Here is a 69,861-nt window from a genome sequence, read left to right on the forward strand (position 1 = left end):
GATCCCTGTGGAGCAAACACTGACATGCAGAGATCTGCAAGGCAGATGGACCATAACCATCACAGCTGACCACCAGCATCACCCAGGCCAAAGAGCTCCACCCCCAGCAATTCCTACTGCGAACCTGTCTTTCCTGCTTGGCGGAGGGCACCTTGCTTTCAGAACAACACCAGATCTTGGTTGAAAGGCTGTGCCACCCAGTGCAGTGCTGGGCAGGGATGCCCTACGCGATCTCTGCTTGATGGACGATGGCAGTCGGAAGCAGTTAAGAGCTAGCACAGGCAAGGCGGCCAGCTAACAGGGGGGTACAGCACCCAGTGGCCAGTCCTGCTTATCCAACACATGCTGGGGTATCTCCTCTCAGCGCCACACAGCCTTCCCTACCCGCAGTACTGTCCCCAGCTAGAATGAGATGCTCAGCGCAGGAGAAGAGCGAAGGAGTGGTGGGACGGTGGGACTGTGCTCAGCTTGCTTAAAAGGGGTCTGGATGAATCAAACCTGCCGAGGGTGGAAAACCGGCTTGGTCTTGAAAGTGTAAAGCAATTCTTTATTGGCCAACACACGCACACAAAAGGTAGCTAGGACTTCATGAGCTCCTCGGCTAGGCATTATTGTGCTCACCACCCCAAAAAGGTGCCCAAAGGGTCTTTGCTGGCCAAGGACTGTCTGTTGGTCTTCACAGCTCCTAGGGATGACCCCACCGTGGTGCTCAACAAACCCCGCAACTCTCTGCATTTTTTCCTTTAGGAATTTGTACTTTTCCTTGCTGCCACCATCTCAACCATCCCACCTCTGCCTGCAGTCTTACCTTTCCCAGGGTGGCTGCTTTCCCAGCATGCAGCCAGGGTATGGCAGGGTCAGAGCTAGGAATTCAGGCTCAGGGAGCTGAGCCCTACGAGCAGGCGATTAGCCATACATGGGGTTATGGAGAGATGGGGAGAGGGTGGAGAGCAGAAGGAGTCTCTCCCTGCTTTTTGCTTGAGCTATTCCACCTCGAAAGGCAAAAAAAAAAAAAAAAAAAGAGTCCCTTGAGCCAGAGAGTGTGTAAAGAGCAAGCACAGCTCCCCTGTGAGTCATCTCTGCTTTAAGACAGGAAGGTAAAATTGATGTTTCCCACCCCCTGAACACAAGGGTCTGGCATTGCCACTTCTGCTGGGGGAGCATTTCCCATGGAGTAAGCCTCGGGAACTGCACGAGCCAAAGTTCAGCCTGAGAGGAGCAAATACCATGGTACAGCTGATACGTGGTCCCCAGCCACGTGTCTTGTGTGACATTCAGCAACATCCCTTTGAAGTCTCAGTTTAATGGGGTCAGGGCAAACCTCCCTGCAGAGCCAGGACCCAGCCTGCGCATAGAGAGCACAGGCAGCATCCCGAGACCGCTCCTTGGACATTACTGATGAAATCCCAGGTGGGTTCAAGATGAATACAGGAACTTTTCACATTACTGCCACACTCCCACTGGAAAGGCTAAACCCAAACCTACCCTCAGAGCAGCCCATGTCCTTTGTGCTGCTGCAGAGAGAGCAGCATGAGAAATTTCCACCTGCTCTGCCCTTCCCAGCCTTTCCCCCTGTGTCCCAGGAGATGTGACAGAGCTCAGAAGCAGCATTCGGGATGACAGTGCTTGTGGGACCCGCGGGACTTAGGAGCCCCGCTAGGGCCTCCCTGCTCCCACCCCAGGACCCCTAGAAGGTCAGTGGGAAGATAGATGCTGCCCTCCAGCCCTCCCGGCTGCTTCAACAGCCAAGTGGACACATGGGCTCAAGGCATGAGCTGGATGGACACAGCTCATGCAGGGGGTTCTCCTCTCAGGGTTTTGCAGACCTTTTTTGGGATTAACGCGGGTTCAGGCTGTCCTAGCAGGCAGTGCAGAGTAACCTGAAGACCAAGGGTTTAACTGGAGATGGGTACACTACAGAAGGCAGCATGCAGGCAGCTTCGGCAAAGCAGAGGGCAATGCAAGCTCTATGCTCCTCTCTCAGTGCTACATCTATGCCCATCACCCCCACTTCCAAGTGAGGTATTTTTGTTGGCAATGCACACGGCCTGGATCCATGTCTTCTTCATAACTTAGTATGGGTGATCCCCAAACAGACCTCAGCTCCCCCGGTACCAGCATGTTGCAACACTCCTGCTGTGCACAGTGCGCTCCTCATCGGAGCTGCTCAAAACCCAGCAATTCAGGGGCAAGCAAAAGAGTTTTCTCCTCTTGGGAGCCCCAAATGGCTGCTCTAGTAGTGAATTCACCTTTGCTGTCTCCGGCAGCTCCCAATGAAGGCTGTTGAGTTTTCTTCTAGGAGATCAGCACCTTCCCAAGGGCTGCAGTGCATGCGCTGGCACAGCCAAGGTCTACCCTGGCTCACGCCGAGACCCGTTTGCCCCAGGGGTACCGGTTCAAGCTGTAAATCCCAGCCTGAGCGAGGCCTGCCAGTTCACGTGGCTCAGCCAAAATTCCTAAAGAAAAACTAATACTAACAAAGAAAGGTTTGCTGGAAGTGCTGGCACAAGCCAGAAGGAGGTTGCTGAGCTTTGCACAGAAACCTACCAACAGTGTTGTGGTTTCAGGTGAAACTCAAGACACGTGGGTCCTTTGGCCGAGTTTCGCCACCGGGTTTCAGTGTCACCCCCAGCAGCAGGAGCCAGCCACTGCTGCGGGACGCAGCCGAGGCAGTGCCGGGAGATCAGGCTGATGGCGGGGAGCACGGCTGGCCCCCCCGCCCCTCCAAGGCTGGAGCAGTTGGGCTGGTTCAGGAGGCGGAGGGGAGCTGGTCCGCCCTGTACCTGCGATAACGGGGTGCCCTAGCAGCCAGCAGGTCCCAGATTTGGGCTCGCTCCCCATCAGGTGGCAGGGAGGCAGCCCAGCCCTCTCCAGCTTGCACCTGGGATGGAGCAGAGGCACATGGGGGTAGCAGCTGGGTCTCAAGCCACAAAATGCAGCTGAGACCTGGGTGGGCAGCCCAGGCACCCCTCCATCATCAGCCTGACCCACTGTGATGCTCACCAGGCCCCAGGGCACCTCCATGCTGACCACCCTCTCTGTCCCTGTCAGCAGCACCGCCACCGGGAGCTGCAAGCCCAAAGGATCATCCAGCTGCTCAGTCTCTCACCCTGCATACTCAAAACGCCATGGCTTGTGGATTCAGGACTGCTCACTGCTGAGCAGGCTGTTTTCTCCATCTCCCACCACCGAATAAATTTTCCCCCATGCAAAACTGCAGCCAGGCCACCCCCTATTTCCAGGAGCAATCGCCTTGTGGGGGAAATCCTTCCACTCAGGCAGGGCTCTTCTGCCCTCGTTGCAGGAGGGACAGCAGCTTTGCAGCATCCCGTTTCCACAGAGCTGCCCCATGGCTGCATGCTGGCACCCAGAGGTGCAGGAGGGGCCTTGCAGAAGTGTGTTATGGGCTGATAGTTTATCTTGGGTCACTCCCGAGCACTGGCAATCCCACACCCCTTGGAAGAAAACCCTTTTGGCAGCTTTGAATGTTAGTCTTCAGGCACAGCAGCAGGCACATGGAAATATTTTCATGCTTGCGAACAAGCTACCTGTGAGATGCTGCACTGCTCTTCCCAGACTGCAAAGTCCTGAGGCAGTGTCAACTCTTTAGAAGAGGGGGCAAGAGTGGCTGGAGCCATGTCCCTGCTCCCAGCCCTGCCAGCAGCTTGCACTGTGGCTTTGGCCCCGTCACCTTCACGAGCCTCACAGCGGCCAGCTGAGGCAGGAAGATAAAGGCAGCCCTGTCCCCGCGCCACCAGACCATGGCTGTAAGGCATTTTTATAGCACTTTTCACATACACGTGGCAAAGAGCACAGCCATGCAGGCAAACTGTGGGGTTTGCCCCCCACCCTGGCCTGGAGAGATGGGGGAATGGCTGTTGCATTGGGGAAATGGTGTAAGCACAACAGGGAGCACAGGTTTGGAAAAGGCCAATGCTTTTCCCCAGCACAGTGCTGCAGTCCCACCTTGGGATGGACAGCATGTCGCCAGGGCGAGCAGGGGGTACCAAACACACTTCTGGATGCTTTTGTTGAGGGCTGAGACAAGCTCCATGTCCACAGCAGGGAAAAGAGCAAGGGAAGGGGCCCTGCAAGCCCATCTCACTGTGAGCCAGCATGAGCAAGAAAGGGAGCCATCCTCCTGCCTTGGACGACAGGGACAGGCTGCCCCCATTTTCGGGGTCATTCCAGGCCCCGTGGCTGTGATGTACCACCTCATCCCTGCCCCAGACCCCATGCTCCCCCTGACGCTCCCTCCTCAGCTGCCGCTCACACCCTCCATGTCTCATCCCACCTCCCTACAACCATCAGTGCTTCAGGGCAGGGAAAGTATCATCACATTTCCTCTTTGCAACGGGCTGCAGCAAATTGCTGGCACTAAACAAATTGCAGTTCCTGATGAAAAACAACATGGTCACAGGGCAGGAGCTGTGAGTATTACTCACTCGGGGAATTGCTTTTGGTTGTGCCAAAAGGGGCCAGGGGCAGGAGCTGCAGGGATGGAGGCTGGGAGCTCTTACGCTTCGCTACCGGCCGATGATGAAGTGGCACAGGCCACTGGTCCCCCATCTCCCTGTGCCTAGGAAAGGCACGTGGTTCCCCAACACCTCACCATCCTCCAACAGGCACCCCCAAAAAAGTGAAGGAAAGATGCAGGCGTACCTATATAAATGTAAGGCATAGGGCAGGTGTAAGGCAGGGCAATATATTGCCCTGTGCCCATGCAAGGGAGGGACATGGAGGTCTATTTTGAAGGGCATAGGGGAAAGGAAAGGTCCTTAGGATGGGACTGCCAGGGAAAGAAGGGATGAGGTCCTGATGCCACAGCCGTGGGAGGAGGGTTACCCTTCTGCAGCCCCAGGCTGGGTTGGGAGGGAGCCTGGGATTCGGTTGATCATTATTTCATGTGGCTGAGCCTTTAGCAAAGCTAATCTCCACTGACAAGACCTAACAGCAAGAGCTGGCTCAGCCCTGTCCTGTAGGACATCCCTCACACTGGGCGGTCAAGCCCTGTGAGCCCTGATCCTACTGGATGGAGGAAAGACATCACCACCTGCCCCCTCTGCTCCTCCTTTGGTTCAGCAGAGGGGTCCTTGCTCCAGGACAGGGTCTGCTGCTCCCTGATGTCACTACGGAGCTGGCTGCCCACCAGCAATAGCCTCATCCCTTGCCTTGTAATACCAGCAGGGTCTCCAAACACGCAGAAGGACATGGTTACCCTGTGGCAGCATCTCCAGCCCATGACCATGGTCTTGCCCTGCGTTAACACAAGGCAGGTCAGCATTCAGCAAAACCAAGCTTGGCTACTGCATGTTTTGGCAGGGAAGAGCCAGCAAGCTACAAACTCGCAGCCCAGCAGAGCCACTGCTGTAGTTTTCCTCCCAAGCACTGTGATCCTCAATGTTCCAATATGCACGGAAACAACAGGGGATTTAGCCAAAAGGGAGAGACTCCAGCTAATAAATCAACATTGTTTCGGGCTCCTGTCATGCCCTTTGCTGGCACCGTCCTCAGCCTTTCCAGGCACATGCAGGAGCAACAGGAACAGTCTGTCTGGTACCTTTGGCAGCACAGGTGCCACCAGCACAAGGCGCAAGTGTTTCTGTGCCAGCTCACAGCCAACGCAAGCCCAAGTAAGTGACTGCAAACGAAGCCCTGCAAGCAGATCCCCCCCATCTTGCTCTCTGGTGGGAACAGGCAGCGAGTTTGCTGAACCTGGTCACGATGCTCAGCAGGAAAATGGAGTTATGGGAGATCCCTGATGCATCCCTTTTTTGTTCCTCTGCAAGAGCCCACCACGGCACCACCAGCCACGCAGCACCTCCCCACCATGCTCATGGCCAATGCTTATTTTTCTCCTAGTGGCTGCTGAGCCTTTAGCACTTGGGTCTGGCACAAAAATCAATCATCTGTCAGCAGTCCTGGCTAACCAGGGAGGTCCTGGTCAACTGGAGGTTAGCAAATGTGACACCCATCTACAAGAAGGGTCGGAAGGAGGATCCGAGGAGCTACAGGCCTGTCAGCCTGACCTCGGTGCCGGGAAAGGTCATGGAGCAGATCATCTTGAGTGCCATCACGTGGCACGTGTGGGACAACCAGGAGATCAGGCCCAGCCAGCATGGGTTTATGAAAGGCAGGTCCTGCTTGACCAACCTGATCTCCTATGACAAGGTCACCCATTTAGTGGATGAGGGGAAGGCTGTGGATGTTGTCTACCTGGACTTTAGTAAGGCCTTTGACACTGTCTCCCACAGCATTCTCCTGGAGAAGCTGGCTGCTCATGGCTTGATTAAGTGCACTCTGCGCTGGGCTAGCTGGGCCCAAAGAGCGGTGGTGAACGGAGTCAAATCCAGTTGGCGGCCGGTCACGAGTGGTGTTCCCCAGGGCTCAGTACTGGGGCCAGTTCTGTTTAACATCTTTATCAATGATCTGGACAAGGGGATTGAGTGCACCCTCAGTAAGTTTGCAGATGACACCAAGTTGGGTGAAAGTGTCGATCTGCTGGAGGGCAGGAAGGCCCTGCAGAGGGACCTGGACAGGCTGGATCGATGGGCCGAGGCCAACTGTATGAGGTTCAACAAGGCTCAGTGCTGGGTCCTGCACTTGGGTCACAACAACCCCAGGCAACGCTACAGGTGTGGGGAGGAGTGGCTGGAGAGCTGCCTGACAGAAAAGGACCTGGGGGTGTTGGTCGACAGCTGCCTGAACACGAGCCAGCAGTGTGCTCAGGTGGCCAAGAGGGCCAATGGCATCCTGGCTTGTATCAGGAATAGTGTGACCATCAGGGCCAGGGAGGTGACAGTGCCCCTGTACTGGGCACTGGTGAGGCTGCACCTCGAGTCCTGTGTTCAGTTTTGGGCCCCTCACTCCAAGAAGGACATCGAGGTGCTGGAGCGTGTCCAGAGAAGGGCAACGAAGCTGGTGAAGGGTCTGGAGCACAGGGCTGGTGAGGAGCGGCTGAGGGAGCTGGGGTTGTTTAGTCTGGAGGAGAGGAGGCTGAGGGGAGACCTTACCGCTCTCTACAACTACTTGAAAGGAGGTTGTAGCGAGGTGGGGGTCGGTCTCTTCTCCCTAGTAACAAGTGATAGGACAAGAGGAAACAGTCTCAAGCTGTGCCAGAGGAGGTTTAGGTTGGATATTAGGAAAAACTTCTTCACCCAAAGGGTGGTCAAGCATTGGAAGAGGCTGCCAGGGAAGTGGTTGAGTCTCCATCCCTGGAGGTATTTAAAGAACAGACAGATGTGGTGCTCGAGGACATGGTTTAGTGATGGACTTGGCAGTGCTAGGTTAACGGTTGGACTTGGTGGTCTTAAAGGTCTTTTCCAACCTAAATGATTCTATGATGTTATGATTCTATGAAAGACTTCACAGCACCAGAGGCTGCATCTTTGCACCAGCTCATATGGTTTGAGCAACTTGCAGTTTCATCTTGCTACCCCAGCACAGCCCTGGGGTGCCAGCGACCAGCATCTCTTCCCCCACTGCCAAACTGCCCTTTCTTTCCCAACCCCAGCCCCTTTCCAGACCATATTTCTCCCATTTTTCAGTTCCCCCACCTGACCTTTTGAGTTTCCCTTCCCTGTGGTGCACCCTGCACTTGCTAAGTGCCACCCTCACCCCTGGAGCACCATCACTCTGCCTTCCCCAGGGAGACCACGGGCATCAAAAACTGCTGCCCGCCAGAGCCGCTTTGCTACCGGCACTTCCCAAAAGCTGCTGCTTTGGCTGGGAAAAATCACTTCAGGTCCAGAGTGTTTTCCTGATAACAGAAACCACAGCAAACAAGCCATCCCCCAGCCAAGCAGCACAGTCACTGTGGGAACAGCAAACTAGGGGAGGATTTTCTCTTTCTGTGCCAAAACCCAGGCAATCGCTCCTTTCCCAGCCAGCCATGGAAATTTAGCCTAAGGGTTTTCAAAATGACCAGTGATTATGGATGCTTGAGCAAAATGTCCTTTATTTCCAGGAGACACATGCTTTTGCATTCAGGGAGTCAGCCTGAAGCCAGCCAGCCACAGAGATCCAAAACCACCTCCAAAAAGAGCTCGGTGGCCCTGATCAGTGAGAGCTGAACAGTTCAGGAGGCAGGAAAACCCCACAGCACTCAACCTGCTCTGATAACCCCATCATCCCAGCTGTGTTTTATCAACTTGTTTCCCCAGCTTCAAGTCATAAATCTGGCGATTGCCACTCAAATCTATCAAGGATGCCTGGCAAGCAGGGGTCTGGTGGCAGAAGGCTCCGTCCACCACCCTCTCTCCTGAGCCAGCACCAGGTGCCTCCCAACAACCTCTTTTTCAGAGAACATCCTTGCAAAGCACAAGCTGACCCTTTTAGGAGAAAGCTGCCAAAAAGGTGGCTCAGGAAAAGGCCCAGGAGGACACAGCAACTTTTGGAAAGGTCTGCTAGAAAGCAGATACCGTTGAGCCCTGTCTTGGCTGACTCCAGCCACACGCTACACGTATCAACATCGCTCCAGCCCAGCCTTGCATTTGGAAACACCTCCCCGTTTGTGCTTGCCTCCCATGCATGGGAGACTCATCGTAAAGAGCTTCAGAGTTCTCCTATCTCTACAAAATCAATGTGGTACCGATGCCTACACATCCAAAGCGGTGGCAAAACATCAAATCCCATTGCTATTGCCTCAGCTCTGGTGCTTCCCTCCCTTTCCCCTTGTCTTGACTCTTGCGACATGACAAAGCACGGGCTCTCCAGGGCAGCTCTGTGTTTGTACAGCTCTTGTTTATGGACGGGACCACAGCTAAGAAAACACCTGCAAGCAAGCGAGTGCCCACTCACTGCTCTGGAAGTGGAAACCCAGCACGGGTTGTCAAACAAGCCTGCTCTGAATAACCCAGGCCCTACCCCAGCTTTCATAACAGAAATTAGTCACGGTGCACCAACAAGAGCAGTAAATCGGGCAACAGGAGATAAAAGTTTGCAGCGGAGACCTCACTTGGCCTCTCTTATGTACCTGAAATACCCCTTTCCTTTGGCTCCTGCCTTTCCAGATGCATTAGAGGCACAGGGACCCTCTGCTCCTGAGGCAGAAGTGCTTTGCATTTTGCTTTACATAGCAACTGTTGCTCAAGAAGTTAGATGGCACCAACACCCAGTCCCTAAGAGCATCCCCAGGCTTTTCCAGCTAAATTTCAAGGTGGTTTTATCCACCCACATTAGCCACAGGGGTCTTATTTTACCAGATGATAAAACATGACCCAGACCATTTGCAATATTTGACCATACAAACAAAGGCTCCAGAATGGCTCAAAGGTACCTTTAAATATTTGGATACTGGGGGATTTGGGGCATTGAGTTACTTTTCCTCTGAAAGAGGAGGCAGGAGCCCATGGATCAACCAAGGCTCTGGCAACATAAGGAGCATTGCGAGCACAGCTGGGGTGACGTGTTACTTGGGTAACTTTTGCTGACAGAGATGTATCCCCTCCGGGTGACGTAACCTGGGTTAGCAGTGGGCAGTTTGCCAGGCGTAAGTGCATCTATTTCAAGGCCTTTTCTGAAATACCATTATCTGTCACCAAAATGGACCTTTACACCAGCAAACATCTGCAGCACAGGCCTGCCCTAGGCTCACATCTGGCTGCTGAGCATAGTGGCGTTACCTTGTGAAACACTAGCAGGTTGGTACTTGTACAAGGGTTTAGTTATGAGTGAGTTCACTTATCATCAGTTAATTTGGCATCGTTATTTTGGGAGAAGGCTAGCCTGGACACTGCCCGACGCTTTGCTGCAAGCTGCAAATGGCAGTTTTACCCAAGGATGAAGGAGCAGAGAGGAGATCCAACACATAGTAGATTGCGAAATTCCGCAGTTTTATGTCTTTTTAAAGACAAAAAGGAAAAGGAGCAGCAATACGATACCTGACAGTGTAACAGCAGCAGACAACTCCCTGCGAGGAGCTCTGCTCCCCTGTGAGCTAACGTGGGCTTCGGCACATGCCTCCGCCCTACAGAAAAGCATGGATATACACAGCAAGGAGAATGCCCCAGCCCAAAACCATTTACATCCACAACATATAGCGAGGGGAAAAGTGAGGGCAGGATGGGGCATGGAGGGAACAGGAAGAGCTCTGGCACAAGCAACGGGCGCGGCAACTCAAGTGTTGTCCGTCCAACAGTTGTGTTGGCAAATTTACAGGATCCCAACGTCAAACTGGACATTCGGAGCGAAGGCAGATAGGCACAAAAGGCAGGAACAATCTGACTACCGAGGAAAATTACAGCCATTGCTGAAGGCAGACTGGGTGATTCCAATATCTAGAGGATGATACAACAGAACAAAGAGAAGCTTAAAAATTAATCCTTAACTGCTTCTGAAACCTGTTGAAATCACTGCCTGCATCTCATTTGCTAATGGAGCTGTCAACAGCTGTTCTCACACTGCAGGGGTCATGGTAGCAACAGAAGGTGCTGCTTTGTTCTCAGGTTTGATATCTGTTTTGCCCACTAAGTGCTCCCAATGTTTTCAGTTTAGGTGTACTCAAAAAGCTCTTGCAAGCAGTAGATGGGGAAAGGATTCCACCTACAGCCTCTCCCTCAGCCATCAGCACAGGGGAGAGAGAAAAATGTTTCTTGTGATTTTAATATAGGACATATATCCCCAAACTAGGGATGCTACACACATGCATTTATCCCATAGGACACACTGGATCAGTGGGCACCAGGCAGACAGCATCAGCCCAGTGCCACACCTCTGCCACAGCCTGCTTTCAAATGCTTCAGAGAAAACATTTGAAAAATAAGTTGTGAATCTCCTCCACAAAGCCTCTTTTCACCCACTTTCAACAGCTGGGGAGGCCAGTAGGTCTTGAAGCAATGGATTTAACATCCCATCCGAAATGCTCCTTACCAAGCGACAACTGTCTACAGTTATCAACTGCCTGAACATCCACTTGCCTTTCCAAGCTTGATCTATTTTTTTGTTTCTGCACTATCTGCTGTGATCAAGTCTGTTTTATTTACTCTGTATGTGATTTACCCACACTTTGGTGTTGGAACATGCATGCTGCCTCCATCAGAAGAGGGGATGGGACTAGTGGATTCGCTCCCTCTCATTTCCCTCTTTCCCCATCAGGAGTCCCCATGATCATTTCACACGAGAGAAATAATCCAACACCCCTGATCAGAGTAGGGTCACCAGCACGCTGCTCAGGACCATCTCCAGTTGGGTCTTGACTGTCTCCAAGGATGGAGACTCCACCTCCTCCCTGAGCAACCTGTGCCAGTGTTCAACCACCTTCATGGTAAAAAAAGTGTTTTAAGTAGAATTCCCTGCATTTCAACTTATGTCTCTCATTCCATCACTGGGCATCACTGAGAAGAGACTGGCTCCATCTTCTCTACTCCCTGATCAGGTACTTATACACATTGGTAAGATCCCCCGAGCCTTCTCTTCTCCAGGCTGAACAACCTCAGCTCCTGCAGCCTCTCCTCATATGACAGAGGCTTCAACCCCTTTATTATCTTCCTTGCCCTTCACTGGACCCACTCTAGTGCGTCCATGTCTCTTACTGGGGAGCCCAGCACTGGACACAGCATGCCAGATGTGTCTCACCAGGGCTGAGTAGAGGGGAATAACCTGGTCATTTCTGAATAGCTCAGTGGTTCTTTGGTTTTGCTAACCACTAGAATAACAGCAGCTGCTATGAACTCTACTGAACTAAGAAACTGCCTTGTCAATGCACACCTCAGCCAGAATTCTCAGAATTTTGACATTTTCATGTGAACACAGCTTTGTTTCCTACAATGAACAGGAACACTTTCAAAAACTTTATCCCATCTTTATATTTTCTTCAAAATAAAAAGGCATTTGTATTCTTGAAAACAATAACAGGTCCCATCACTTTTCTGAACAAGGCATATAAAGATAAATAGAGTGAAACACACAGTTCTGGGATTTAAAAAGCTGAAAGCCTTTACTAGGACTGATTTATAAAAAGTAACAGTCCTAGAGTGAACCAACTCTGCTTCAGGACACATCCCTCTGACACCTCCCAGTGGCCTCAGATAGTCCATTTCTCTGTACGAGCTTCCACGCTTTTGACCAGGCCTTCTCCCAAAACCTCGAAGTCCTCCAGAATTGCCTCCACGTTGGGAACGCAGACCAGCTCATTGTTCAGAGTTGTCACCATCCTTCCTTTCATGCTGGAGACCTGCAGGACACACACAAACATTGCACAACTAGGAGCACCCGCTCAGAGCTGCTTCACAACCTCTGCAAGCCCCAAATAGAAGAACTGGTCTCCCACCTTGTCACATCCAACTCCTGCCACACCACTACAACCAATTTTTTAAGCTTCATATCTCTACACCATCATTGCTCACTATTAGAGCTAATAAACTGCAAGAGTGGCCCTTCCAGCCCCTTTTAGGGTTTACCCTGGAGCCACAGTCCAACAACTGCAAGGAAGGAAGAGAAGTAATGGCCAGGGGCATGGTGGAGATGGGAAAAGAGCGTGCAGGTGCATGGTGGAGCTTGTGTAAGCAGAACAGACAGGGTATGCAAAAGGGACCACACCACGACCCTGAGTAAGAGCTGCCTGGGCTCTGCTCTGCTCTGTTGTTGATTGTCAAGACCTTGAGTGCGAAAAGATCCTTGGCTCCACCGGTAAAAAAAACCCTCATGTTTAATGAAGCCACACTCAGCTCACATGCAAGCATCTCCTCCTCTCATTTCACCACTGTGAATAACTGGATTTCACAACTGCAGCTAGGCTGAATAGCCAATGCCCTCTGGCCATGAAGACAGGGGACATAAATCACCCAGAGACTGACAGCAGAAGAGCCTGGGCTGCCAACTCTGAGCCATTAGTCACTGGTTTCTTTGCGTCTTTCCTTCATAGAAAGCCGCATGAATCACTCCAGCGTGCCTCACACCTAGCTTAACCACCCTCTAGAGTTTGCCAACCCACACAATGTAGCTGGAAAATATCTCTGTACATCGATAGGACTTGGGCACTATGAACCTAGGCTTGCCACCCCAGCTTCTTGTGGCTTGGGTATTTCTGGGTAAGACACCCAAAGCCACGAGAACAGCACAGCCTGCTGCACACACCAAATGTCTGGCAAACGAGGTATCACCCAGCTCCCAGGAGGGGCCCAGAGAAGAGCACCTGGGACACAGAGCTCTGTTCTGACCCACAGCCATGGTGCTGGGGCTTGCCCAGGGACACATGTTCCCTTCTCAGCTCTGCTGACGACCGGGGGCACTGTGGCCACAGCCCTGTCTTGGTTTCACACCTTCTAAGAAGGGACAGAAGTATGACCTCCATTTCTCAAAGGGCTTTCGGGCCTATGAGTGTTAGGCAAAGCAATTACAATGAAGAAAAAAAGCCCTCCAAGCTTTCAGGGCATAAAGGTAACATAAAGCTTAAAGTAGAGTCAAGAACTCACCTTAAAAGGCTGAGGCTGAAAGCTCAAAGGTTTCCACAAAACTGCAATCACTTCCCCACCATGCTTGTCGTAGAAGAACAAGGCGAGATCACTGAAGGCATCCTGGGTAGAAAACAGACAGAGGTTGTGCCAGACATCCCAGAGCCAGAGCCCATCCCTGATTCAGTCTCCTTACACAGGGACACCCAGTAGCTCCACACCAGCCAGGACCAAACCAGCAACTCTTCCAGTGGATTCTCAACAAGGAAAGCAACTGGTAGCCAACGGACAAGTCCTAGGTGCCTCCTGCTGCCTCTTTTCCCCCAGCCTTGATAGATACAGTGCACTGCCTCCAAGTTTTGCATGCAGACCTCATCGCTGACTACCTCTTGCTGTCCCAGAAAGCAGAAACATGATCCACCACCTCCCACAGGCCTGCAAGAGCACCAAGAAATCAGCATCCAGCTTTAGGACATTGGACGCCTTAGGTGACAACCCACTCTGTGTTCGTCACCATGGTCCCCATCAGCTGGATTTGGCACTACCAAGCTGTCCTATCCCAGTGTCCAACAGCCATGTCCAAGATTTCACAGTGCATCAGACGGCAAGAGGTGGGCCCTGCCCAGCAGGCAATCCTGCCACAATACGTTTCACTACATGGCAGCAAAGACCAACCCCAGTCAAGGGTCTTTCACTGGAGGCCAGCATCTCGAGCTCTACAATCTGTGCAACGAAGGTATCAAAGCTTCTTCCCAGGACAAACCCCACGTGTGCTGTCAGCACACAGTATCCCAAAAGGAAACATAACAGCAGAAAGTTAAAGCAACACAAAGTCCTGTGAGGTGCAAAGAGATGGAATGCTGAATGGAGGCACTGCAGGAATCTGTTCTCCTTGCCCCTGTGTTTCAGCAGCTGTGTCAATGAGTAGCTCCTTTGGTAGTGCCAGGCAGGAGAGCTCAAAGAGACCTTGCATAAGGAGATGACTAAAGTCCACAGTCTGGCTTCCCCCAAGCCACGCAAGCTGGATTCCCAGCACTGCAAGAAGGCAGGGGATGAGCATTGCAGCAGAAGCAAACAACACTGTGTGCAAGCAACTTTTCAAACCCAAAAGTCTGGCCCTACAGCTCAGCACCCAACACGCTGGTACCTGGAGATATGCATCCTGAGCACAGCTGACCAAGACAGCCAAGAAGCTACTCCCTGACACTTGTTCATCTTGGTGGAGATTAACATCAGGCAATGGCACATGTTTACCGGGCAGAGCAAACAGCCCCCAGCATCAGTATAGGACAAGTTTCTGCACATGGCCTCACCAGCTTTGGAGCAACCTACTGCAAGAAATACTGGCCCTCTGCTCCCTCTTCATCCTTCTCCATCCCTTTAGTTTCCCCAGCTGCAACTCAGCCACACTCTTACAAAGAGAGGTCTCTGCTGGCATCATTGTATCATCAAGTTTTCATGAGGACGTGCATGAAAAAAAAAAAAAATCAACATCAAAGGCAAGATTGGAAGGAGTCTTGTATGGACATATGAGGATTGAAGTAGGAGGAAAAAAAACATGGATTGGGTTGGTATTACCACTGATCCCAAAGGGTGGGGTGGCATTTTAAGAGTAAAGACCTGATAAGCAGGGAGGGGTGGTGTTGCCTGCAACCTTCAGAGCCAGATTTATGAGTTCGGACTTGAAGTATCACAAAAAGAGGGCAACACAATTAGGCCATCATGCTGGGAAGATCCTGAGACCCGCCAGCTCATCCCACTTCATGGGATCTTCACGAGGGCAAGGCTGGTCAAAACATTATCTCGCCAAACTGGCTAGAAAAAACACTGTCTAAAAATGCATTGAGAAAGAGGCAACCTGCCCTGGCATTTCTCACCTGAGAGCAATGGGTTATGCTCAGAACCCAGTCAACAGGCAATACTCCTCCTTTTGCCGAAAGGCAAACAGCAGGAGGGAGGGAAAGCTCAACAGAGGGCAAGAAAGCTCAGGGCATGCTGACTGCCAACGGGCAGCTTTCCGAACCAGAGGGGAACAGAGCATGCGAGAACCTGAAAAAGCCCCGCTACTCTACAGGGCGAGGTCTTGAGTGCAACACGGTGCTCCCTATGAGAAAAGTATTTTTTACAGGCATGTCTTGCTGGACAGGAGCCAGGAGGATTTGCAGGAAAGGAGCCCTCCCAGGCTCAGCTCATTTCCCAGTAAAACCACTGCTCAGCCTGATACCCAGCACCTTTTGTCCAGACAGCGGAGAGCAGAGGGCAGATGTTAAAGGGACGGCATCCCGTTCAAAATCCCAGCAAAAGGTAAGTTTCTGCACTCGCACTGCTCCCAGCATCGTCCACATGACAGCGCTTGTGCCAGCTCCACTGAGCTGCAGACATGCACATTCAACTGTTGGGAAACTGCAGCATTAAAAGGGTCTGGTGTATTAGTCACCACACTGTTTGTAGAGAGGCTTGGGGAGCAAAAGCAGACAGAGTTCACCTCCCTTTCCACATCCCATGCTCCATGCCCCGTGCCGTTGGGCTTGCCTGAGCCTGCAAACACCTTCCTCAAAGGAGCTCAAAAACAAAAGGGAGAAAAGGCAGGGAGCACATTTAAACCCCTACTCCCTTCTCAAGCTGCTGTTATCTTTGGTTGCAGTTCAGCTTTAAAGGCCTAGGGAAAGCTCTCCCCACACAGAAGGATCCCTGCCATCAGCAAAACCTACAGCTGGTTCCCATCTCGCAGAGGCACGGGGTTCCTGCAAGCTTGGGGCTGTGATCTGGAGGAGCCTAATAGTCCGGGGAAGGGGTACATAGCACCTGGAAGAAGATTAGCTCAAGGTCTGTAAGGAGCAATCTGGGTTGTTCACATGAAAGGATGGAGAAAGGTGGTGCGTAAAACAATACCCTGATCTAAAATAGGATTACTGGATCAAGCAGCTCAGGCTGAAGCATGGATTTTGCAATGATCTAAGCACTCATTGCTAGTTAAGCAACTACATTGTTGTTGTTTAGGGGTGGGGTTTTTTGGCCTAACCATTTATCCACCCATTTTTTCACTGCTCCTACTTATACCCAGAGATCAGGCTCATTGCATCACAGTTGCTGGAAAAAGAGGAGCCATCCGGGGAGGTCTCTGCACCCAAAACGTACCTAGCACCTCTTCCTGGTGCGACAGCAGTTCAAGTGGCAAATGCATCAGTCAACATTTTCTCAGTGCTTAGAACATTTTAAGTGCTCTCAGCACGGGATCTGCCAGTATAAAACCCTATTAAAGCTACTTACTTCCAACAACTACATTTGTGGCTAACACTTCAACGTCCTTGTCATCCTACTGCGACCTGCCCTAATGCTCCCATGTTACATGATACAGACAGAGCCTTCCCCCACACCCAGACAGAGCAAGGAGCACTGTCGAGAAAACCAGGCTGGGCTTACTTCTGTGTCAGAGGGGTTTTAAAAGAGAAAAGAAGCCTGGGTGTTAGGTTTGGGATTCACCTGGTAAAAGGTATTTTAAACTATCCAAACTTTTCCACCTCTGAGTGCCTCATCAGAGCCTCATGTGCATCCTTGTCCTGGGGGTTTGGGGCAGCGGCAAAGAAGCATGGCAAGGAAAAAAGCCACCCATCTTCTCCGGGCTGCATTAGCAAACATGCCTTGTCCACCAACCCACCAAACCATCTAAGGTGAAAGTCTTCAGTCGCTTCCTATGGGATGAATCCAAGTCAGACCTCTAGGAAGGCATTACCAACACAGGAGAAATGTAGCCACAGGTACCCTCTGAGCTGACCCAAGGAGCACGAGGGGCTGATGCTTTGATATGCACACGCATGCCTGTGTGCATACGCACATGTGTGTGTATCCACCTGAACCCTGGGCACTACGCTGAGGGTCACGTAGCTGCCCTGAAGCTGTAAGAGCGGGGAAGTTCCCACCGCCTCTGCCCTGCCGAGGGCACAGATCCAGACAGGAGGGTTTCCTACAAGAGCCCATAGAGCTTTTTTCAGTTCATCTCTGACTGCCTGGAAGTCTCCATGGCAGGAGTTAGGTCTGTCAGCCAAAACAGGAAGGGAGCAGTTTGACCTGAAAAGATTTTGCCAGTTCCAGCTACCTCCTGTAACCACAGCTTGTATATTGTAAGAGACCAAGAACTTTTAATATCATTAATTCTTTCCTAACATGCAGTAGCAAGATAGACGTTCCTACACTGTGGGAAGAAGAAAGAGAAGGCCTGTAAGTCTTTCAGATAGGTCTTGTCTGAAGGTGCAAGAAATGGAAAACATTGCTTTAGGAAAGATCTCCCACATACGAGATGGGCAGCTCGTCTGCCATGAACTCTCTGATAGACACGTGCAGCCAGAGAAAGCTAAATCTCAGTGAAGAAGAGGGCTTTGTATCCAGTGACCCACTGAGACCAAAGACCCAGTAAGAAACATTAGGTCTTTCAACAGCCATTATAGACATGCAGATGGACATGGCACAGGCAGCTTCATACAATTTTGCCCACCAGAAAAAACAGCTCTGGACCCTGGGGAGGTGACCGGAGCCTTTGGACTTTGTGAGCTCCTGAATGCATGCAGATGGACATGGCAAGTATATCCACAGGGACCCAGTGGATGTGGGCAGAAAGATCATCCCTTGAGCTCAAGGACAGCCAAGCCACCCTGGACTAAGAGCTGTGCTGACTGAACCTTCCCACGGCACACACCCAGGAAAAAAGGGCCAGGGGTTCTGCAGCTCGATAGCTACCATGACACAGACCAGCAGTCACGACAGAGATCCCACAGGAGCCTCATTTGGGACACAAACTTAATTTAGCCTTGCTAGAGAAACCCCGCCGGGACCAGACCCAGGGCTTGCTCACTGAAGTGCTCAAGACCGTAGGTGCCAGGGAGGCTGGTGATGGGCTGAGGCTCCAGGGAAGCCCTCTCTGCAGGACATCTGGCACCTGCTTTCCCTCAAAAGCGTCTGTCTGCACAGACTTCTCATCTGGACAGACCCCCAGAACAGGCCTTTTCTATCAGATCTGTCCTAGAATTGAAGAATTTGCCATATGAATCCCCTGACCAGCCTTTCATCTCTACCCAGAGCCTCCCAGGCACCACAGCAACTCAATCACACCAGCTCCTGCAGCACATCTCTTTGGAGCAGGAAAAATCAAAGCAGTTAGGACTCAACACCTCCCCTCCTTTCATTTTCTCCTCTGATTAGGCTCCTTGGGGAAGGCACGCAGCAATCCTTTAGGTCCAGAGCACTCCTGCCTTGCTAACCCCCTTGATTTGAGAAGAACAGGGACCTCTCAGGAACAAACAGGCTGGACAGGAGAAAAGTGGGTCTCCTGGTTACTGGGCCAAGGACACTGGGGAAGATGCTACTCCCTGTCCCTCTCAACTCAATCAATATGCCTGGGCATTTAAATCCCTTTTTCACGTGGCAAGCTCAGAAAAGGGCAGATGTTTCTTTTCTGCCCACAGAAGAGAACAAAATCCTGCAGCATCACTGTGTGGCAGATGTCTCCCTTCATTGCTATAAACCCACCACAGCTGCACTGTCAGCCTCAGCTACAACCCTGTTGCTCAATTCTGTGGTTTGTGCCATTAAGGGATAGCAAATTACTCTTGAGTCAAAGCCAGCCAGTTCTGCGTCCAAGTGCCTTCTCATCCAAAATCTCTCGTACGGATTCACTGCTGTCACCACACTCCTTTCCGGCACCAGTTTTTTGCTGTGTTTGGATCACCCCCGGGGCTCCCAGCCTTCAGGATGAGGATGAGCTGAACACTGCTTTGAGAAGCAAAAGCCAGGGAAGGAGAAATGCAAAGGTGCTGGAGAGGCTACCAAACAAAGCCAGGTCAAAGCACAAAGCCAATTAAAAGGTCTTGCTTTCAAGCAAGATACACTGAGATGCGAAACTGTATGATTTCTGATGGGGTAGTTTTGACTGACAGTATGCATCACCTGCTTGCTGGTGACCCTGCAGTGACAAGTCAGCTTTTGAGCCCTCCAACACAGGTGGACATCGCTGAGTTCCTGGAGAGCACGTGCAGCGTCACCTCTTTGATTTTTCCAGAAGAAACACCTGTTTGCCCAGAAAGATATTCATCAGCCCCTTCAGACCTGCCTGCTGGAAGCTACAAGAACCAAGTGAACTCGTAGGGCAAGATACCTCCAATATGACAGCCGCAAGGGAACACAGCCATATCTATCTCAGAGCCTTCAAGAGGGGGAAAAGCGCCCCAGCCAGGGCTGCCGAGGCAGATTTCAGGCTCCCTACCCCATAGTTAGCTTTCTGGGGAAACCTGTGACTAGTTCCTGCTCTGTTCCTCCCAAGCACCCTTCAGGCCAAAGCATGAGAGACAACAAGCGAACATAACACTACTTTCGAAGAGGCAACATGACCATTGCTCATATCCATGTTTCTTCATTGGGATGTTAGTATGTTGATTTAGAACCAGCTGTAATTTGTAACCCAATTAAACCCTATTCTGAGTCTATTATTACCTGTATTAGAGAAAACAGACAGTAAAAATTCAGTTTGGATATCATAATTGACTGGATGAATTAAAACATCATTGCTTAAAGGATAATGAAAGCTGCTTTCCAGGGAATTCTCTTCTGCACTTTTCACTTCTGGAGCTATTTGCTGACACTGAGTTGACTAGAAGCACAAAAAAGTTGTATAAACTGCAACACACCCCGATGAGTTTCCTGATGGAGTGCCTCAATATACAGCATGATTTGCTGCAAGCCTGTTAACAGCCTCCCCAAGGAGCCTACTCTCCCCTTGGCTCATCCAACAGTTTCCAGTTCCTCTTCCGAGCACGAAGTCAGCCTCCTGCCAGGTCTCTGTGAGGGTCGCTTAACCCCAGCCCCTCTGGAGACACAGAGGCTCTGGCCCCGTGCATGCAGGCACCTCCAGAGCCTTGGCAGCTGCTGAAAGGCTCCATTCAACTCTAACCCCTGCTCCCAGCATGACATGGAGAGGTACTTCAGGCTTAAGAAACTCCATTTCCTACCTAGATCTATGCCTCTTGGTTGAGGTTTCATGGCGGCAGGTCAAATCCTCATCATACAGGTAACAGAATAGAGTCTTGATATTCCCCCTCAGATCCAGACATCAGGAAAGAGAGAAACAGTGAACAGTTCCTGATCGCTGTGCTTCCTGCTCCCTTTTAAAAGTCTTGTGCAGGGTGCTTCACCCCCTCCTTCTTACATATCCTGGACCCCAAGAAACCCCCCAAACACTCTCTGCAATGTGTCCTGCAGGACCTCCAGCTTCAAAACCATCTTCCTTCTCAAAGGCAGGAGCGCACTGAGCACCTTCTCTCCCCTCTCTTCTCCTCCATGACTTTCCAGCTAAACACGCAGTGCTACTTGCATGGAAACTCTGCGACAATTTTGAAGTCTTCCTCAATTTAAAGAGGTCTCGCATGCATCCCTGTCTCTCCCCTCCTTACCCACCCCCAAGACTGTCCCAACCTGCTGTGAGTTACAGAAGGACTGAGCTCGCACCTTACTAGACCTGGCAGCTCTACTGAAGCCACAGCAGATTCCCATTGACTGGGCAGAGATCAGTACAAAATGCAGCAGCAGATGGCATGGGAGGTAACAGGGCTGTGTCTAGGAAGAAGAGAAAACCTTCAAAGAAGCCCTTCCAAGTTTTCTTTGGCCACTTCCTAAGCTTCCTGGGTTAAAGTGAAAGGGGAGCTTAAACCTGAAGGGCCCAGCATCTTCCAGCCTGAACTGGAGTTTTAATTCAGCCACCTCTGCAATTCCTTCTATGGACCTGGAGGCAAGATCTGGCCCTTTCTGCTGTCCCTCCTTGCAGCTGCCACCACTGCCAAGCCTGGCAGCGGCAGCAGAGAAACGCTCAGCAGCTGTACAGGATTAGCCAACTCGGGCACCAGAAAATGCTAAACCCTGCAGAGCCTGCAGGAGGCAGCCCAGGAAGAGAAGAGAGGCTACCCAAAACCCATTTTTCTTTTGCAGGCACACCTCCTTCCCCAGCACAAGCTTGGAGAGAAGCTGATACCAAATCTTCAGGCAAGAGACACATACAGGAATGTGGACAAAACCCACCTGGCGTATCAGTCGGAAGAAAGGCAAGAGGAAAGCCCTCTGACTTGCCATGCTGCCCAGCAGGGCTGGCAGGGCCAGCCAGGATCTGCCAGAGCACAGCTAAAGCTGGAGCCCCCCGAGCTCCAGCTCTGACTTCCAACAAGCTGCCACTAGCACAGCCCAGCTGCCACAGGGACCTGAGGAGCCAACATATGCTGCAATAAGGGAAACCCCAGTCAGATATTAGGAAACAAATTTTCACAATGATGGCCAAACACTGGGACAGGGAGCTGGGAGATGTCCATCCCTGGACACAGTCAGCATTCAACAGGACTGGGCTCTGCGCAGCCTGCTCTAACATCAAAGCTGGCTCTGACCTGAGTGGGGAATGGGGCTGGAGACCTAGGCAGCACCCTTCCTGCCAAAGCCAACCTACCACTCCTATCACAGTTCTGACACTGTTCACAGCACTTCTGTAGGTAAGGGATGACAGCACTTGAAAGTCGAGCCAGGTTTTGAAAAAAGGGCATCACAGCCCCACCTCTCTGCACACTAACAGTTATTCAGCTACTGCACGCAAAGCTGGGAAGGGCCAAAGAGGCAAAGGCTGCACATCTGCAAAGTACTGTTTGTTCAGATCCAGCGTGGATCACCACTGCCACCCAGCATCTTGCATATCTCCCCATCTTGCTGAGACTTTGGCATGGCTACATGGTGAAAAAGCACTGGGTTGATAACTTTGGATACTGATGTTCTCCATATACCCACATTACCAACTTCCTCTGCCATCATGCATGTAACCAGCCCCAGAGAAGCCAGCCTGTGACCAATATTCAGCCTCTATGGCTCATGTAACCACTGGCCTAACAGCAGGAGCCCTACCGGTACCATGCCATGGATTCCTGTACATCCTCCCAGAAAACACAGGTAGCTACTGCCCGTTGTGCATCCCAGCTGGTGCAAGAAGGCCTAGAGACAAATGGCTTAAAGATACTTTTGCACTGAAATATCATATTCTTCAGCAAAAGCTCCAGGTGCTTTGTATCTGAGGTCATTCTCACATCAGCAGCACTCCCATTTCCATGGAACAGGTGATGCATTCACCAGGTCTTCTGCTGAAGAAGCGATTTCAGATGCACACAAAGAGTGACCATCACATGCAAAATACATAAAGATGTCACCAACTAGGTCCTGCAGTGGCAGGCAACTAATGACCTGAATGCCAGAAGGCAGCTCCTCCTTAGGCAGGTAGTCCCCTGTGCCTCCCAAAGGGCCATGCTTACTCTCAGCTCCTGGAGGTAGCACTGTACGGGGTCATAATCCACCACAGGAAAGAGGATCTTCACTGCAGTGCTGTTCTTCACCACGCCCCGGGAAAACGACTTCAGTGGCCGGTCCACGCTCTCCAGATGCCGAGGAATCTGGTTTGGATTCAGGTGGATCAGGACATCATAGAAATCCAAAGGAGGGCGGAAGACCATCTGCAGGGAGAAAAGATCAGTGCTACTCAACATAGGACACAGGCAAACAGGAGAAATGAGACAGGTTTCTCAAATCCTTGCTTGCACTTTATTCCCTTCTCCTTAGGAAGCAGTAAATCTCCAGGGATGGTCCCTGGAGAAGAGCTTTCCAGGGCGCCAATGTGGTCCTCTCCAGCCCTGACCAGAGACCCCAGGAAGGCCACCTCAGTGCATGACAGGGGGGTGGGCAGTCGAGAACAGGACAGACGGTGAGCTAGACAGGTAACCACGCTGCATGTGGCAGAGTCTCAGAAAAAAGAGGGGAGTCAAGAAGCTAACAGGAGCCGAATGACACCCAGGGGACATGAGGAGCTGTGTAATAACAGGATGGTCCCATCTGTCCAACAAGAGTTGCCCCAGAGGGCAGCAGCATCTTCCATCAAGCAGACAGAGGGTGAGAGCAAGCCCCATTAATGGAGGGGAGCAATCCCAGACACATAAATATTTGGACAGGCAGGATCTGGCACAGTGGATACAGCTGTATTAAAATGGAAAAAACTTAAAACTATGTGTACATTTTTGTAGAATAAATGATGCAGGGACATGAACAGAGGCGTGGCAGAAAACCCACTGCTCGGAGCTGGTTTATAGCTAGGCTGGGGAGAACACACATGAAGAACAGCAGCAGCCAGCACAGCGTCCCAGCTCTGGTCCACACAGAGCCCCTTTCCCACCCAGCTGACGAATTCCATGGCTTATTGCACCCCCTCAGAGCAAAGAAACGGACCTCACAAACCCATGTCTGTATCTGCATGACAGCAAGCACATCCCCAAATGACTTAAATGCAGACAAAAAAAAAACTTGGAGCACCCTCTTAGATACATGCGAAGAGGAGGCAACTCCAAGTTGCACTGGAAAGGCTCTTCCCTCTTCCCATCCCCACACTTTGCTTACAAACAGATTAGCAGTCCTAGAAACAGCATCTCGTGTTTATCCCTAAGGAATGTCATAGGCCTGGGAGGATGCTGGTACAGACCACAGAGACACCCTGGGGATGAGAAAGGATCCTGCTGCAATGCCCAAGGGGAGGAGAGGGGGAAGGACGACCAAGGAGGCTGAGTCAAGGGGTTGGGCAGGCGTTGTTTTGGGAGCTAACCACTCCCAGCTCACACTACACCTCTTGGGCTTCCGTCCTGGGTCCTGCGACTGCGGCACACTGGGCACGTCTCACATGCACAGCATCTCACCCCTTCACAGCCCAGTAACACACACTGCTCCCACCTAAAGTAGATCTCACCCCTGTAATACCTCCAGGACAAAATGCAGCAGAATTGAAAGCACTGTCAGTAAATCCTTTTTATAATGCCTAGGCAGGAGAAAACTCCATGTAAGTTTTTTTCTAATGTGAATCTGTCATATCTAACCACTGTTTGGCTTTTCAAATCCTCTCAGCTTCAATTGCCTAAGTGACTACTTGGTACACCAACAAGCTCCCCTTCAAAATACACATATCTCCCCTCAAAGGGTAAATAACTGTCTGCATCACCCATGTCCCTTTGAGCAATGGATGTTTTAACTTAAAAGAGAAAATGAAGAGGGTTAAACTATACACAGTCTTGCTCCTCTGCTCAAACCAAAATAACGTCTTCCCAAAGTGCCTGTTAGTGTCCTACCAAAACCTCCGCCACCCTGGGCTTGGTTAGACTTGAGCGCACAAGCCAGATTTACACAGTTACACCAAGACAGACTCTTCCAGAGGCACCATTTGCTCCAGCCACAGACATGCAACTGATCTGGCACGGGAACATTGCAGGTTTGCTCGTGCCCCAAGAAAATCAGAGAATACAAAACAAATTTTCCCCAGTCAATGATATTTCACCCCAAGTTGCTATCCAGAGCTGGATCCCCCAGAAGCAGGGTACCAGCCTCCCAGCTCCCATCCTTGCTGCTCTTCATCCTAGGGCAACCACATGTGACCACAGCCTGAATCCTACTAACACATCCCAGTAATCATCACTGAAGACCAGTATGCTTCACCAGAGCCTGCAAACCCTTGTGCTGGCACCCCAAGGGTTTACCTTCACATCCTGGCTGTTGAGCGGGTCCATGAGCTGCTCCTCCAGGGCACGGAGAGACTCTGAGGACAGCACAAGAAGGCGCTGCAGGATCTGGGGAGGGAAAAAAAACAAAGGGTGAAACTCAGCAGTCCTGGATGTAGCAGGGACCCCACTCACCCACAGGGCTGTTGGAGCTGGCTCCAGCACTGGGAACAGGGAACTGCCCCAAGCCAGCAGCCACCACAGGGCAAGGACAGAGGGTCCAGCTCACCTGCGCTGAGGGACGCTCTTGGGTCCACATGGAGCTCCACTGGTCTTTGGGGGTGGCAATGAACATGACAGGGAGGCGAGAGCGAGCAGCCACAAACTTGTTCTTGATCTCTGTGCAGTCAGCATCTGGTGAGGCCAGGCAGATGAGTGAGATGCTCTGCCCCACCCACAGACCTCCAGCCTTCTCGTCCACGTATTACAGCCCAGAGAAGGGTAGTACAACAGGCTTTATCCTCTCCCACCCTCTGATCATAGAATCATTAAGGTTAGAAAAGACCCTTAAGATCATCAAGTCCAACCATTAACCTAGCACTGCCAAGTCCACCACTAAACCATGTCCTCGAGCACCACGTCTAGCCTTCTTTTAAATAGCTTCAGGGATGGAGACTCAACCACTTCCCTGGGCAGCCTGGTCCAATGCCTGATTACCCTTTCGGTGAACAATTATTTCTTAATATCCAACCTAAACCCCCCCTGGCTCAGCTTCAGGCCATTTCCTCTCGTCCTATCCTTGTTACTTGGGAGAAGAGACCGACCCCCACCTCACTACAGCCTCCTGTCAGGCAGTTGTAGAGAGCAAGAAGGTCTCCCCTCAGCCTCCTCTTCTCCAGACTAAACAACCCCAGCTCCCTCAGCTGCTCCTCGTAAGACTTGTGCTCCAGACCCTTCACCAACTTCGTTGCCCTCCTCTGGACACGCTCCTGCACCTCAATGTCCTTCTTGGAGTGAGGGGCCCACAACTGAACACAGGACTCGAGGTGCAGCCTCACCAGTGCCAAGTACAGGGGCACTATCACCTCCCTGGTCCTGCTGGCCACGCTATTCCTGATACAAATCCCACAGTCCACATGCTCCATCACCACAGGCTTGCTCTGCTCTCACGCTTCCCTCAGCATCCCCCTGCGGGAAGTTTTGGAGACGGGATGCAGGGCTAGATGGACCTTTGCTCTAAACCCACCCAGGCAGGCCCAGATGTGGCTCAAGACACGGCAGGCACTGGGACTGACGCTCGCTGGGAACTCACATTATAAGCTAATGACAGAGTTTGTACCCAAAGAGTTTTCTACTTTTTTTCACCCTCCCTCAAGTGGGGGAAAAAATAGCTCTTTGGCCAAAAATGCTTCCCATTTAGTTTGTTAAAAGAAGCCGGAGGGTAGAAAAATATCAGTTTCCTGAACGCAATTCTCTCTCTCAAAAAAGAAAATGTTCAGGAAGTGCTGAAACCCACAGAAACAGCTGCTCCCTCCAGCATTGCACACACCACTTCCAAGCAGCTTTAACTTTTCTTATAAATCAGCTTTAAAAGCTGGGTGTAGCTATCTCTGCCACCCCACCACCACCCAAAGCCAAGACAATCCCCTGGTCTCTTCTGGCTCCTGAGGAAAGACAGCACATATCCAAAAGACGATCAACAGACAAAACTCAAGGAAGAGTGCAGGAGTGCAAGTCTGCCTGCACGTGCCAACATGCTCCTTCAGAAACCAGAGACCTTTACCAGGAAATTCTCAATGCTCAGAAGGTAACAAAACCTGGAGGACTGCAGCCCTTTTCCCCTGCAGGTTCTGAAATCAGGCACTAGTAGATCATCCCCGTGATCTGAGTGGTGCAGCAGTGCTCTCAAAGCAGACACAGCGCAGGAGGCTTTGAAGCTTCCCATTCAAGAGCGTCACTGCTCTCCCAGCACAACTGAATGTTTGGCCCCCCAAGAGCTAGGGCAAAGCCTCAAGCAAAAACACCAGCTACGAAGGAGCAGAGGGCTTCAAAAGCATGGCAGGACAGAAGGAAGGGAGGGGAAAATCTCCTTGCCCCTGCCAGAAGCCATGATGCTCCCATGTATCCAAGACCCCTGGAGCCAGGCGCTGACCAAGGAGGGCTCAAGACCCTCACACCGCGGCTCTCCTGCATGCTCCCTGCTCACCTGTGAGGCCAGCGTTCAGGTTGACAATCAGAGGGTTGTTTTTCCAGTCAAAGGTTGCCAGCAGGTCAAGGAAGCGCAGGAACCCCACCTGGGGAGAGCTGCAGGCGAGACAAAACAGTTCAACACCAGCATTTGCTCCCTTGGCAGTATGAGGGGCTCGGGGGTGATTTAGCGATGCCCAGCCCACATGCAGCCCAAGAAGGGATGTCTGTGGTGGGAGAGGGAAGTCCAGAACAAGCATAAGGTGCTTCCCCTTTTCTGAATCCCCTACGAAAGTCTTTCCCCTTTGTTCCTCCCTCTCCAAGTAAAAGAAACCAGCAAAAAGTGAAACATTGTCCCTGGTAGCCCCATCTCCCACCACTCCCCCGACCCAGATTCCTGGGGTTGGAGCAAGAGGGAGGTGGAGAGAGGGCTGCTTCTGTCTCCAGTGCAGCTCTGAACAACACCAGTCAAGCTCCCACTGTGCCTCTTCCCCTGTGACACAACACATGCGTGAAGCCAGAGAGCTGGAACTATGGGGCTCCTGCTAGACAGGAAATCATTCTAGGCATCAGGCTGTTACTCCTGCTACTCTGGGGAAGGACCGGATGCCAAGTGCAGGGCAGAGTAACCTTTTGGCTCCACGTGGAGCAAAAACACTCCTTTTAACTTCATTTCACTCCCTCTGGGCCACATCTCATCCACCTGCAAGGGCCCAGCAAGCAATTGTCCTCACACGGTTATTTACCAACACGCTACTCCGATTCAGTTTTCAGCAGCCAACCTCTCACCCTTCCCTTGGGAGTCCTCTCTGGGAGGAAGGGAGGCTGCAGCCGCCAGCACCATTCTAACATCCCTCCCAGGGAACCCAGAAGCCCCAATGTGCTGGCAGCCACAACGCAGCCCTTGCCCCGCTTCTCCTGGCCATCCCCCGCATGAGGAGGGGCCCCACCAGTCCTCAAGAAGGCACAAGACACCCCACAGTTGTGCTGCCAGCACCCAGAGGCAATGAAGACACTTGCTCCCATCTTTATCTCCTTCCCCCCTCGCTCTGCAGCACACTGGGCAGGGGGAAGCCACTGCCCCGCAGCACGGAGCATCTCCATCTCCTCTGGCCAGCCGCTCCCAACAGGGCTTAGGACCGTGTTTTGGCAGCACAGGGGTCTCGTGCTCACTGCTGTGCACCCTCCCAGCACCTCCTACCCTAGCAGTATCCCATTCCTCCTCTATCCCAGGTAAGGAAAAAGCACTAAATTCCCATTGGGCCAGCCTGGGCTCCTCATCCTCACCTGGGTGGTGTGAAGGGGGCCGGGTGGAGGAAGAGAAATGCCACAAGGAGGTCCACACACTCCTCAGAGATGCTGTCGCTCAGGAGCTGGGCGCTGACCCAGCGCTTGGCCAGCCGGCAAGTGCTGCCGAAGACAGGGTGCTGCTGCTGGAGCCTGCGAGGAAGACGACAAGCCACTGCTCAACCCACATGTCCCAGGACCCAAAACACCCTTTTGGCATTCAGCAGGAGAGAAGAGAGGGGCAAATGTCTGCCAGGCACATGTGCACAGCATCACAAGCACAGGGCACTCTCCATGGGCATTGAGCTTTTAGGGGAATGAAGGGGAAATGCTGCCACATGCTCCTCTCTAACCATGCAGCTCTTTGGTACTTGTCTCCCCATACCAATGACCTTGGATGTGACAGCAGGGACAACTAGTGCTGCCCCCACCCACATTCGTCCCTCCATCCTCCCACAGAGTCTCTCACGAGGTGGGCAGAAGGGCCACTTCCCACAGTGAGCTCCTCTCCCCACTATCACCCTCCAACATCCAAGGGCACCTCCATGCTGGCTTGCAGCCACATCCCATGTCCTGGCTCCCCCAGGCACCCCCCGCCTCACCTACCCATGCAAGGAGCTGGTTAGATAGGGCAGATGCAACGTCTCCAGTTCCAGCTGCCGAGACTCCTCTGTGTCCTGGTACTTCAGCATCCCTTCCGGGGTGACCACTTCCTTCAAGATCAGGGGCTCCCGGTGGTAGGCTACTTGGAGACGGAAAACGTAGCCATCCTGAGATGGGAGCAGGAGATGAAGTCAGGCTTGGTGGTAACATAAGCAGGCTGGTAGGCTACACTGCACCCCAGGGACACAACAGCAGCATCCTGGCATCAGCACAGTTTCACTATGCTTCTTCCTAGGCCCACCATCCAAATCCTGGTTTTGTCCAGTAGGACCACTGCCACAGCCCCCCCGCCTGCCTCCTCGGTAACAAGTCAGGCCTGGAGAAGGTCCCCATCGCCCCCCTACCTTGTACACATCAGTGTGGGTGACTGCAGGTCTGCAAACCAGCTGGTGCTGCTGCTGGAGGAGCTCAGCCAGCTGGAGATGGAAAGCCGTCTTGATGCGCTTGATGGCTTCTTTGTCCTGTGGCCACTGGCCACTGCCTTCCATGTGGCAGATGACTGGGGGCAAAGTGACAGCAGGAGGCCAGTGAGCCCCACACAGAAATGAGGTGTTGGACGGGGGTGGCTGGGACTAGAGGTTAGAGCAGGAGGAGCTGGGGCTCTGCTCCAGCCTGCGGCACACCAACACAGCAGTAACAGAGCCAGCATGGCTGCGTGCCTCTGCTTACCCCACCAAATCATCTCCCGCTCACATCTCTCCCCACTTACTCTTCAAAGGGGCTATGTAGGCCGGGCAGGGCTTCTCCTCTGAGGGGAGCAGCAAGTGCTTGGTCCTGATTCGGCTATGGAAGGAGTAAATTGGCTTCATGGGAATGGGAGGGAAGACCTGGGAGAGAACAGCCGCCCAGGGATTGAGAACAGGGAGCAGAAAGCCCAGGGCACCATGCACCCCCTCACCCCAAACCTCCCGCTCCAGCAAAGCCCCCCAGCATGGAGGGCTTGGTCAACTTGTGCACAGCCAGCCCCAGGGACGGGACAGCAAAGAAGAGGCACTGCATCACCCCAAGGGCTCTCAGGAGCCATAAAAGCAGAGAGTAACTAATTCTCTCTGTCCCTTCTCAGCCCAGGGCCTCCCCCCAGCTCCTCACAGACCTCCCTGGGCTGTGCCCAGGGTGGCTGTGCCCAGGGACACTCACATCCGTGTACCGGAGGGCTGGATGGACGCCCTGCACAGCCGTCACGGTCAGCGGCAGCCCTTTCAGGTTCCACAGCTTGCGGCTCAGGTCATCGTAGGAGCAGACAACGCTGACCATGGCCTCCTCGCCCGTCCCCGACACCTGCGGACACACAGGGAGCCTCTCCGTTCACCTCTCCTGCTCCTGCACAGACATCCACTTTGCCTCCCTCTCAGGCTGGCATTGCAGCCAAGCTCCAAGGAGCCAGGACTGTCACCCCAGTGAGCAGCTTCCGGCAAGAGCACTCAGCAAAATGGGAAGGTAAAAGAGAGGGAAGCAAAGGGCAAGACTGTGGCTCCCCAGCAGCCACAGGCATCCTAGAGGCTACATTTCAAGCAGCAAGTAAAATTCTTTCCTGTGCAAGACACTATGGCAGCATCAAGACCTGTACTGCCAGCATTCTCCCTAGGAAGGGAGAAGCTAAGAGTGATTTGGGGGTAAAGAAATCATACACTGGCAAGGTGAGAGCTCTGCTACTGCTTCCCTGACAGCTACCACAATGTCAACAGAGGTGGCAGTTAACAGAAAACTGCTCCAACTACATCCTTAGCCAAGGCAGAGCTGTGAAGCAAGGCAAAAGCAAAAACCGAAAATATCCAGAGCATTGCAGGAGCCCTGGGGAGGGTGGATGAAAAGCACCAAAAAGAGAATTGCCACTGCCCTTGCTGCTTCCACCTCCCCAAAGCACAGCAGAGGAGCCTGAATGAGGAGGAGGAGACATCACCAACACCAAACCACTCAGCTCAGATGAGGCTGAGTCGAGCTGCATGCATCCAGCCAGCCTGGGCTTTCTGGCGGAGCAGCAGCACCCTCTGTGGGGTGCACCACGAACAACAAACCCCTGTCCTGCCTGTCTCTAGAGCTGGCTGCACCATCCATCTTCCCTCATCCCCCATGTCCCTCGACCACTGCAGACTCCCCAGGCTGCCTGTAAACAAGGAGGAGCAGAGACAGACACTCCTACCTACTGCCCTGTGCACAAGAGCAAGTTTCTCATTCATCAAGGACTAGCAACAATTGGACTCCTAAACACCCCTCCGGCTCCGGGAAAGTGCATCCCCTCTCAGCGTGGTGTTTATCCACCCTGCTCACCCCAGGCTAGCTTGCAGGGACATGGTGCACGCAGGTTTTGCTGCTTTGCCCCACAGCAGGCTGTAGAAACTTGCATCTCACCCCAAATCTGACATGCAGCTCTGCCCAGACCACATCTGGTCCTGGCACACGAGACTTTCAGTCAGATTTGGTTCCCTTTGCTCTTAAAAAAGGGAAAGGAAACAATCTCCTCCTCCATCCAACAACCAGGTAAAAAGCAGGTTTTACCAAAGACCAGCAAAGTGGTGCAAAGTGCTCATGCAATATCTCCAGGCTTTAATTTCACAAGCTGGAGAACAGAAGTAGGGAGAAGAACATTTCCCAGTCTCCAAGACACATCTTTTTCTTTGTTTCAGATGCACATTCAGCTGCAACACTAGGGAGGTCTTGGTGGGCATGATCTAGCACTTTGCAGCATGACAGGAAAGATCCTTCTGGGTTTCCCAGGTGGGCCTACAGGATGAAGGCACAGGAGTGTCTGGCCCATGTCCTGAAGGACACAGGACCTGAAAGGCGTAGCTGGAGGAGCACAGTGTGACAGTGATATATCCTCAGACAATGTAGACATAGTGGACACAAGCAGAAAGAGGAGGCCAGTGCAATGCTTGCAGGAGAAAATGGGGTGTGGGGGCTACCAGAAAAAGAGGACTTCAGCAGCTATGCCTTGGTTGGCATGAAAGGCTCAGCAGATCCAAGAACACCATGCTGCCCATCCAAGCGCCCACAGGCAGGCATTTTCATTACCCTCGCTTTCTTCTCTTGGGAACCACTTAGCTGCCTCAGGGCCACAAAGCTAAAATGACCTCCCCTTAGCCCTTCCCATATCTCCCTTCCCCAAGAAACCCACGGCCCCACTGGGGGAACAACTGTACCTCTTGCCCAGTCCTGATCACAGACTCCAGCAGGGCTCCAGTGTAGCAGAGGGAAGATTCGGGAATGTCCATGTGGCTACATGGAAGACAATAGAGCATCAGAGCTATGACAAGTCAACCCATCCATCCTAACACTGCATGCTGTGCCCACAGGCAAGGGTCAGTCCAAGACCAAGGAATCCCTCCATACAGGAAGGTCACGGTGAGGAAATCAATCTCTGTGCATTCCTTCCATGCCCAAGTTATCCACCCAAAGCTTCACAGGATTCAAAGCTGAAGCTGCCAACATGCAGCCTTTCCTCACAAGGCCCCTCCTTGAGTCAGGATTAAGAGGCCCAGGCAACCCCTTTGTTCTGTGCCAGAGGGTCGCGTTTTTGGCAGAAGGTCTAAACTGCCACAGGGAGGCTTCCCAATGCTGTAGGGAGACTCAACCTTGTCAATCACTACAGAGTCTCGGAGGATTTCATGAAACATCCTGCAAGGTCCAGACGGCTTCTCTTCCAGCTCTGCCAACAATGAGCGTCCCAGCATCCCATCTGCAAGTAAGGGCAGGACTCTGCTACCTCCTTGCCCTTAGCACTGCCATCAGCAGAAGCTACAGCACCATGTGCTTGCCTGCCCCACCTTCTCTTAGGAAGCAGCTTACAGCATCAGGACCACAACTGAAATGACTTCCAGATTTCACAAAGCCAAAATGACCCACAACGTCCCCCAAAGCACAAAGCTGACAACGGGGTTACCAGGGTCATGGCACAAGCCAAGAGAGCAGCAGTGACCCCACACAGCTGCAGGTCTCCCAGCCTCAGCTGCTGCTCGGTACAACTTACAGCTTAAGCAGGTGCCTGATGATCTGCTCAGGAATGAGGCGTTTCTGGCAAACGGTGTCAGCCTCCCACACCACCGCCTCGCAGATGCTGCCATCCTGGAACCGTCGCAGCTCTGATTTCTCCCCCCAGAAGGTCCGAAAGTCCAGGGCCTGCAGGGGGACATTAGCCAAGCCAGGCCAGGGACACAGGTCACCACTGGAGCCAAACCATTCCCATGACCACCAGACACCCCTGCAGCCATCTGCAAGCACAGCACAACACTAGCTCTGCTCCACCCCCCTCGGCACAAGCAGGGCTCCCCTCACCTCAGGGTGATCGGCCTGTGGTCCCTTCTCCAGAGTGCTGGCAGCAAACTCAGGGACAAACAGAAGCCCAAACGTCAAGGGCCCAACATCCTTGTGCTTCGGGGGCTCAGCGTCAATCTGCCACTGCAGGAAAACAGGAAACATGAAGCACAAGGAGAAATGAGGTTGCTGGAGCAGCGGCTGCCGGGATACCAGGCTGCTAGATGAATCTCCTGCTACATGCTCTTGGGTGCCCAGACAAGCACAGACAGGGAAAGCCTCATTTAATAGGTCTCCCTGATGAGAAAACCAGTTGCATTCACCCTGCCCCATTGCTGGCCCAGGAATTCTGCCCAAACCAAGCCTCCCAGCTGCACCCCACACCCCAGTGCAGGGCCTCAGGTCCTGTATTCCCCGCAAAGGGGACAGGCCTGTCTCCTCCCCCAGCAAGCAAAGATCCCCTCCCTGTGCCCAGCAGTGCCATGAGGGACACACAAGACCCCACATGCTGCGAAGGATGCAGTGTCATTGCCGAGTTGCATTACCTCAGGGATCTGGGGCAAGGAGTGAGTCACAAGCAGCGCTCTCCCAGCCAGCCCACGGGCCAGCAGCGAGACAATGAAGGGAAGAGCTGCAGCCACGTAGTTCCCACCCCGATCCATCAGCTCATTCAGCAGCTGCATCTTCTTGCAGGCACCCTGCAGCTTGGAGACATGCTTCAGGCTACAAGAGAAGAAGAGAAGCTGGTCATCCACCCCTGCCACCAAATCCTTTCTGAGAGAGAGGTAGGCTAGAGGATGGATAAAGTGGGGAGCTGAGGGTCCTGGCCCAGGATGGGGGCTACAAGAAGAAACACTGCACTTTGGCATCTCAGGATGCACCACAGGAGATACTGGCCCTTGGGACAGCCATGGTTCCCAAAGGCCAAAGCATTGTCCTCCTCCTCCCACGAGGCTATCTAGACAGTAAAAGCAGAACGGCCAAATGGAAGAGGCACCAGTGTCTATCTCAGAGCTAGCGGGGCCACCTCCCACCAGGCAGGTCCACATCCACCCCAGTCCAAAGCCGGAAGCAGCCCACTCCTCTCTGAACAGGCTCCTCAGCATTATGCCACCAGCACAGCGAGACTCACTGGAAGACATGGTCAAAGGCTCTGAGCATGGGCTTCGTGGTCATGAGCAGCGCCTGAAAGCCATCCACCATCCGATCATCCAAAATTTCCATGGAGCGCTTGGCTTCAAACTGGACCTGAGCAAGGAGACAAGGCAGAGCAAGAGCATGAGAGGGAGCGGAGAAGGAAAGCAAATCCCTCCAGCAGTGGTCACCAATGCTCCCCCATCAACCATGGCCACCCCAGCTCCAAGGTCACCAGCAGACCCTGATCTCAGACAGCCTCTGTCCTCAGTGTGAAGCCAAGTCATTGACAGCTGTCACTGTTGCCCAGACAGTCCTTCCTTGATATCCCTGCCATCAAGGCATTTTTTTTTCTGCTCCAGAACACTTATTTCTGCTAAACAGCTGCTTGGCTTCACCCAAAGGTGCCCACAAAGAAGAAAACAACTTTCCTCCATCATTCAAGCAAGACAGGTAAGCCAGCACTATGTCCAAGTCTTAAAAGTCACTTCCAAGATTCAGAGCCGGAGATGGATGCTAAAAGCTTAAAAAGCAACACTGAACCCCCTCCACACATCCAACATCCTCCTCCAAGACATCTAACTACCCTCTGTCTGCCTCAGCTTGCTCCAAAGGCAGCATCTCAGGATGCCATCACAACCTGCCCGGTACCTGGTGGTATTTGCTGGCAGTCATATCAGCGCAGAGGTTCACCAGCCCGGAGGGATCCACAAAGACCACTTCAAATGCCTGGTGGAAGTCGTCCAGGACAGGCTGGAAGAGCAAACACAGTCCTTAGTGCCACAGCGCAGCACGGACACCAAGACACCACATCTTTGCTGTCTGATGTCCCTTTAACAGGCACACCCCTGCCCGGGCAGCGCTGGCAGCACAGCCAGACACAGGCACGGGCCTCCCCGCAGAGGGCTGCTTACCAGGGAGGCATCCACATCCTTCGCTAGGCTGATCCCCGTCACGCTCAGGTCAGTGGTGGCTGTGGGCAGACAGGAAGGCATGAGTCACACCACCATCCACATCTCCCCCACTGGTGAGGGTGGTACAGCTACGTGCCAACACCACTGCAGTCTCGCAACACAAACCGTGCTACAATGCAATGGTGGCCTCCACCACTACCCACCCCTCTGCAAGCTGCTCCATCCAGCCCTGCTCTGCTGCCTCAGTCCCATCTGTCCATCTCACCCACAGGGTCTCAGCATCAGAGGGAGAAAAGCCACAATTCCCCCTTCTCCACACCATGTTCAGGCTTTATACAGAGCTGTTAACACCAGCCCTTCCCTGGAGACTCACCTAGGAACTGCAGCGTGCTCCTCAGCACCTGGTACCCACTCATCATCTTGACGATCTTGCGTTTCATCAGCAGGTAGGCAACCAGCATGGAGACTAAGAAGCCACTGAAGCACCCCAAGCCCTTTGAAAACAGAGGGCTGAGTTCAACAAGAGCTCAACAAGGCATCACCAGCCCCAGAGCCCACCCCACATGACTGCTTCTGGCCTCTGTCATCACCAGCAGGGCAGCCCCCCAAGCCCCAGCCCCGCCAGAAAGACACTGAGGCAAAGCCCTGTACAACAAGCAGAGATATGGATCCCCTTGCAGGAAGGCAACATCTCAAAGTTCTTTGGGAAATGGGATTAATTCCCCCAAAAAAAAACAAACCCAAAAACCCACTACATCATTCCAGGGATCTCAAAGAAGCACAATTGTCCGGTACACACAGACTGATTGCAAGCCACACGGTAGGATGGAGCTCCCTGAAACCTAACACAGCTCAAATCAGAGTCACAAGCCCACCACATCACCCACCAGGACCAAACCACCACCTTTCCGGCCCTAGGAAGGGAGAGCTGGCCAAAGGCAGCTCCGCCAGGGAAGCAGAGCCTGCGCTGTCCCCTGGCACAGGACATACCTTGCTGAGCTGCCGCTGGTTCAGCCAAACTTTGAGAAGGGCCAGGCCATCCTTCATGCCCGGGAAGTCGGCAGCTGCACTAGACAAGAAGTGCAGGTGGGACAGCAGCACCGTGTCGCAGAGGATGGAGTTGTTGTAGTGCGGGGTCGGTGGTTCGGTGGCTCCTGTGTGGGGAGACAACAGCACATTGGACCCAACCACAAACCTCCTGTTCACAGAAAAGGGCTGCAGTGAACCCACCTCTGGGCACTACGTGCAGCCTCTGGCTGAACAGAGCAGGCTCGTGTTCCCCTAGCCCCAGGCCCTACCTTCTTTGGGTGTGCTTTGCTCCATGAACCAGGCTGTCCGGACGTTGTTCTTGCTGGGATAGAAGCGGCTGGGTTTGAAGAGACCCGGGACAGGACAGGCATGGAGTCGGACAGTGACCATCTTCTCATCCTTGCCTGTAAGCACCGGGGTCAGATGTGCAGGAGGAAGAGATGTCAGAGACCCAGAGACTAACTTGAAAAAGCAGGGAGCATCCCCAGCTTGGGGAAAGGAAAAAGCTCCTTCCCAGCAAAGCTCAGCGGCAGTGGACATCATCTCAGAGCAGAGTGACCACATCCCAGAGTCAACAATAACCCTGAAGTCACATTGTTCATGTTCAAGTCCCATCTTCATCCTCACTGGCCAGTCTGGTACCCCAGCACTCTCCTGCCTGCCCTGGCCTTGCCCTGCCACTGCCTGTCCCAGACCCAAACCCGCTATCGCCTGGGGTCTATGGAAACAAGCAGCACCCAGCAGCCCATGCATCTCACGTCATCTCAGAGAAGAGCCAGGCTGCGCACAGCTGCCTGGGGAAGCCAACAGGATGGTGCGGAGCAGGGTTGGGAAGAGCAGGCAGGAAGGACTAGAAGGAGGAAGGACAGTGCTAGACACAGACCTGTTTTTGTAGGGTCTGCTTTACTCCCTGAATTACCTAGAGGGGAGGGCAGCCAGCAAGGCCAAGGCTGGGGAGCCCAGCCAAGCTGCAGAGTGGGATTGGAAGAGGAAGAGACCTTGAGGACGAGGCTCTGTGTGGAGGGAGAGGACAACTGGGAGCATCGAAGCTCCAAAATTTTATCACCAATTGTGATGACAGCTCCAGACTGACCGCTCTGCAAAGGGCCTGTTAGATGGTACGAGACCACCACCACCACCCTCCACCTAATGCCAGTATCCACTCTAAGGCCACACCAGAGCAAAGCTCAAGTGCTACCTTGAGGCCTCAGGAGCAGGATGGGCTTGAGATGGTTGCTGTTCATGTAGGCAAACTTCACGCTGCCGAAGAGCTTCTCCTTGGAGAAGTGCTGGGCGATGTGGGCCAGGTACAGAGCTCTCTTCCGGTGGTAGCGCTGGTTCAGGTTATCTTTGTCCTGGAAGATCTCCTGCAAAGAGAGGGACGGGGCAATCCCACCTCACCCGCCTGCAGAGCCTGTTTCAGCCTGAGGCACTACACCACCTACCGCTCCCCCTGGCCTCACAGCTCCGTCAGGAGCAAGGGGAGGTAGCTGTAAGGGGATAACAGCCTGCAAATATCACCCTCCCTGCAACACAGACTTGGGAGCTGGGGCAGAAGCACAATGGGGTACAAAGCTGAACACCATCTGTCTCCCTGGCAATGTGGAAGAGGTTCAGCCCAGGCAGAGAGAAGGAAGATCCTCATGAGGAACTAAAATCAAAGCAGCTGAAAGCTCTGATTGAGCGAGCAGTGAGACTGTGCTCCCCAGCTCCTCATGGGAGTCAGCACACTGCACATCCAGATGCCGCAACCTCACTCGCGAATGAAGAGGACAGCGAAAGGGCCGCGGATGGAAGGGGGGGACGGAGCTCAGCCAGGCCCCAGGCCACCTGGGAGCAGGGGCATGGCCAGACTCACCCGCGGCATGGTCACTGCCACGTCCACGTTGATCTCCGGCTTAATGCAGGTGCCCAGCAGGTAGCTGCCCACCACCTTCAGCTCAGCCGGGGGCAGGAAGCGGAACCTCCCCTTCACGCTGAATGGCACCTGCAGGAACGGGACCTTCACGCCCTTGGGGAGCCAGGCCTGGTTGGTGAGCTGGGAACAGACAGGACATGCAAAACGCTCTAAGCATCACCAACAGCAGATGTGCAGAGACCAGGACCCCTCTCCCAACACAACTGCAGGCGCCTGCACTCAGAGCTTAAAGATGGAGCGGCCCCCTATCCCCTCCAACATAAAGTAACGTGATATTCTTTCAGTCCCTAATGGACATGCTCCACAGGAACCTCTGCCTGTACAGCCACAGCAGAGCCTGCTTCACACAGGGGCCTTGCCGCCTCCTCCATCCCTTGGGACTTACTTCAGTTTCTGGGGTCTCTGGGATGGCACTCAGCAGGCTGTTAATTTCATGGAGGAAGGCATCAATCTTCTTCTTCTTTGTCTCCTTCAACGTTACCTCCTTCAGAAGCTCTTCGATCTGTATGGGGAATGGGGACCACAAAAAGCAGCTGCAACACTGGAATTGCGCCTGCCCTTTACCTTGTCCTCCAGCACCAACTACAAGCCTGGTGAAGAGGGCAGCAGGTGAGCTGGGGAACAACACCCAAGCCTCTCCACAAACCCTGCCCAGAACTGGGAGTCCAGACAGCCCACGGGACAGAAGGATAACGCAGCTCCTGCCATCTCCTGTGAAGTGCCGGGTGGATATCAACTGCTCTCATCAGCTTCTGCATAAGGTCCAGACATAAAAAAACGGGCGTGATTCATGTAGGCTTTGCTCTTAGAAACGTTTTTTGTATGACAGAGTATCAGCTCCAAGAAATAACTTTGCAGACCCTAGAGATCCTGCCACCAAAACCAGCAGATCTTCAAGAGATCAAAGCTGCTCCTCATAAAATCACCAACGTTACAGCCACAAGGAGCCATCCTGTCACCAGCCACACCTCCCCCTAACACAGACAGTTTGTTCCCAGGGCAAAAACCAACCCTCCTGCCCCATCCAGAAGCTGGTCAAAGGCAGGAGCCCGGTGCACCTGGTGATGTTACTTCCTCACCCCGACAAGCAATAAATCACGACAGCGAGGGATGCAATGCTTGTGCTTCCACCATCCTGCAGTTAGGTGCTGGAAAGGTTCAATTTTAATGGTGCAAAAGAGGCACAGAGCCTGGTGTGGGATGGTAATAAGAATTATGGTGGAAATGTCAGTAACACGCTGGGTGCCTTGTGAAGCCTGTGCCTTTTGTCCCTGCCCAGCTCCTGCACAGGTGCGGCCGCTGCCCGGATTTACCGGCTCAGGAAGGCTCAGGGGCCTGCCAGCGGCCCGGTGTCCCTTCCCCAGGCGGTTCCCGGATAGCTCCGGGTCCGGGATCCCGCTGCTCCCCGGCCTCCCCCTCCCCCAGAGGCTGACCTGCAGGCGGAGCAGGCTGGAGTGGAAGAGGTCCTCCGTCTCCTTCAGCCGGCTCAGCTCCTCGCTGGTCGGCGGCTTGTAGAGCTCGGCCCGGCTCAGCTTCGCCGGCTGCAGGGCCCCGGCCCCGGCCGTGGCGGCCCTCTTCCCGCTCCGCGCCGCTCCCCCGGCGGGAGGCTCCCGGCCCTGCGCCGCCACCGCCTCCTCCTCCGCCGCCTCCGGAGAGCCCTGAGGAGAGAAGACGCCAGGGCTGGCCCCAGAGCCCCGCAGGCCCTCGGGGCGCCGACCCCCCCCGCCCCGCCGCCCCCTCCTCACCGCCATGGCAGCCGCCGCACGCCCGCGCCTGGGCCCGGTCACCACGTGCGGCGCCACGCACGCTGCTGGCCGCGGAGCGCCGCTCCCCATTGGCCGCCCGTACCAGCGCAAGGCTCCCTATTGGCCCCGCCGGCTCGCCCCGCCTTCCCGCCCCGCCCACAGAGCCGCCCACGCAGCCGAGACCGCTTGAGCGGGAGGGGGGTTTCCTCGCTTTACGGCAGGTCGTGCTGGGCGCGGAGCGTTTTGCAGCGGTTGCGGGGGCTGAGCGGCAGCGGTTCCCGCCGCGCGGGGCTGCGGGGAGCGGGGTCCCCTGGGGGCGGCCGCCGGTGCCCCGCGGGCTCATCACGGGGCACGGCCCCAGGGTCGCCCCGCAGACCCTCGGCTGGACCCCCCCCGACCCCTCTCCCTTGGCTGGGATGGAGCCCAGCGCTGCCCCCGCTGGCTGTTCAGAGCTGTCACCCAAATTCGCAACTTTTAACCCCTAAAACGCGGTTCTCGGGGCAGCCCGGCGTGGTGTCACGTTCAGGCTGGCCCTGCGTGGGTGCCACAAGCCAGCTCGCCCCGCGGGATGAACCCGTCCGGGGACCGGCATTGCCCCACCGGGCTGGGCCTACCCGTGGTGCCTCTTGGGGACCCCGGTTTAAGCAGCGTCACGTTTTTCAGATTGTGTTCACAAGGGACTGTAAAATAATTGGGGAGGGGGAGATGAAGTATGTCAGGCTTTAACAAACATGCCAGACTCCAGTTCTCAGTCTGGTGTGACTTGGTGACTTTGAGTGGCTGGAGAGCTGCCCCACAGAGAAGGACCTGGGGGTGCTGGTTGACAGCCATCTGAACATGAGCCAGCAGCGTGCTCAGGTGGCCAAGAGGGCCAATGGCATCCTGGCTTGTATCAGGAATAGTGTGGCCAGCAGGACCAGGGAGGTGATAGTGCCCCTGTACTCAGCACTGGTGAGGCTGCACCTCGAATCCTGTGTTCAGTTGTGGGCCCCTCACTCCAAGAAGGACATCGAGGTGCTGGAGTGTGTCCAGAGGAGGGCAACGAAGTTGGTGAAGGGTCTGGAGCACAGGGCTGGTGAGGAGCGGCTGAGGGAGCTGGGGTTGTTTAGTCTGGAGAACAGGAGGCTGAGGGGAGACCTTATCACTCTCTACAACTACTTGAAAGGAGGTTGTAGCGAGGTGGGGGTCGGTCTCTTCTCCCTAGTAACAAGTGATAGGACAAGAGGAAACAGCCTCAAGCTGTGCCAGAGGAGGTTTAGGTTGGATATTAGGAAAAACTTCTTCACTGAAAGGGCAGTCAGGCACTGGAACAGGCTGCCCTGGGAAGTGGTTGAGTCCCCGTCCCTGGAGATATTTAAAAGATGGGGAGATGTGGTGCTTAGGGACACAGTTTAGTGGTGGACTTGGCAGTGCTAGGTTAACGGTTGGACTTGATCTTAAAGGTCTTTTCCAACCTTGACGATTCTATGATTCTATGATTTGTACTCCAGATATAGGGAAAATTCAGGGCTCTTTGGCGTTAGGTGGGTAACCAGGGTGTCAGCTGGGCTCAGGGCAGCTGATGCCAAAGCCTTGAGCTGCCAGCTGTAAATAAACATGTAGTAAAATAAGCTGCAGTTTGCGCAGTACACACGATTCTGGCAAAAAGCTGAACTGGGTCTGGAAAATCATCCCTCTCCGGTTTTGAGCCTCAAGTGGCTGAGCGGTAGAGCTGCGTGTGCCTTCTGACGTGGGGATTTTTGAACAACCCTAAGTCATTTGATGTTTTTGAGACACAGTGGAGACAGAGAACCGTTTCCTGCACCCAGAAAAGAGCTTTATTTACCAGAACAGCCAGGCTGCAGGCAGCATGGCTGGGTTGATCCTGGGTAGGGCAAGTGCAGAGCTGCCCACACGCCGCGGAGCTGGGCTCTGGTACTTCATGATTAATCGGAGTGGACATCCCCCTACGTGACCTGCAGAGAGCACAAGGCAAAGCCGTGGCAGCCAGACCCGGCTTGGCCAGCTCCCACAGGGGCTGGAACAGGCACGGGGAGCGGGGCAGGGCCAGCGGCAGCCTACGTGCGGATTACCAGAGAGGGAGAAATATCCCCTTTATATATGCCTTTACATATATAAGCCTTTACAGAAGTAACTCCAAACCCCAGGTCTGACCTGATTTGGGTTGTCAGGGTATTTAAAAGCCCGCCCCATGTATGTCCCTGAACAGGAGATCACAGATTTGGGACTCGGATAATTTTAGTACTCTTTCCAGCTCTTTGCCTGGCTTTTGCATATGTAGACAATTTAATTCACTTCTCCGCACCCTGCTGTGAAGGAGGAATGTTGTGACTCCAGTGGGACTGTCATTCTTTGGAAAGGCTCTGCTCTGGGATAGCAAACCCAGCCTGGAGTGTGTTATCTCCACTCCAGGTCCAAATTCTTCTCCCTGAACCCCAGCCACCCTCAGTTCAGTTTTTTTTCCTGCGCTGTGGGAACAGTATAAGCAGGATCTCTTCAAAAGCAAGTGTGTAGGCATGTTAAGACAGAGGGTAGAAGATCACATATCCATCCCAAAGGTAAATGTAGGCGTTCAGAGAACTCCCCAGTGAATTTGGCTGAGCTCTGGCCCCAACACAGGACCTCTAAGCCAAATTAGCCCACTCTGTTCGTGGGCTGTGCTTGCAGGAAACACAAGCAGGTTTAGGGAAAAACAAGCAGGTTGGGTGTTGGAGGGAAAAAAGACAAGCTGGGTGTTCAGAGGATGTGTGCAGCTGATTTTTTTGCCTGCCCTGCAGGTTTTTCCTGCATCTGGCTTGCGACGGAGCGGGGCAGGCTCTCACCCTTACCGCTGCTAGGGAAAGCAGAGCAACGCTGTGTCTGCTGGTGCCCATGGCTGCCCAGCTTTCACCTGGCTGAGCTCATTTCCGCATGCTGCCTCTGTGCAGTATCTCTGCCTGGGAAATCCCAGTGCCAAGCTCCTGCTTGAGGCCAGGCATCATTTCCATTCCCAAAAAAAGGCTGGCATCACTCCGTGTGTCGCCTGACCTGCTGCCTAGCTGGGCACAGTCGCCAGTGTCATTGCCCAGAGCCCCTGCAAGCCTCACGTCCCCAGTGTTTAACAACTTCCATGCAAGAAAACCTGCTGAAAGCGGGGTCTCAGCCTTGTGCCAGCCAGGGGACCGGGACTCCTGCAGGGGGGCATTTGGCTCCTGCGTCCCGAGAGCCGAGCTGACCCGTTGTTGTATTTGAGGACCACCTCCTGCACACAAACACTTGCGTCAGGGATGTGGGTGACGGCTGTAGGTATGAGATGAGGCTTCTGGTGCCTGTTACTGCTCATTGCGGCTCCTGCCCAGTCGCTGCATCACGCCCTCTCTCCATCTCAGCCACCAGCAGCAACATCCCCAGCCCTCTCCAGAGCATCCCAGGAGAGGATTTTTGCCCATTGTAACCTCCGAATCGTTTCTTCCTCCATCTCTGTGCGTCCCGCAGGCTTACCCCTGCCCCTTGACCTGGGGACACAAACGCCCTGCATCCATCCATGGCTGTGCACACACTCCCCTGCACTCCCTTGCATCCCAAGGTCACCTCCAAAATTGACTTCCACTTAGCGTAGATGTTTAACTCCTGTCCAGTTTTGCAAGTAATTCTTGTGCACAGCCCCAGTGACTCTGCTGTGTACGAATTACAGCATCAGCTCCTAACTCAGGAGGAATTTATCCTTCGTGTTCCCAAAAGAAACACCTCCTTGGCCGGAGGATCTCTCGTTCCTCCCCCTTCCCTCCCGCCCCCGACAGGACCAGGACCCCCACGCTCCAGCTCTGTTCCTCTCCCCCATTCCCGGTTCGTCGCACCCCATCCCAGCTGTGCCGTCCTGCTCCCCAAGACGTGATTCACTGCCCAACACCTCCAGGTGCTGTGGGCATACCTGCGGTGTCAGGCTCGCCTCTGATTTAAGGTGAGGGTAATTACAGCCCTGTGCAGGATTTTTAGGAAGGCTGGGAAAACCAGTTTGGTCATCCCTGGCCCCAAGGTCACGTCCCTACGCTGCCTGAGAGCAACAGGGAAGGAGGGACTCGGTCACTTGAGGAATAAATGGCAGGTCCAGGGCAGGTCCAGGGGTGCCCCATCATGCAAACCCCCCAGCATCCCCCCTCAGCCCCCGCCGTCCCCGGTGTGGGGTGCAACGCCCAGCCGGGGTGACAGAAGGGGGCTCAGGGTCTGGCCTCGGCGGGGCTGGATAACGGCAGCGCCTGGAGCCTCCCCAGCCTCCTGCCACCCCCCAGCGCCCTGCATCCCCCCACTTCCAGGTGAAAGCGCTCACCCCGTAGCCCTCAGGATGGGGCACGTGCACACGCACACACACACAGAGATAGATGTGCATACGTGCATATATGCACACACAAACACATATGTACACATACAACTGCACACACACATGCGCACACACATGTATATGCCCCACCACACACATATACCTCTTAGACGCACATGCACACACATGCATGCTCACACGTGCACACAAACACACACACATCATACACATATATATACAAATACATCCACATACACACACATGCACACACATGCATATGCATACACCCCCCCACGCTCCCCTGCACACACTTGTGCACATATACGTATATGCAAGCACACACACACACACGCATGCACATACACACAAACCTACATACACACACCTACAGACACATGCACTCACGCACACAGAGCTCTGCTGGAGCCAGGGGGTCCTGGGGACCTGGGGGCACTGGGGGGAGTTTAGGGAGGCCAGAGGGACCAGGGCAGGCTGGGTCCTGGATGTGGCACCCTGGGGCAGCCAGGCAATCCGGCCAGCCCTGCAGCAGGGAGCAGGGCCAGTGACACCTTTCCCAGAACAGGTTATTTTATCAAGTATTCCAGCACCTAGTGAGTCATTAACTACTCTCCATCCTACAATGCTAATACTAATAACAAAAAAATATTTTACAGCATTCCATGCCCTGTGCCCGCCCTTGCAGGCATCACGTACCTCCCACCATCCCACTTTGCCCAAAGAGCTGTGGCATGGCCTCAGCTGCCTGCTCGCTGCCGCGCTCCCACCTCCAGCCACGCTGCATCCCCGCTGCCTGGAAACCCCGGGGGAATCATAGAATCATTTAGGTTGGAAAAGACCTTTAAGATCATCAAGTCCAACCGTTAACCTAGCACTGCCAAGTCCACCACTAAACCATGTCCCTAAGCACCACGTCTAGCCTTCTTTTAAATAGCTTCAGGGATGGAGACTCAACCACTTCCCTGGGCAGCCTCTTCCAATGCTTCACCACCCTTTGGGTGAAGAAGTTTTTCCTAATATCCAATCTAAACCTCCCATGGCACAACTCGAGGCCATTTCCTCTCGTCCTATCGCTTGTTACTAGGGAGAAGAGACCAACCCCCACCTCGCTACAACCTCCTTTCAAGTAGTTGTAGAGAGTGATAAGGTCTCCCCCTCAGCCTCCTCTTCTCCAGGCTCAACAACCCCAGCTCCCTCAGCCGCTCCTCACCAGCCCTGTGCTCCAGACCCTTCACCAGCTTCATTGCCTTCCTCTGGACACGCTCCAGCACCTCGATGTCCTTCTTGGAGTGAGGGGCCCAAAACTGAACACAGGACTTGAGGTGCGGCCTCACCAGTGCCCAGTACAGGGGCACTATCACCTCCCTGGTCCTGCTGGCCACACTATTCCTGATACAAGCCAGGATGCTATTGGCCTTCTTGGCCACCTGGGCACAATGCCGGCTCATACTCAGCCGGCTGTTGACCAACACCCCCAATATAAAACAAATACTGAGAGGATACTGCCTGTGAATAGTGAAGAAGATCATCTGAACATTGTGAAGATCATTACATTAGAAGATCTTAAAAGGATAGACCTGATTTTTCAGAAGTAGCGAGCAGCTGTAATTTGAACTTAAGTTCTTTGACTCAGAAATCCTTCCCCTGACTCCATCCCCAGGAATCTGAAGTTTCCCAGCCCAGGTGAAGCCATTCCCAGGCAGGTTCTCACCGAGGGTGAGCATCCTCAAACATACCATCATCTTCTCAGCATGACATCCTGGAGCTCCTGCTTTCCTAAGAGGCGCAAGCCGGCATCAACGAACCCTTGGGGAAATCCCACATTAACACCAGCTATCCAGACACTGCCATCAAAATACAACAGTGGCATCTTACAAATGGCAAAACTCCACAAAATAACATGCATACTTCCTTTAAAACATCTCCATGCTGGTAAAGCAGGGCTGTCCTTTCCCCTGGGATGCAAGGAGGGCTGGTCTGGTGTTGAACCACTGGCGGGGATCGCTGGTGTCCCAAAAAGGGGGAGTTGCAGATGAAAAAGGGACTTGCTGCTCCCCACCATCCCTTTATGCTTGGCAAAACAAAAAGCCTGCTGGTGATTTGCAGACATGGTTCCTACATTTTTGTTTTGAGGGTACCCAAGTGCCTTTGGCCTGCCAAAGTCATTTGCAAACAGGGTGCTAGATCCCTCCCTAGCAACCTCCTGCCTGCAGGCTTGGACCTTTGAACCCGCTGAGGTGGAGCGTGGGGAGGTACAGGGCTGCTCCGTGCCGCCTTTCCTAGGAGCATCTCTCAAAAACCCAAGCACCAACAAACCTCAGACCACCATGGAGCTGGTGCCCCAGACTGCACGGCTCAAACCGCTGTGCACGAGTGCACACTCGCACGCACACCCACATGCACACACATCCTTGCTCCCTCTGCTCCCGCCCCAGGAATGCCGCTGGCATTGCGCACAGCTGGCAGGAAGGGGCTGCGGTCGGATGGGGCTGCCGAGCAGGTTTAGCCATCACGTTGAGCCCAGCTCCTGCTGCGTCTGCCTCGGGGCCTTCCTGCAAACACCGCTACTGAGGAAATGCTCCAGTCCCACAGCGGCTGTGGGGAGCTAAAACGTCCTCACGTCCTGGGGCTCAGCATCACCTGCAGATGTCTCGCACTTCCCCACAGGCAAAACCAGCTCCTGCCTGGGGCTCTCCCCACCAGACCTGTGCATCCATCTCTGACGCCCCTTGGACAGCTCACGGCCACAGCTGTTTTTTTTCCAAGCCCCCCAAAACCTGATCTCAGCAATAGTGCCTGGAGCGAGGCAGAAAGCCACGGTCTGGCCATGTGAGGAAAGCCATTGCCTGGCCAGTCCCTCCCAGCATCTTTACCCAGATTTGATGGGGTTTCTTGCTTCTCCTGGGGAGAGGGGGTTCTGTCACACCCCAGCAGAATCTGAATTTTATTGTAGGATTAAATAGTTCCTCCCTTTGGTTTCTAAAGTACTTTCAAGTGCTTCAAATTCTCAAGTATTAACACACGATAGAGTCATTTGTAACTTCCAGACAAAAATAATCTGGTACACAGAGTAATGACACAAGAAAGCACTCCTGCAATGTTTGACTGCCAAGTATGGCCATGTCACAGAAATTAGTAGCTAATGAGAAATCTTCATGATGGCCAAGAAGTGGAGGACCTCATCAAGGCAAAGAAATAGGGTAAAGTAGATATTTCTAGCCATTGAAGCTTTAAAGAAAACTCCAAGGGCTTCACCACCAGCTTAAGGCAGTTACCCAGCACGTTCCTGGCAGGCACTGAAAGAAAAAAAAGTCCTGAGAGAGCTGGAGCCCAGCTCCTGGCTCAGACACCGCCAGCTCCTCACCCATGGGATGGGGTCAGAGGGATGCCAAGGTCCCTCCCAGTGCTCAGGGACCACCCAGACAATGCCACGTTGATTAAAATGAGCCTCAGTCATCACTCGTTGCTTGGATGGATGACGGTTCGTTAAGTCTCACTTAGTTCATTAAGTCTCATCTGTCTGCATGGGGATGGAGCAGCCACTTTGCAACCCCTCCCCCGCGGCAGAGATGGCTCTGGAGCTTTACAAGGGTAAACCTGAGGTTCATGGGATGGTACAATAGGCAGAGTCCTCCTCGGTGGGTTGTACGCTGGGAGGGTGTGTTATACACGCTGCCTTAGGCAAAAAAAAAAAAAAAAAAAAAAGAGCCTAAAAGGTCAAAAATCCATATATATAGGCCAGGGGTGGAGGGGGAGAGACTGATTTTGACTGTCCAGAGTCAGTGGCTCTGGCAACTTTAACTCAAAACTGTGGCAACCTGAATTACATGAAGAGAACTCATGGGAAGTTGATACACTTCGTAACGTGCTAGCGGTGTTTTGCCTCCTTTTAAATCACCTATTTGCTTTTTGCGTAGATTGTTTTGTGCCCTTGTTTTTATTTTCCGGTTGCTTTTGTTTGCTTTCTGTAACAGGCTAGAGAGTGAATTTATCTGATTTTCCAGCTGTTGCTGTGGACTTTTCACATAGCAACAAGGAGGAGAAACCTTTTGCTTTTTTTTTCTGATAGTAAGAAACAACCTGTAGCCTCCAAAAATCACACTGGAGACACCGAGGGAGGGGAAAAGCTCTGCCCCCTTTCCTCTTGCAGTCATGCCATGTTTTATCAGCAGTGGTTGGTTCATCTTGTCTGTCCCACCACAACAGCCCTCGGCAATCTCCCTGCAGTAGAATAGTGCTGTTTTCCCCCCCAGAAATAAAAATTCAATCTCCAGGGCAGTTCCTGAGACTAGATGGAGTGGCGAGAGCCAGGAACATGCCAACGCGGCGTTTATTTATTCATGGCTTAAAGCTCCGAGTGCCAAACCGCCTGGCAATGCGAGTGCCCTCCCTCCCTCCCTTTCAGCCAAACCCAACCCGCGTGGCGCTGGGCAAACGTCAGCGGAGGTGATGATGATGATAATGATGATGATTATGATGATGATGATGACTTGATTAATTGAAACCTTCAGGCACACCTGGCTCAGATTTAACAGCTCTGGCCCTTTTTTTCTTTGTCCCAGCCCCCCTATCCCAATGACTCTTCAAGACAGGTATGATCCATCCTTGTTCACCCAATGAGGAAACTGTGCCAGAGCAGTGGCAGGGTTTGCTGGGGTGCAGAAAAGCTGAGTCAGAGCTGACATGGGCATTCGGGAAACTCCCTCATAGTTCTCCATTTTGCTCTTGCTTCCCACGGAAACAGAGATTATGCAACTGTGTTGTCTGTATTTCTGCCAGATCCCTCCTCGTTCATGGTTTTTAACCCATGGGGGCAGCTTCACCCAAAGATGTAGGTGTTTCAGAGATGTTTTGTGGAATTAGGCAGCTCAGCTGGGAGGAGGAGAAAGACCAAAGTCTTCCTCCCCTGGGAGGAAGATAGCAGGGCACGCTGAACCGCATTACTAGCCACCTGAGACTCCACACAAGAGAGGGGTGCTACCAGAAACCAGCTTCAAAGCTCTGCTGCTCCAGGAACATCTTGCGAAAGTCTTACCCTGTGGGTGTTGAGGCTGTTCTCCTGGGCCTCCATCTCCACAGAGATGAGTCCCAAGTGTGTGGCCTCACCCCATGGGGTGCTTTGGGGCTGGAAGGAGAGAGAGGAACACCCTGGCTTTGGGCTGGGATTAACCCCTCTTCCCCAGCCCCTACAGCCCCTGCAAGGATGTTCTGTGAGCCAGAGCTGTCATCTGCTGAGAAGGCTTCCCCATTAGGAAAGACCCCTTTGAGGTCTACATGAGGGTCCTTCCACCAAAACAAAAACTGGGCACCAGCTTTGGGGGATCTAGGCAAATCTGCTTTGCTGTCCTTTAGCTTGGTTTGACCTCAATGGGTAGGAATTACCTGCCCTTGCTTAGACACCTAGGAGAGACATGCCTCGAGATGAGTCAGGGGAACATGGGGTGAGGCCAGCTGCCTCCTGAAGGCGCTGAAGGCTGCACAGAGAGCTGAGGGCTTTGTGGTGTCTAACATCCAGGTGAATCAAAAAATCTCAAATGCCCAGACCCAGGGGTGACAGGCATGCTTGCAACTCCCACTTGGATACCCCACCTTGCCCTGCTGTGGCTTACCAGTCACAAGCAGAAGGCTTCCTTCTCCCCTGGGGTGAAGAGTCTCTGTCCTGAAACAGGCTGGTTACTGCACCCAGGTTTTATGCTGGAGATGAATGACTCTGCTGTCATTTGGGGTTTCCTTTGCCTCCCCTGTGCCTAGTGTAGGAGGAAACACAAAGTGACAGATCCCCCAGGCAGCAGGTCTTGCAGTCTGGGTGAGGACAGCAGCAGCACCCAGGGGAGAAAGTACAGGCATGGGACAATTGGAAGTCACCTGGGAGATGTTGGACATCTTGCTTTGGTGCATTTTCCTTTGACTTGTCTCTTAAACAATCTAGGGGGTGTGCACCCAAGACTCACGGTGCTTATTATGAAAGGGAGGAAGACAAAGAAGAAATAATTTTCAGATGGGTATAAGACCATAAGGTCTTTGTGTCCATAGGAGGAACAGTTGTTCAGGCTGGGACTCTTCTGTCCCCAAAAGACGTCCACAGGAAAGGTTATGGTAGAGTCTGAAAAATGACAAGCGGCAGAGTGTGGTTGGAGAGAGGACCACTCATCGTCTTCTCCACCGTGAGGATGAGGGCAGCAAAAAAACTAGCAGGTGGCAGAATCAAAACAAACCAAAGGAAATGATTCTGCACCCAAACAGGTCATTAGATTGGGCAGCTGTTTGCCACAGGATGTTGCAAATGATTAAAATTTACTTGGCTTCAAAAATAACGAAAAAAAATAATGGGAGAAAAATCTACTAAAAACTATTAAATACAAGGACACCTCTGACTCAGGGAGTCTGAGTCACAAAAAAATGTTGGAGATGGAGGAAATATTCTGGGGAAGTATCACTTGTCCTTACACCCTTCCAAAGGTGGACTTCCATGAAGAGAGGTGCACGGCTAGATGGGCCATTGGGGGCTATTTCTATATTTAAGAATACAGAAGCACCCAGCACTGAAACGCAGTGTCAGTCGTGATAAGTTTGTTACCCACCTTCATGAATCTGCCCCAAGATCTCTCTGCTGTGCAAGGCATCTCCTGGAGGCATGGGGTCCAGGGGGGACATGTGGCACCCAGCAGGTGGGGAATGGAGATAGCAGCCAGCAAGACCTGTGCAGGCAGATTCCTGGAGATAGGGCGGCAGCGGGGTAGTCGCTCGGTGCAGCGCCTTGATAGAGCACCAGCTGCTGGCTCTTGAGCAGAGAAACTGAGCCTGAAGGCCATGAGATAAGGTAAGGGGAGAGGGAAACCAGCCCGTGACCTGGCAGTGAGAATTTCCAAATCTTCTTTTGCGTTCCTGTGACGCAGAAAAACAAGATCAAAAAGAAAAATATTGAAAGCAATTAATACATACCCTGAGCAGGCACAGCCCAGCCTGGCTGCCCCAGACCCAGCTGCAGAGTCAGGCTCTGAAGCGGTAAGCAGGGCACAGCACATGCAGCATCTTCATGGTTTTCACAACCAAGATGCCCTGAGAGTTGGACTGTGAAAGCACTGGTAGGAGCTGGATTCAGAGTCATCCCAGCGGATGGTAGAACCTTTCCATTTTTTGGGCTGCTCTCACATCTGTGTCTGTAAAAGAGACAAGTTCATTGCCCCCAAAACAGCCTCCGAGTCTTCAAGTCCTCCATCACCCCCATATTACTGTGCATCCACTGAATGGAAAGCATACCATCTTCACACCAAGGGCTTTGCAAAGTGTTACCATCCCTCTGTCTCTGTGCAAAGTGTCTCCTCTGAAACCAGTATCAGCGCCAGCAGAGAGCCTCAAAGTCTTGGGTCTCGCTCTGCAGCCATCTCCAATGTCAATAAAATGTGGCTGGCCACATTGCCAACCAGATGCCCACAAAATACAGTCAATAAGTGAGAAGTCTCTTGTTTTCTCCTGCTTTGCCAAGCCTTTGGAAATACCTCCAGGGATGAGAGCAGCCATGAGTGTCACAGGTTATATATATTCCCATGTCCTGTGTTCTGAGAGCCCCAGATAAAATATTGCTTGAATGTTTTTTATTATTTATTAATCATCAGAACATTAAGAGTAACAGCAGGGTATTTTCATTGTGCTCTTTTATCAAATCCTTTGACAGCTTTTGCAAATTTTTAGACAACATGTAGATGTGAGAGAAGCATATATGTATATGTATTTCATGTACATTTGAAAGACGTGATGTTGATGAGTGTAAACAAAAAGGAAGGTGGGGCAGCAGAATCAATGGGACAATATTTTCACATATATGAAAACAAAAACAGAAGAATGCCTTATGATCAAGTCAAGCTGAACTGGAGATGGCTGTGGAAGGAACAGCTTTATACTGTTAGAGGACAAGCTAGGCACAACATTACTAAACCCTCCCTTCTAATTTCTTTCGCTCATAAGTGGTCAGTAAATGAAAATATGTCTCACTCTAGGGAAAAACTCTGCATTTCTGAAGCTGAGAACGTGTTCTGCTGCTGAGGGAAGGATCTGAGAGCCCTGGCAATGCTCATCAGTGTTGCACTTAAAGAAAAAAAAAAAAAAGATAAATGTATGAAAAATGGATGCAGAGAGAAGAATATGCTTGAGACGGAGAAAAGCTTTTATCCAAGTTGTGTGGTCTTCATGGTTATTTTGGCTTCTTCTTTGCAAAGAGAAGGATTTGCTCCCTGTAAGGTGCTTGCTGCTTCCTCCAGTTCCCATTTCGCAGGCCCTGCTCCGCATGTTTTCCCTGTCAAGGGAGATGCTTTCAGGCCTCCACTCCATGGGGCTTCCCTACTTTGCCCCACTCACTCCCCTCTCACACCAGAGGGGCAGCAGGAAGAGGGAAATAATAGCTAAAACTTCCCCTTTTTGGTCCTTCCCGCCAGCTGGCAAGTACATTCAGCTTTTTTTTCCTTCCCCAGGGTGAGAGCAAGGAAGGGTCCTTTGATTGTCTTGGAGATACGGAGGGCACAGACCAGACAGGAGTGGGCTGCAGCCAGTTCACCCAGCTGAAAACCTCCCCTGCAACACCAGTGAATGCATCGCGCTCTCCCACCCACTTCCCACCCTGTGCCAGAGACAAGAACAAGAGCGTTTCAATTTAAAGCATTGTGGAAATGAGGATCCGGATGCAAAGGTTTGGGCTGGCTTTTAAGCTCCTTCCCTCCTAATCTTCCAGACCCTCGGGACATCCAGCAAAAACAAACCCATTTGAGATAAAATCTACAACTGATAATTTGGGCAGCAGAACCTCCTCCACCTTTAAAATTGGGATGCTCCTGCAGAGGGGACTGGCTCTGATGCACACCCAGATGCAAGTGTGCAGCCTGCCACTGGCTCCCTTTGCGCTCTGCCAGCCCTTGTATCAGCAGCCAAGGTTCAGAGAAGAGGAATAACCCATCCTACAGGCCAGGCAGAGGATCCTGAGGTGTGCTAGATGGCAAAAGAACATGGGATGTGCCAAACCCACCATGCATTGAGAGCTTCAAGTTGGTGCAGCCAAGGGGTTTCCTGCAGAATGGAGAAGCATGCAGGTAATTAATGGAAATCTCCCGGCAGGTAAACAAGTCTGGAGGAGACTTACCTGGCCCTGCGGGCACCTGTAGATGGGGATTGAGATGGTGGCACAGCAAAGCAGTGAGGCACAGCGCCTACAGGGCACAGCCACCCTCTGCCTTGTCCACAGCTCCCCCAGGGACCCTCTTGCAGGGCTGAGCCCTCCAGCCACAGCCACAAAAACTGGGAACAGATGTACTGGAGTTGCAACAGGGCGTCAGTGGGGCAAGAAGGACCAGCGAGGGGTGGCTGGAGGCAACACGGGTGCAAGGGAGCTGGTGGGGCTGAGGGGCAGACATTCAGCCTCCAGCTATTGCCCTCATGCTCTTGAGCCCTCGTCCCTACAGGCTGGCGTTGAGGCACCCATCCCTCCACAGGCCTCCCTTCTCCAGGAGGACACGTGAGCACTGCTCTCCCACATGGACAACACTGGAGGGTTTCAGCCTTGTGAGATCAGACCAGTGGTTTTCTGGTTGTTTTTTCCCAGACCCCTTAGAAGCTCTTCCCAAATTTCCACAGGATGGCAAGCCCCGAGGTGGAGATGCCTATACTGCTCAGTGCGTTCAGGCCAGGCAGCGAGGCTTCTCCAGACTTGTTCGCCTGTCTGTTAAATTTGCATTAATTACCCTCCTGGTGATTCAGGCTCCTGCAGGAAAGTTCAGCCTCCTCCTCGCCACGCTTGAGCATACAGAGCAGTTTGCAGGGCTGGTGCAACAGTCTTCCCCTCTATCCAGCCCAATGCTGCTGAGCTGGGCTTCACACCCACCAGAGTGTCGTTTCCAGAGCTCATAGCCTACCTGTGCGTACACAGAGGTGAGACATTGCATCTGCCACATGAGCCCTGCAAGCATTTTTGCGGAGGAACATCTCATTTTTAGGAAGCTGGAGGTGGATGCTCTAAGGGAACATCTCCTGCCCCAACTCCTCTCTGGACCTTCTCGCCCAAGGGAGTCTCTCTGCCGTTCAGCCACCCAAGCCTGTTGCCTGTGCCTGGGGCTTGGTGCTTATGCTGCAGTTTGGCTTCCTTCCTCTGAATCTATTCATATTTGTTGTGGGAAGGGTCATGAAAAGGCCAAATTCAGCCTCACCAAAACAAGGTTCAGCTCAACTCACTTGGCCCTCCCTCTGTTTCCTAATGGAAACTCGTCTTTGTGGTCAGTTTTCAAGGCCCTGGGCAGGACCTGAGCTTGAGCTGTGCATCTTCAGGTAAGCCTAGCTCAGCTGATAGCGGCTGATGACACGCTGGAAGTGAAAGGTCTCAGCCCAGCACGGACCATGGTGTTGATATGCACCCAGTCCCTGAACCAGGAATGATGTGAGACCCAGAAGAGCTTCCTCCCCGCCCTTGCTTGCCTTCTGCAAAATGCTGTCCCTTCTTACCATGGCTTCTGCCCAAAAACTGCTGGCTGCTCTGAAGGTAAAACCAGGGTCTGATGGAGGCACTCAGGAGTCCACCAGGCAGCTGCTCTGTGGGCACCAGCTCCTTCACCCCACTGCCAGTGCCTGCCTAACCTAGATGGCTCATCCCCAGGAATGGGGACAGCTGGGAATCCCTGCTTGATGGTCACCCACTCTCAAGGGAAGGACAGTCCTGCAGAGCTCACGTGGCAGCAGAGGTGAAGGTGAAGCACTGGGGATGTCGGCTGAGGCTGGTGCCTCTACCAGAGCACAGCCAGCATCCTATGCCAGCTTGTGCCAGTGATGCTGATGGCCATGCCATCTCAGCCACATCGTAATGCTCGAGACAGGGATGCCTTGTGCAGCAAGAATAACCTAAAACACCAGTCCCCAACACAGAAACTATTGCTTGGGACCAAACCATATGGATATCTCAGTTACATCCCCATCAATAAAGTGTTATGTTCCCCAGATCACTGCTTTGGAGGGTGACAACAGTCACTTCATGCTTCAACAGAAATCAGATCAGGACCCTCCGAGGACCACAGCATGTACCACTGCTGCTGTGTGCAGCTGGAGGACTGTCCCCATAGCTGGTAGGTTGAACAGTCTCAGATATTTCTGTGCACTGAGCCCAGAACGGGAGGTGTAAGATGACCTGAACAGTCAGTTACACAAACTCTTTGGAAATGCAAACCACTGTCTGACAGGCATAAGGTCACAGCCGTCACCCTCGCCAGGCCCTGGAATCACAGCTGAAATAGCATTGTAATGCGCTTATAATTTATTCATCAGCTGAATGAGAGCAGCAGCAGGCATTTTGATGGCACTCTTTTATCAAACCCCTGTGATGGACTTCATCCATTTTAAAAGAGCAAACTACAGTAGAAAGGCAAAAAAAGGAGACAACTTTATTCCATTCAAATTTAAACAAGCAGGAAAAAGGGCAAATCAAAATAAGGTTAAAAAAACTCACTAAAGATATTTTTTTCTCTTCATTTTTCTTCTGCTTCATTCTGAATCTTCCGAACTTTGCATTTCTCTGCTGGTGGCTACTTTGATGCTCCCGTTAACCCAAATGCTGCCAACTGATGCTCAAAAGCATCTTTTTATCCCTGTGATGAGTTCTGCCTGAGGATCGTCTTGCCCCATTTTTAAGTGAAAGAGAGCCAAAAGGTGAATTTCGAACAGACATTTATCCTCAAAGATTCACAGTTGCTTCCCTTGAGTACTTGGATGCTCTGCTCCCCAAATATAGGTGCCAATGTGAAGGCGAGCACTTTTGTATGCCCATTCTCTTTTTCAGGAGGTGAGGATCACCCTATGCAGTATTGATGCATTGCTCACTTGGGCAGCAGAGCGGAGAATTGCACTTTGGTTTCCCTTATTAAATGCTTGGGGAATTTTTTGGGGGAAATCTTTCCTTGGAAATGGGGCATTAGTGCCTGGGTGGAGATCCATCACCATGGGTCTTGTCTGCCTTCCAGTCTGGGACTGAGGTACCTAGTGTAAATAAAAGAAGTAACCCCAGATTCCTCTGTCATTGGTTCCTCCGGGGCTGAGAAACCAGCCTGCAAAGCCCCAAGTGGTGTTTCCCCTCAGCCCAGGGGCAGCGTGGGAGCGATGCACTGCCAACACTGGTATGGCCTTGGGTAATGGCACTCCAGGAAGAAGATGGAGGAAATAATCCTGGCCCCTCTCTCTGTCTTCCATATCCCCCCATATCCAGGTCTGGACAAGAAGAAATGGAATGAGATTCAGGCGGAGGGGGCACCTAACAGCTCTCTAACAGGTAGGTGAGCTGAGCCCAGAGACACGTTGACCTAGGAGCAAGTGAATCTCCACTTCGAGCAGTTTGAAGGACAAATATCAAAGAACTGGTTCGGCAAATATGTCTTTGGGCTGCTTAGGACAAGCTGATACTGCCTTGGGGCAGGAGGGTGATGAGGTGGACCTCCAGATGTCCTGCTCTGCTTCAGCATAGCCCAAGGAATAGCTGTCGGTGGTTTGAGTTACAAGGGGCTCGGGGGGGGCTGTAAGCAGTTTGTAGGAGAGCTGAGCAGAGCTCCTACCCCCTGCCTGATCTTCTCCATCACAGGAGCATCCATCTGATGTGCCAGGGGTGAGAGACAGTGTTGAAGTCCAGCCCAGAGTCCCCAGGATCGCTGCTGATGCCTCGCCAGAGCAGAGGAGCAGGGAGGAGGCAACAGGAGAGGAGATGGTGCTGTCTTTTAGCCCAGGCGAGTCCGGTTTCCTAGAGGAAGGAGCAGATGTCTCATCCTTTGAGCCACTCAGGAAAGAAATTTGATAAAGCACCAAAGAATATCGTGTGAGATGATCCTGCCCCAAGAACAGAGTAGTGTAGGTGGGACCTGCCCTGTCCTCCCACCTCTTGTCCCCTCTCTCTGCTAGCTCATGGGGCAGTAACCCTTCAATGTGACACTGAGACGGTGTTTGCATTTTCAAAGCTTCTGCTGTTGCTAAGCAGAGGAGTTAACTCTCAGTTTTTCATCGTTCATGAATGCGGCTTGCAGGAAGGAGGGAAGAGAAGAGGAAGAGAGATATTAAAAATAGATGATGAGAACAAAGCAGAAAGGGCTTGAAGAGAAGTTTTCATCTCAGATTTACATAAGGCGCCGGTGGCATCCTGAGGTCAAGTTTACAGCAACAAGTTCCGCTGCTGGGGGTTGGATTAGTGGCACATGTAGCCTTCTCCTCCCCTGGTGAGACTTCCCCTTCCTGGAGCCACGTGTTCCTGCACCAGACCCTATTTCTTGTTCTCTGAGCCCAAAGAACAAACTGATTCCTTCAGGTGAAAAAAAAAAAAAAAGGAAATGGAGAGGGAACAATACAGGTTGTGGCAGAGTGCTCCCCACAGAGAGCCCTGCTTGCAGGCAGGCAGCGACCATCCACGGGAGAGCAGCTAAAGGAGGAGGAGGAGGACAAGGCTTCATCCTTTCATTGTGATATATCATAGCTGATTAGGGAGGAGAAATGCCATATGATAAATCAAAAAGTTACTTCAGCCACAGGGCAGCCTGGGCTAGGGGAAGGGGACACCAGGCAGCTGAGCCTCCCCGGGAGCGCAGGCAGAAATGCAGGCAGGAGCCTTGGAGGGGGCTGCCCAGGGGTCAACATGCTCTGTTGCTTCAATGGTTTCTATTTTCTGTGAGCAGTGGATGTTTTTGTAGGAGAGGGGGAAAAAAAGTTGGGGGGAAAAAGACCAATATTCTCTCTGAAAGCAGGCCTGATGGAAAAATTTCAGCCTGCGCTATTGAATACACCAGGGCTTTCTTTACTTTCTGCCTTGCATGATTACCTCTTTTGCTAACATTCGAGACAGGCAGCAGGTGGAGATAAGTCCTGAATAGCTCCAAACTTTGCTTCTCCCATCTCTCCTGGCATTAGGCTGGTTCCAACAAAGCCTGCACTGGAGGCTGGCTGCAAGGAAAGGTGTTTTGATTACCATAGAGATAGGGGCAGCGCAATCCCCAAAGGGCTCAGCTCCCGCCTGTTGAATCAACCCCACATTTTCCTCTGACCTTAGCAAAGCTGTGTTTCACCGGTGAGAAGGGATGCCAGGTTAACGGAGCAGAGCAGGCAGGTCCTTGCTGGCTGGCATCGATGAGGAAGGTCACAGTGTGGCCCTCCAGGTCGAATGCGTTATTAGACTCATTAGCAATGAAAATGGGGCATGTGGAGGGGCAGCTGGAAGTGGGCACTGGGGCTGGTGCATTTGGGAATGATGGTGGCTATGACATTAAACCTGGGCGTTTGGGAGGTGGGGATGGAGGTGTGAATGGGGCTGATAGGGTTTGCGGAACAGGGAGCAGTAGTGAAGCATGGGCAGCTGTGACTGGGCTCTTGGGACTGGGAAGGACTGGGATGAAGCTAAAGACTCACTGCTGACCCCCGTCATGGGACCAGGTGGGACATGGTGGGACATGGTGGGCAGAGGTGAAGCGTTTTCTCTCTCCTGGAGAAAGCACTGCTGAGAGCATCGTGTCTGGAATGCTCCCAGATGTGGCCCAGATGTTGAGGTTCTGAGAAGGGTGACCAAACCCAACGGTGATGGAAGTGCCTGCCACCCAGGAAGCCTGGCACCAAAGTCAGAGCTTGGCTCCTGCCCACATGTCCCGCCAGTCAACTCATCTCGTACTGACGAAACATCACGTCCATCAGCCCAAGACATAAATAAAAAGAACATGGGTCTGAGCACCCACCAGAAAACACACGCAGCACGGTACAGCCCCGCTGCCGAGGAGCTCCTCCAACAAACAGCATTTTGGCCACGCAAATGTTTGTGATCCAGCCCTCCAGCCCCCAGGCTGAGGATGTGAGAGCAGAATTAAGCAGCTTTCTGTAAATCTGAGCTCACTGCAGGGTGGTAAGGAGTGCGCGATGGCGGCTGACCTGTGCCTGCGTGTGCAGGAACATGCGCTTTTTCACAGCATAGCCGGGCAAGCCGGCGATGGACGAGGGATGTTCTTCCAGGTTACCCCCATGGCAGCGAATAAGAGCTCATCCCAGCTCACGAGAAAACCCATGCCAGGCTCCACAAGGACAGTTTCCAGGGTGAGGTGGGATTTTGCAAGGGCCCGTGCCCCTGACATGTCAAGCTGGAGTATTTAGAATCATTTAGGTTGGAAAAGACCTTTAAGATCATTGAGTCCAATCGAGTACAACCTGGAAGCAGTACCAGTGATGGTTCTGGAGCATCTTTGGAGGAGGTGATGGGGACCTCCTTGGGGAGAGCCCAAGAGGCAGAAGGAGGGCAAGTGGGGCAGTGGCAGGGACAAGCAGGAGGATGCCATGCTTGCTGCTGAGCCGACAGCAAATTTGTCCTGGTAACAGCTGGTGCTTGGGGAAAACCGCCTGCCTCCTGTTCTCCTCCCTGGGCGAGGGTCTGGAGAAGAAGTGGTGGCTGCCAAGTGCCAGGTAGAGACTTCAGGGTCCATCCACAGTGCAGGCTGCCCCGGCCACACGATCCCCCATCAATGCAGGGAGCCTCTGCTGTCAGTCCACACCTTCGGGAAAGTCCATGGCTCTGGAAAAGGCAGGAGATTGGTTTAATGGTCACCCATGCCCATGGGGCCGTCCTCGGGATGGGAAAGCGGTGCATGGTGATGGAAGCAAGGGAGAGGGTCAAAGCTACATAAGGAAGTAGGAATGATGGGGCACATCGTCCAACCTGTTTGTCCATGGAACAGGAGCCTCTGCGAGGTGGGCTAAGCCCTGCCACGTGCAGAAGGATGAAAGAAGTGCCAGGCAGAAATGGGTTAAGATATCTCAAACACGAGGTGTCCAATGAATCCCATTCCTTTCTACGTGGTAACTCTGGTACTCTTGTTATTGTCTAAATAAATGTCCTGCTTCTCTGAACGTCGGTGAGTTGTTGGATGGAGCGACATCCCGCAGCAGTGAGTCCCACAGCCTAATGAAATCAGTATTCCCTATTATCGGTTCCTACTTTCTGGACAGCCCCTGTTGACTCTCCCCTCGTTCTTGCTGTCTTTGATCTCTTTGTTCATTTAATTAATCTCTAAAGTAAATACTCCTCAATCCCTCTCTATACTGCAGCATCTCAGGGTCTTTTACCATTTCATCCCTGGACTCCACGTAATCCAACGCCACAGGTTTACGTCAAGGCGTTATACGATTTTCACTTTTATTCTTCCCCAATTTTTATTTGACCGCAAGTCCACAGACAGCAGAGGCTTCCTTCCAATAACTGACATTGTGGAGGAGACATTACAATTAATTTAGAATTCATCACAGCCTATCAGTTACTTAAAGAATTCCTGTTAGAACCACATTAATTCTTTAATTCAAGGAATACGCGTCAGCGTTTCTCTGTCAGGGCCGTTACATCCTTATTATTTCTCCTCTCCCGGCTGAGGTGAGACGCCCGGGTTGGAAGCACGCCGGCAGCGGGTGCTGCTCCGGCAGCCGGGCCTCGCCTGCATTGGTGGTTCCAGAGGTGAAACCCAGATTGGCACCACCTGGGGTTGCGCTGCGCTGTTTATCCTCCTCCCGGATAAGTGTTACTTCTCTTCGTTTATTTTTATAATGGATAATAGATATGTTATTCGTTGGAGACTTGCTAAGGAACAGGCGCTTGCCCACGTTCCCTGGTCGATGTACCTCGCCGCCCTCTGCAAACGTTTTTCTGCCGTAACCGGGCGGGGGAACGGGAGGAGGGATGGGAACAGCGTTTGCTGCCCGCGGCACCTCGCACGTCCGTGAAAACAACACCCGTGGGGGGGGGGGGGGTGCTGCCTGCTCCCCTCTTGCTGCCGCGGGGTGTTCAGGGGACGCTGGGTCACGCAGGGCCGCTCCTCAAACCCCACCCTTTGTACAAAAACGCCCCTTTTTAGCCCGTGGGCGCCGGCAGCGGCGCGGGCCGCCCGTGCCCACCCGTGACCTCCGCGCAGCACCGCCCCCTCCCACTCGCGGCCCAGCGCGGGGCTCCTCCTTCGCCCCGCGGAGGCGAACGCCAGCCCGGCCGGCGGGGGCGAGCGCAGCGCCTCGCCTCCTTCGCCCACCCGCACGCAAGCGCTGCGGCCGCGGGGGGCGCTGCCCCTTTAAGCGCTCCGGTAGGGGCGTGGCGTGCGGCGGGGCGTGGCGCGGCGCGGCGCGCTGAGGTCAGCGGCGAGCGGGCGCCGTCACAAAAGGAAGTGGCGGCGGCGGCGGCGGCGGCCGTCAGCGCGGGGAGGGGCGGGGGCCCGCGGGGCAGCGCGGCGGCGGCGGCGGCAGCGGGAGCGCGGGTGGGCGGCGGGGCCGCGCCGCGCCATGGCCCAGCAGCAGATGAGCAGCTCGCAGAAGGCGCTGATGCTGGAGCTGAAGTCGCTGCAGGAGGAGCCGGTGGAGGGCTTCCGCATCACCCTGGTCGACGAGTCCGACCTCTACAACTGGGAGGTGGCGATCTTCGGGCCCCCCAACACCCTCTACGAGGGCGGGTACTTCAAGGTACGGCCTTCCCGTGTCCCGTCCCCCCCCCGCCCCCGCCGCCGCCGTGGTCCCGCGGAGCCGCCGCTGGGGCCTGCGCCCCCCGCTCCGCTCCGCCCGCCGGGGCCTCTTTGTCGGGCTCGGAGGGGCCCCGGGCCCGCGGCCGCTGTCGGCCCCTCCGCCCCCCGCGGGAGGGGGTCGGGGCCTGCGGGGGGAGGGAGGGCGCGGAGGGGAGGCCCGGGGCCCGGAGGTGGTGCCCCGCCGGCTGCCCTTCCCCTCCCGCCGCCCGGGGACGGTCCGCGGGGCCGGGGCCTGCGGGACCTCCCCTCCCCTCCCCTCTCCCCGGGGATGCGCGGAGGGGAGAGGGGGCCGCGCCGCAGCCCTCCCTGCTCTGCGATTTCACCGTTTTCACCCCAAAGAAAGGCGGGTGCCTCGTGGCAGGGCGCAGATTCTCCCCTCCCACCCCCAGGCTGTCCTGGCTCTGGTCCGTGGGTATTTGTTGCAGGGGAAGGGGCTTCCCAGCCTTCTCTCGGTCGCTTCGCTCCTTGTGCAGGAGCATCCTGTGTGGGATGACGAATTCAGGGTAAAGGCTGTGTTTTCCTCAAAACTTCATGGTGTTTCAGGACTGGTTTTCATGATCATTTTTTTCAGCCCCCCCCGCCCCGTTTTTCTTCCTCTCCAGACTTTCAGAGGGCAGCCTGCAAAGGGCTATGGCAACACTTAATTGGTAAAGGTAGACAAATGCTTTCAATTCCTCTCTCAACCTTCCTGTTAATCCAAAAAAACTTTTGTGGTTGTTATTTCCCCTCTTTAAATACAGTAAGCAAGAAATCTGGCACTGCTGTCCTGGAAAGGAACTGGAGGGAGCAGACTTAAATTCTCAAAACAACTGGAGGAGGAATTGCACATTTTTCTTAAAAGATGCAATTAAAAATCCTTGGTGCCTGCAGAAGATGTGTTGCATTGGGCATGCCCCTTTGCACTCTATGTCCCCTTGGTCTTTGGCAAAATATTGTCTCCTTCAGCTTGCTTCTCCCAGGAGTTACCGTTTTAGTAGTGGCTCCTGCATCTCCCATTTCATGCCCTTTGGCTTCTGTCAAACTGAAAAAAATTTTTGGATGACTTCTTTGCCTGGCTAACATGCATCTTCGGTGCCCCTTGGCCTCTCTGGGTCAAGGTTTAAGAGCTTTGTTCCACAAAACCAAAATAACCTGTAGCTTGGGGAATAACAGATTTGAGTCACGCTCAGTTTGGCCTCATTGTTTTGAAGGAAGGGAAGGCTTTGGCACAAGGCTTGCCTTTTGTAATGAGTTGGCCGGCTTACTCATGTAGGTGTGATAGGTATATTCTTAGACTCACCTCCATTATTACTTATTCAGGAAGTCGCTCTGGTCTTGGGTTGGTAACTGGGTCATTTTTACATCCGAATGGTTTGGCGACCTCTTCCTGCACTTACATTACTCATCCATTTTTTTCAAGGAAATCACAATGGGTCAAAATATTTTTGTGTGGCTGGGGAGCTCTCTGGACCGTATGTTCGTAATTGTTCCTGGAAAGAAGCTGGAGCAGCCTGTGAAATAATCCAGGGATGTGTGTTAACAAGTGTGGATTTAGGCAAGGTTGCCAGCTGCCTTACCACAGTATTATGAAAGTGATACCTTTTTTGGTATTTGATGTCCTTGAACTGTCATACCTTTCTTCTCAATTCTTCTGAACGATCCTGTGATACTTATTTTGAGAGTGGGAGACTAGGGTTTCACCATGCCTTTGCCCCTCCACAGCAGATGGGTTCCCTTCAAGCAGCATGGCTGATGTCTGTCATGTGTCGTTTCTGTCTCATCCTTCCTCCATGAGGAGCTGTGCATGGTGGTTTTTTTGTTTTGGTAGCATTAGATTTTTTTTTTTTTTTGTTATCGTAAATTCTCAGCCACTGGAAAAAGTGGTCTTAGACCCTCATTCTGTCCCTAGGGAGGAGTCCTGTTGTCCCGAGAAGTGATGTTCTTGGCTTTCTTTGTATTGGGCCTTCAGGCAAACCTTTAGATGTGTTAGACTTGGCTTACTGACTTGTTTAGTGATACGATTAATACCCTAAACTTTATTTGGTGGGGTGACTTCTGTGATATGCTCATAGCATATGCAAAGTGAGCACCAGTTCAGATCAGAATCTGATGTATTTTTCAGGTTTCTTGGCTTGATGAAATACCTAGCTTCATCTTGTTTTGTATTTTTAGTTTCCCAAGATGAGGTAAGCAGGATTAGAAATACGCAATTACAGGATGCAACATTTTTTTTTTTAAACTTCGTGGCGATGAGAGTTTGGGAACTTTCTTCCACTTGAGGTGTGGTTTGAGGGTAGGAACTGGAGGGAAAGTACAAAGGCTTCTAGTTAAGCTCAAGTATAAATATTTTGAGGAAAACCTGTGTTTAATATGACCTTAATAAAGAAAGTGTTAGTGATGGTTGATTGGGAATACAAACGCTTGATTTGTGCTCATGGAGCTCTTGGAGCTGGTAACATCAGCTTTTGGCACCTTGTTTATTCTTGGAGAAATACGACCTTTCTCTCTAGGCTGTTGAACTAGCTGAATAAACTGAAATGAGGAAAGTGCTCTCTTTGCACCTGCTTGACAGGAGCTACTGCTGTTAAAACCTCGTTCAACATTTCAACAGATTCTGGTTTCAGCTGCTAATCCTGTAGCTCTAGCATTTGCTAAATTGAAGCAGAAAACATGTCCCCCTGAATGTTTGTTTAAATGGTAGGTTACCATACCTTAGTGCTGGCTATAATAAAGTTAGGGACTTCTTAAAAATTCAAGCACAGCATCTAAGCATATTTTATCAGCTAATACAGCATGCTCAGATCTGCTGCAGTACTTCATAGGTTAGGACCTCGCAGCTAGATGGAAAGGGCAGCAGCCTTCAGAAGCAACCACTTTGTGAAGAGCAGCTTGTCTCAGCGAGGGGTGGGAGCTGTCCTGAGCCGCACGCCCCTGTGATACGGTCAGCTGAAGGTGCACATCTGCAGTGGAGGTTATAGCAACCTTTGCCTTTTCTAGTGACTTTATGTAGCTATGCAGTATGAATGGGAATAATGTTTTGGATAACCCTTTGCTTAAGTTCCAGATTACCACCCTCAAGGAAGGAGTTGAGCTATTCCGTGCACTGGTTACCTCTCGTTCCGTGCTGGCAAGGCAAAAGTAGTGCAGGGTCAGTGATGTTAAGTCCTCCAAAGAGGTCCAGTGATAAGAGCAAATGTCTGTCCCTCAGCTGCTGTCAGCAAGAAATTATCAGCTTAAGTAAAGTTTCTGGCAGAATCAGTTGTGTTGGGCTACAGGTGTTTGATTGTAATAGATGAACTTGATTTTTTGGTCCCTGGCTTATTCATAGTTTGTGTAAGGGTGAAAGGTGGGTAGACCTTGTGTGTTGAAGATGTTGATTTGCTCACAGCTGATTCAGTTATTGAGTGTTTCTGAGAGACAAAGGGAAGATTTTTCTCAGAATGAAAGGCTTCATGTCCATGTCACTTGCTTCTTTCTTAGGTCGGCTGGGAAGGCCATGGTGTGATAAGACAGGTCTTTAGATCAGACTCCGCTGGGCTATGTGGTCATTCTGAGTTGCTCTGGAAAGGGTGGGAATGTGTTTTTCTGGCTTTGCAGGCAGCGTCTGAGCAGCAGAGAACCAGATTGTGCTGTAATCTGCAGAACTACGTGTGAGCGGTTCATCGATGCCACCTTTATGCCATAGGCGTCTTCTGTTCAGCTGAAAGGGTTCTTTGCTACAGGGCAGGAGAATGTCTTCACCTTCAGTTTTGGCAGCTGATCCTGAAATGGGGACCACCACAACAAAGGTGATTAAGCTGTAATCTGGTGATGGGAGGTGCTAGTTGGGATAGGTTTCAATGGCTGAGGGTTGTGCGTGGTGAAACTTTCACCATCTCAGCTGACTGTTGATCGGTCTCTCTGTCTGCCTTGAAATCCAGTGTCTTACTTTGATGCTTGGGCCTTCGGAACCTGGAGGTTGATAAACCTCTGCCCAGTGCTTTGATGCGATGTTTTCAGGATACTTGGAGAACTATTAGAAAGTGTTTCCTGAGGGCCTACTCAAGGCTCTGTGTGTTTGGTGCAATTGCACCTTAGTGTCGCAGCTTTTGATTGTTTTTAAAAAAGGAAATTCTTCTCGTTTTTATAGTTGAATGGTATTCTTGTGCTGGGAGCTGACCTTTCAGGGAACGTGCAAGTGAGAAATTATACAAATTGAAACTTCATTATTAAACACATAGCACTGCCCAGAAGCATGGTTTGCCCAAGTATGCTGGGTCAAGAAGCATGTTTAATGTAGGGCAAGAGTCAATATTAAAAGCTCCTTCAGAGGTGATTTAGGCTGGGTAGATGAAAATGAATATGCCTAACATGAAAGGAAACAAAAAAAATTAACTGCATTGTTAGAGTTGCTATTTGATAGTTCTTAAGGCAATTTATTTTCTAAGATATTTTTGCTACTTGAAGGAGCAAGTCTTGACACATAAGTTGGAGGGGGAAGAAAACCCGGGCATTATGATTAGTTTTCTCAAGTAATTTGGGGGCTAAATACTTGTCAACGCATTGTTTTCCTTGCTTTTTGTAACTCATTAACCGTGTGCTCTTTAGAGTTCTGCATTGTTGGGTCTCGGCTTCTTCCAAGTGATTTGATTTCAAAGCAATTTGCAATATGTGGGAATAATTTTTTTCAGAGCAGGAAATCGATACGGAACTTACTTACGGATAACTGATGGCAAGAATGAGCACGATGTTTAAAATTTTGGTATTGTAGGCTACTTCCCAGAGAGCTTAAAATTAAGCAAATAGAAGTTTCTTAAACACTCAGAATTATGTAACTGGTAGAACATTTAACTCCACAAAAATATTCCTTGGTGCCAAGGAAAAAATGTGTGGTGCTCTCAGCACAAAAGCTGCCTTCTGCAGGCTTCTGGGTCGCAAGGTGCTACAGAGCTTCTCTCTGTGTACTTAATTTTCTGTTTTTGTTGCCTTTAGGTATCATTGATGCTAATAAGCAGAGGTTTGATGCAGCGAAGGGATACGGAACTGCGGGTGAATTGAGCCTGGAGTTGCTTGCTCGGGGTCTGAAGAGCTCCTGTTCAGAGCAGGCTATTTCCAAAGCGAAAGAGCTGCTAAGCTATCTGCAAGCAGGGAGGCAAGAAACTTCTGATCTTGGTTCACTGATCATAAGCACTGTTATGATCTCTGACTCTCAGGCCTGGGGAATACCTGATTGACCCTCACTCTGCTGTTGCATATAGTTTTTTTTGGATGAGTATCCCTGTGGGCCCCACAGAACCCCCCAGACAACTCACCCAGCGTATAGCCTGTTTCGGACAGCAGTCTATCCTCGGAAACGGGCAAGGTAATGGTGGTACCCAGCTCCCAGTCCTTTCCCTAGGTCTCCTCTGGTCCAGGTGGGGTTATTGTGTATACTAAGAAGCACAGATAGTGATTTCCAGTTCTGATACTGCCTGAAAATACAAGATCATGTGCAATTAGGTCCTGTTGTATGGCAAGAGGAGAGCTGTAGCACAGCGCACCTCTGCCATTAAAATAAAAATGCAAAGCGTTCCATTTGGAAAGATTGAGTACTGTTGGTTTGCATAATTTTTCCATTGTTTGGCTCTATTTCCATGAGTTTGCACAGAGTGATCCTTGGATAAGGTAAAATAGAACATGATTTTTTTTTTTCTTGGATAACAATGCAAAGAACTGTGCCTCTTGAAATTTCTTGTCTGTCTCTTTAAGAGATGGTAACTAAAAACATGTAGATAGCTTTAGATCTGGTTCATATCATAGGAATTAGTGGAAGTTTTTTTACTCTGTAGTGTCAGAAAAGTGTTCTTTTTAATTTTTTTGTGTAAATCCTTAAGGTCTCCGGTATTATGGTGATATTATGCCACTGCCTGAGTGTTGTATCACATCTGTAACTTCTCAAAAGCTCAAACATGTTTTTACCTCGCTGTTTCTGAAGTCATGCTTACACTGCCTGCTATTTTACACAGTGATATATTCACGTTGGGTATTTTCTCTTTAATAGCACTTTAGGTCTACTGCACAATGCTCATTTTGCATCTAGAGGGTGGGAAATGCCAGAAAAAAAACAATTGCAGAACTTTAACACTGATCTTTGACATGCAGTTTGGCTGTGTAGTTTATGGGCATCATCAGATGTTCATAGTAATGAACAGTATGGACTAAACAGTGGAGATTTTATGTTGAAGTGCAACTGAGTTAAAGTTGGAAATGTAGCAGAGTTACAGATGGACTGCAGTGTGGATGGACTAGAGGTTATGTGACTCATAATATAGCAGGTCCTCTTACAATTTGGGCTGCATGTGATCAGATGTGTGCATACACATAGGCACGTGCACAAAATTAGCTTGCTATTTCCAGAGTGTAGCTTCATTTTTAAAACCTTAGTGTTTTATCCAGCATTATGAGTTAGAGGAATCGCAGTTAATCTTACTAAGCTTTTGTGGTAGTCACTTACCAAGAATGTCTCGTCTCACCAGGCCAGTTTAATAGTAATGACTTTGGCATTGTGTACCCTCCTCTGAAGCACTAGTAGCCAACATGAGCCAAATTGATTGATTGCCTAACTCCACATTTTTTGAAATATTTAAAGTGCATAAATATTTGCCCAAGGTGGCTCACAAATAGGAGAAAAATGATAAAGCTACTGAACTGGGGTACGTGTAGGATATTTTGGAATCTTGCTTGACTTGAAGAAATATGACCTTAAGACATCCTGGGTGTGTGTTTTGGTTTTTTTTTTTAATTGAGGCTATCACCTGGAGAACAAGGGGAATGTAAAGGGGCTGTCTTAAGAGGGTGACACTTTCAGATACCATAGTGTTTGTGATTAACAAAGAGAAGGCTGCCTGGCAGGCAGGCTGTGCCTTACTCCTTAGGGTTTTAGTACTAAAAGCATGACATGATGTGTTCCCATTGGTGTTTTGTTGTCTTAAAATTATACAAGTAATTTAGAAATTCAGGTAAAGGGCTTTTGCTTGGGAGATGAAACTTAAGTTGAGAGCAGTAGGGACATGTTTTCAATAGCAATGCAACTCCTCCCCAAGTTAAGATATGTATCCCAGTTAAAGTATTTAAAACATATGTTTTAATGTTTGTTGTAGGAAAATATTTGGAGGGGTTAAGATTCAAAACCCTTTGTCAGAGTATTGGAACAGTGTAAGGACCAGTGCTTAGCCAGTTGTGCCACCTGTGTCGATTCTTGTGCGATAGACACTTGTCCATTGTGCAAAAATTCTTGATTTTTAAATTAATCCTTAGACATCTCGGCAGCTAGAAACCTTTTGCTGTCAGACCTAGGCAAAGGCTGAAATATTCTCTTTTGCAGCACCCTCTTTCGCCTTATCAAAACAAAAGCCATGCAGTGGACTAGCTTTGAATTACAATACAGTCTGTGAAGACGCATTTATTCTTGCATAAAGTCTGCTCGTATAAGCCTATAATTCATGGACCTGAACCACCCTGGTGTGCAAGTGTTTGCTTATCTTGGCTAGAATAACTGTCTCTAAAAGTACTCACCTTTAGTAAAAGAATGGGCTTCTTATAATGTATTGAAGAAAACTGAATTTCATCTCAGTGCTCCTGATTACTTCTCTTGCAGGATAGTAACCGTACCCACACTTAGTAGCTGAATGCCTTTCAGTGGTGCATTAAGCAGTATAACTTGAGAGGCTAACGTCTCTTCTGTACCTTTTAAGTGTCTTGTAGCTATTATCTAAATCCCTTCTAATTTGTCATTCATGTGGTAACGAAATACCCAAACCCAAATGTTTTAGATGGAGGTGCATGGCACTTTTCGGTTAAGATGGAAAGAAAAGGCCTTGTCATTCTTAATGATATTGCCACTTCAGTGAGATCTCTGCCTAACCTATTTTTTTTTTTTGAGGCCATGTTACTCAAAATGCTAAGCAAAAAAAGGCATTGAGGCTCAACTCTTGGTGAAAACTTAGTGTTTCTTCTCCTGTA

General features: G+C 52.0%; 2 protein-coding genes and 1 long non-coding RNA gene across 6 annotated transcripts in view; 1 reads left to right on the top strand and 2 right to left on the bottom strand.

Moving 5' to 3' along the window:
* Positions 1-11,799: 11,799 nt before the first annotated feature.
* Positions 11,800-40,095, bottom strand: NOL6 (nucleolar protein 6). Of its 2 annotated transcripts, XM_082335958.1 has the most exons (26): positions 40,060-40,095; positions 39,748-39,972; positions 38,700-38,816; positions 38,255-38,434; positions 37,595-37,763; positions 36,666-36,800; positions 36,358-36,521; positions 35,741-35,861; positions 35,368-35,426; positions 35,105-35,206; positions 34,452-34,567; positions 33,865-34,042; positions 33,341-33,463; positions 33,036-33,184; positions 32,209-32,284; positions 30,206-30,346; positions 29,778-29,895; positions 29,413-29,567; positions 29,012-29,175; positions 28,406-28,558; positions 27,138-27,235; positions 25,221-25,345; positions 24,971-25,060; positions 22,715-22,912; positions 13,413-13,514; positions 11,800-12,172 (listed from the first exon to the last, which is right to left on the bottom strand). In XM_082335958.1, exons 1-26 carry the CDS (start codon positions 40,063-40,065, stop codon positions 12,023-12,025), a joined length of 3,414 nt encoding a protein of 1,137 aa, XP_082192084.1. In that variant the 5' UTR covers positions 40,066-40,095; the 3' UTR covers positions 11,800-12,022. The 2 variants fall into 2 exon arrangements, with proteins under 2 accessions (XP_082192084.1, XP_082192085.1); XM_082335959.1 differs by lacking the exons at positions 11,800-12,172; positions 13,413-13,514 and adding an exon at positions 19,348-19,452.
* A 15,927-nt stretch (positions 40,096-56,022) lies between these two features.
* LOC309602943 lies at positions 56,023-59,349 on the bottom strand. 2 transcript variants are annotated; one of them, XR_014230748.1, is made up of 3 exons: positions 59,098-59,349; positions 58,194-58,315; positions 56,023-57,128 (listed from the first exon to the last, which is right to left on the bottom strand). It is a non-coding gene; the product is annotated as an uncharacterized lncRNA (long non-coding RNA). The 2 variants fall into 2 exon arrangements; XR_014230749.1 differs by having other exon boundaries at positions 58,417-59,117.
* A 2,274-nt stretch (positions 59,350-61,623) lies between these two features.
* UBE2R2 (ubiquitin conjugating enzyme E2 R2) overlaps positions 61,624-69,861 on the top strand; it is a 53,536-nt gene continuing 45,298 nt past the window's right edge. The window contains exons 1-2 of one of the 2 annotated variants that reach the window (XM_082337211.1): positions 61,740-61,843; positions 65,479-65,669. In XM_082337211.1, the coding sequence (XP_082193337.1) occupies positions 65,613-65,669 (57 nt within the window). In that variant the 5' untranslated portion in view covers positions 61,740-61,843; positions 65,479-65,612. Of the gene's footprint in view, positions 61,844-65,478; positions 65,670-69,861 lie in introns of both variants that reach the window. The other variant, XM_082337210.1, reaches the window with a different exon arrangement.

The sequence above is a fragment of the Platalea leucorodia genome, assembly GCF_965183815.1.
Source record: "Platalea leucorodia genome assembly, chromosome: Z".
Taxonomy (NCBI): domain Eukaryota; kingdom Metazoa; phylum Chordata; class Aves; order Pelecaniformes; family Threskiornithidae; genus Platalea; species Platalea leucorodia.

What these genes read in the sequence shown, in the direction of transcription:
- NOL6 (XM_082335958.1), bottom strand. An exon ending in CTACATAGCCCCTTTGAAGA is followed by an intron (nt 29,568 to 29,777) that starts GTAAGTGGGGAG and finishes CTTTGCCCCCAG; the next exon opens with TCATCTGCCACATGGAAGGC. An exon ending in TTCAGCCTCAGCCTTTTAAG is followed by an intron (nt 12,173 to 13,412) that starts GTGAGTTCTTGA and finishes TGTGTCCTGCAG; the next exon opens with GTCTCCAGCATGAAAGGAAG.